At 42.9% G+C, this 71672-nt stretch overlaps 3 protein-coding genes, 1 long non-coding RNA gene and 3 other non-coding genes across 7 annotated transcripts in view; 3 read left to right on the forward strand and 4 right to left on the reverse strand.

Annotated features, from left to right (window-relative positions):
* Positions 1-1398: 1398 nt before the first annotated feature.
* Positions 1399-3302, forward strand: cited4b (Cbp/p300-interacting transactivator, with Glu/Asp-rich carboxy-terminal domain, 4b). The gene is made up of 2 exons (XM_052036094.1): positions 1399-1551; positions 1824-3302. Exon 2 carries the CDS (start codon positions 1833-1835, stop codon positions 2472-2474), a length of 642 nt encoding a protein of 213 aa, XP_051892054.1. The 5' UTR covers positions 1399-1551; positions 1824-1832; the 3' UTR covers positions 2475-3302.
* A 9952-nt stretch (positions 3303-13254) lies between these two features.
* On the reverse strand, positions 13255-25183 carry LOC127581600 (uncharacterized). Its single transcript, XR_007957976.1, has 7 exons — positions 25070-25183; positions 24536-24643; positions 24379-24438; positions 23569-23620; positions 22380-22651; positions 19879-19996; positions 13255-13298 (listed from the first exon to the last, which is right to left on the reverse strand). It is a non-coding gene; the product is annotated as an uncharacterized LOC127581600 (long non-coding RNA).
* LOC127581917 (small nucleolar RNA SNORD99) lies at positions 23389-23461 on the reverse strand. Its single transcript, XR_007958042.1, has one exon. It is a non-coding gene; the product is annotated as a small nucleolar RNA SNORD99 (small nucleolar RNA).
* LOC127581913 (small nucleolar RNA SNORA44) lies at positions 24174-24305 on the reverse strand. Its single transcript, XR_007958038.1, has one exon. It is a non-coding gene; the product is annotated as a small nucleolar RNA SNORA44 (small nucleolar RNA).
* On the reverse strand, positions 24769-24911 carry LOC127581912 (small nucleolar RNA SNORA16B/SNORA16A family). The gene has a single exon (XR_007958037.1). It is a non-coding gene; the product is annotated as a small nucleolar RNA SNORA16B/SNORA16A family (small nucleolar RNA).
* A 314-nt stretch (positions 25184-25497) lies between the features above and the next one.
* LOC127581598 (synapse-associated protein 1-like) lies at positions 25498-54042 on the forward strand. The gene is made up of 9 exons (XM_052036093.1): positions 25498-25717; positions 30423-30541; positions 32758-32824; positions 35715-35788; positions 37864-38003; positions 41202-41347; positions 41549-41601; positions 45309-45459; positions 52247-54042. The coding sequence occupies exons 1-9, from the start codon at positions 25549-25551 to the stop codon at positions 52372-52374; spliced, it is 1047 nt and encodes a 348-aa protein (XP_051892053.1). The 5' UTR covers positions 25498-25548; the 3' UTR covers positions 52375-54042.
* Positions 54043-60288: 6246 nt separating this feature from the next.
* Positions 60289-71672, forward strand: part of LOC127581791 (ras-related protein Rab-39B-like) — an 18667-nt gene continuing 7283 nt past the window's right edge. Inside the window, exon 1 of the mRNA XM_052036493.1 lies at positions 60289-60629. Within this exon, the coding sequence (XP_051892453.1) occupies positions 60415-60629 (215 nt within the window). The 5' untranslated portion in view covers positions 60289-60414. The remainder of the gene's footprint in view (positions 60630-71672) is intronic.

Here is a 71672-nt window from a genome sequence, read left to right on the forward strand (position 1 = left end):
ATTGCAAAGTCGGGAGACATGCTTTTCACGTTCTGCAATACACAACCTAGCGGTGAATCAAGAGAGTGTTTTGATGGGTTTAATTTCCAGTGTGTTTACATTACTAATGAGCTGCAGGAGGCGAATGCAGTCTGAACCCCGCGCGTCCCCTGAGTCGTGTGGGTGCGATCTTGAAAGTACAGCCAAGACGCAAAGGTAAAAGGACCAATTTCTCGCACCGTCCCTGACGTCCCCTCCCCCAAGCTCGGTGCTGTTTGTCTCGGAGTGGTGTAGGTGTGATTATCCAATTTTGTATCCGGAACAGAATCTCTCAGCTTTGCCGAACGTTTTACAAACTCAGCTCACAGCCATTTCTTTCTAACAAGCATCGTCACACAATGACTGGCAGACGGGACACCTTTGGAAAGCTGGATGTGTTCCCCATGAGAAAAATCAAGCTGAAATATTTTGAAGCTTCCATGCATGTCTCCGGCTGAGAACCATGCGCTATTTTACTCCAGCTTGACATTAAACATTGTTGCCCGATTTAAAAGCAACAGTTTTGCAACCTTGAGCCGAATAAACAATAATACGTCTATTCCACAGAGAGGTTTATTTGTGTCTGCATTTACAATGTTGCATCCCCTTTGTAGCACTCTTTCGACACCGCTCTGCTACAAGTCGCAGTGTTAACAGGCGATAAGTGAACCAAAAGAATCGACATAATCTATTAATGCAATGAAATTAAAAATTGCGCGCATAAATATCTTCTTTATAAATGGTAATTGGTTCTGTGATTGGATAAGAGAGCAGCCAAATAAGGAATAGTATCAGTTGTCAAAATAAGTGCAATGTGAAGAGTAAGAGCCTTACAAAGTAGGTAATGTAACTCTGTTTTTCTACCAAAAAAATGCACATTACTAATTATTTTTTAAAAATCGAGAGCGCAATTTTCAAACGCGTTGCTACAGTTTGCATTTCCCCCCATGTTTTTTTTAATATCTCGGCGTAAACCACTCCTCGGAGCACGATGCAACTACCAGCCAGCGTATTAATTCCTCGCTCCAAATCATTCCAGTAATTTGCCGGGGGCGGGTTATTGCTCTAGTTACAATCCTTGCATCCGCCACATTCGTGGCAAATTGGAGTGTAAATAGGGCAAAAATCTGGCGTTTTCTGCAAGACGCAATCGCCCCTCGCAATTACACAAAATACCCCTACCCTGCCGCCGTTGGGAGTTCGCTCCCTGTAATACATTCAGGAAACTCGGGAGGAAAACGATTGGTCAATGAAGAGGTAAACAGGAGGCTCAATAATGAGTCGAACAGCCAATCGTATGCATGCACAGGACGTTTGGCGTTTAAAAACTCCTCCCAGCGTTGCCCTGTTCTTATGCACTATATAATCTGCAGTTGACCCATTAACGAGAGGCGCGTTTTAGCAGAAGGATACCGGAGTGTTTCGACAATTACTGTAATGTACGAGTATAGAGCTGAATTTTCGTAGGTGATTGTGGTTACTACAGTTTCCAGGACACGGTTTCTTTTCTGCAGTCTTTTTAAACGAGCTAAGGTAGATTTTTAATTTCGTTTGCCCTTTACCTGTTGCACTTTTGAACAATCCTGAAACAGTGCGTCCTATAATTTGAATGTTAACCGTGCCGCGATTGTTGGAAATCCGGGATTAGACTTCACTTAATCGTTGGGGAAACGGTTTTTAAAAAAATTTACAAACCTTTACCCAAAAAAAGGGGAATCGCTTGCAAAAAGTTCCGAGCGTCTTGTAGTGTGCATTGCAGTAGTATGTGGTTTGATGCGGGTGACAGTGTTTGTTTTTTTTCGCAGCAGCGAGAAATGGCAGAACATATAATGATGTCAGTGAATCCCGGGCGATTTCCTGATGGTACAAACGGACTTCAGAACTATCGCATGGGTATAAACGGACTGCAGAGCCCTCAGCATGCGCAGCCGGGGTTAAGGCGAGATCACCCGGGCACCCAGCTTCTGCACTACGGCGGGACCAACATGGACACAAGCGGAGGCATGAGGTCCCGTCCTGGGCTCGGTAATATGACCGGACAAATGAGCCATCATCAGATGCCCGCTAATGTAATGTACAGCAGCCAGCAACAGCAGTTTCTAGAGAGTCTCAATCCCCAGCAGTTAATGGCAACAGTGCATCTGCAGAAACTGAACAATCAGTATCACGGCCATCCGCTGATTGGTGTGAATAATGGAATGGCTCAGAGCAGCCAACAGTATCGGAGTGCCCTGAACCAGAACCAGCTGCCCGGTATCCAACACGCAGCGCCCCCTTCCCTCTCCTTAAACGTTATGGACACTGATCTCATCGATGAGGAGGTTTTGACATCGCTTGTGTTGGAGCTGGGCTTGGATCGCATTCAAGAGCTGCCTGAGCTGTGGCTGGGACAGAACGAGTTCGATTTCATTTCAGACCTTGTCAATAAACAGCAGCCAAGTACTGTGAGCTGTTGAGAGCCTGTTACGGTGGGACAACAAAGATAGTTTGGATCGCCGGTTACAAGCATCGGAAATATTGCACTGTAAAGGGTCGACTCCTTCTGGAGAGTGTTGAGGCTCGCTCTCTCTCTCATTCTCTCTCTCTCTCTCTGCCTCTGACGCCCAAAAGCGTTGCTCTTTAAAGAGACATCTGCCCTTTTTGTTTGTTCTTTCAAAGTCCGCTTAAACTACGCACGTCTCGTGAAAAAATATCTGCATCAAAAATATTCCCCAAGATTGTTTGAAGAGATTTTAAACTGATTTTATTACAAAGGTACTTTAATGAAAAGTAATCACATCGACTGAATTCAACCTAATTGATTTTTAAATGCGCTGATTTATTAGCATGGGTTACCTTTTTCGGATGAGACTATAAGGGGCATTGTTTCTTTAGAGTAACAGCGATCCAACTCGCAGGGATACTTGAGACTCCAGTCGTAACTTTCACCATTGTTCCGACGTAAATTGGAAACTCTGTCTGCAACAACAGGGGTATTAAATGTATTGTGTAAAAGTATTTTTAAACAAAGTAGCTTCAGAGAGTGGCACCCCCGGAGCTGTTTGACTGATGCAATCGTGTATAATTTTAACTATTATGACCAAGACCAATATAAAGTAGAATTGTACTTTATGTTTGCTGGATTTTTTTGCTTTGGGAGTGCTTACATTTTGTCTACTGCCGGTCGCTTCCGCCACCTCCTGTTCTGGATAGCAAGTTGCAGCTCCTCATTGTTGATCGATGAAGCGAGACTTTTAAAGCAAAACCACAAAATAATAAAGACGTTTCATTTAAAGTTACTCGAACTTCTTTTTCTCTTGAATATTTGTCACACTTCTTTAGGTTAAGACCAACAAGTTAAAGTAGTAAAAGTACTTTGCATTGAGAAATGTGTACATTTAAACTCGATTAAAAAAAATACTTTTTAAAATATTTTGGGAAGTGGTTTTTAAAATGTTGCTCCATGGGGATGCATTAATTCGGAATCTTTTTCAATTGGAACAGGTTTCCTATTAGTAACAAGTGACAATTTTTTTTAAAGGTTTTAATTGCAGTGGCACTTGAATTCTACTCTGTCCAAAGTCCTCAATTCAGCTGTAAGAGGTCAACAATGGCATTGAGAGGGTTTCTAAAACGTTGCTTCACTGCTCATTGATAGCCACAGGAGTAAAGTTGAGGTATAAGTGGTTCAACTGCTGGTAAATGGGGGCTGTACTCTAATAACTGCAGTTTGATACTGTTCTGCACTTTCAGTTGTGTTTTAATCTTGATGCTTCCTTTCCCAAAAATCCCTTTTTAAGTGTGATTTGCATATTAATGAAATATAATCAAAATACAAAAAAAAGCTGCAGAAATCTGAAGTATAACAATTAGAATACTCAGCAGGTCAGGCAGCATCTTTGGAGAGAGTTCTTCAGGTCTGTGACATTATCATCATGTGTTTTTTTAATAAACTTTGAAGAAGGGATAAACTGAAAGAACATCTGAGCAAGGAGACCAACAGAGATTGAATGACAAAGTGTTGATACCATCTGAGAAAGTGAAGGCTGGTTAGTTGCAGCTGATGTGTCTGTATGAGATGTGAATAAATTTAGGGAGTTGGGGGGGGGGGGGAGGAGGAGAGAAATAAAATGGGATAAAATCTGAAATAATGCATGGAGGGAAAACGCCTCAGGTCATGCACCATTTGTAAAGAGGAGAAAATGAAGTACGATAACATTTTACAAGTTGATGATCTTTTAGAGGAACTGGCCAGTTCTAATGGACACTGGAAAATGTGGGTTATGTAAAATTGAATTCATTGAGCCCTCAGATGTATAACATCACCAGTAAGGACATGAGCTGACCAGTAATGTTCCTGGACTTTGTTGGAACATTGCACAGAGGCAGGAAGGAAATGGAGAATTAAACCAACTGGTAATCAGAAGCTCAAGGTCACCTTTGCAGTCTGATCAGAAGTGTTTTGCAAAGCAGACACCCAGGCTGCAGCAACAAACAATCTGCAGCATTTTCCAACCTCTGCAGTCTCCCTCATGTCCACTGTCCCCAATCTGCATTTGGTTTCTCCGATACAGAGACCACATTGGTGAGCATTGAACTTACAGCACTCGATTGTAAGAAAGGATCTGCTGAAGTGTTTGGATGATGGACAGGAAAGAGGTGAAGGGACAGCTCCCCTGCAACTGCATGGGAAGATGCCTTAACAGTGGGTGTTGGGAACTGGAAGAATAAACCAGGGAGTCATGGAGAGAAAGGTCCCTTTCGGATTTGCTGATGGGAAGATTTGTGTGGCAGTGGCATCATGTGGAACATGGCAGGAATTATGGAGGGAGAATTGTGGGATCTGGTGGGGTGGAGAACTATAGTCCATGTTCTGGACGGGGAGTGGAGGCAGAAGTGCAGGAAATAGAACAGAAGCGATTTAGTGCCCTTTTGACTAAGGTGGAGGGGAAGTGGAGCCATCGATAAGGAAGGCATCCTGGAAACACTGGTGTGGAAAGTGTATACAATGGAACTGGGAAAATGGAATGGAGTCCTTATTCTCCTAATGTAACAACATCCTTGCAGTTTTAACACTGACTAGGCAAGTAGAAATTCTAATTACTACATATGTGAAAAGATGTCCATTTGTCATGTTCTTGCACTTCTAATTTGTAATAAGGTAATTTATAAGTGCACAGAAAGTAACAATATAAGGATTAAGAGCACTCAAAGCTTTCAGTATGTATTATGAATATTTTTCATAGCAGGGGATTGGGGGGAACTGCATTTACCCTTGAGTTTAAACTTGCATCTCAGGTACCTAACTGAACATTTGCATTAATATCACAGTGATCCTAGTAAAAGCAGCAAATGAGAATCTTAATCCAAATGGGGACCTGCCGTCCCATAAACATTGTGGGGCTGAATGGCCCATATATTTTTTTATTGCTTCCCATCTTGTGTTAATCACCTTTTGCCCGTGTGTGTCCTGCTTCCAAAATGGAAGTAGCTCTGACTTTGGTATCCTTGACAGAAAACACCTTTGACAGAAAAGTGCAATGTTGCCAGCGAGAGTTCATTTATCAATGCGACCGTTTCCTACAACCGTCAAAATAACATGGGTACCTCACCTGAAGCATGGCTCTGTAGTTTTAGGATGCTGATGGCAGTCAAATAACTGATTGCAACTATGGCTCTCTGTGCATAAACCTAGGAGCTGCATGGTGGCAGGTGCACTCAGTATTTTGGAAAGGACTGCCGCTGAGCTGGGTCAGTGGTTCGAAGCAAACTGTGTTGTTTTCTGTACCATCTTAACAGCTACCCAACTGACATTATCTGAAGGTACTTTATTTGACAACGCGCCTAACAAACAGGCATTAGAAAGCCAATGGTAAATTTTGGCCATCAGGTAACCAGCAGGCAGAAGGGGGGAAGAAATGAATGAAGTCTGTGAGTTTGCAGTTGCAGGCATGATAACCCAGTGCTCGGGAAGCCTGTGGCACTAAGTAACGGCTCACATTCATACAGCACCTTTAACATCCCTTCCACGATGGCCCAAACACTTCACAGCCAATGAAGTCCTTTGGATGTGCAGTCACTATTAAATCCTCGCATGAAAAGGGCAGCTACACTCAGCTTACAAGATCCAAATGTGGAAACAACACCAGACCTCATCACTGATATCATCAGGATCTTGTAATCGTGTGATTTTTTTTTACTGCCCGTTACTCATCAGTCAGTTTCATAATATCGCCTTAAGGAAATTAAGGGATGTTGATGTTCGTAATTAATGTATTTTTAAAAAAGCAGCACTAATGGCTAACATTACTTGCATGTAACCAAGTACAATTGGTGGGGGAATTGATGCGGGTGGTGTTCCCCTCAATAATTGGCCTCTGACTTGTTTTCTATGTAAATCAGATAGTAGTGAAAAATAACACTGTACTTTAACCCTTTTAAGTCTTTGTGGGAAACACTTGATTTCATATTTCTCCTGCATCTCACAAACAACTACATGAAACCACTGCCTTCCTGTTTTGACCTACACCTACCGGAAATGTGAGCAACCTTAGCAAGAGTAACAGGGCAAGATAAAATATTTTTCTTTAAATCTTGAAATTTGAGATCTGTGTTTGAAAACCAAAGCCGCACAAAATATTTGCAAGCATTGTGATGTTCGTAAAGCTGTCAAAGTTTCATTGAATTATTAGGAAGAAGGATACAATGATAAATATTAATGGGAGAATGTCTCCTGACAAAACCCCCCTGAAGTTGCTCAAGTGCTGTATTCTTTATTACTAGGAGTGCTATCAACCAAATAAGATGGGTAAGTGTGGTACTTTCACTGCAATGTTCATTGTTCATAAATCCCTTGTAGATACAGTCAATGGCTCTTGCTTTCTGAAGTTGGATTTCAAACCTCAGAACCAGGTTTATTGTCACTGACTTATGTTGTGAGATTTGTTATTTTATGGCAGCAGTACAGTGCAAAGATAAAATACTATAAATTACAAAACAAAATAACAGTGCAAAGAAAGGAATAACGAAATAGCATTCATGGGTTCATGGACCATTCAGAAATCTGATGGTGGAGGGGAAGAAGCTGTTCCTAAATTGTTGAGTGAGGCTCCTGTACCTCCTCCCTGATGGTAGTAACGAGAAGAGGGCATGTACTGGATGGTGAGGGTTCTTAGTGATGGATGCCGCCTTCTTGAGGCGCCGCCTCTTGAAGATGTCCTCGATGGTGGGGAGGGTTGTGCCCATGATGGAGCTGGCTGAGTCTACAGCCCTCTGCAGCCTCTTGCGATCCTGTGCATTGGAGCCTCCGTACTAGGCTGTGATGTAACCAGTCAGAATACTCTCCACCATACATCTATAGAAATTTGCAAGAGTCTTTGGTGACAGACCAAATCTCCTCAAACTCCTAAAGAAGTAGAGCTGCTGGCGTGCCTTCTTCAAGATTGCATCAATGTGTTGGGCCCAGGATAGATCCTCTGAGATGTTGACACCCAGGAACTTGAAGCTGTTCACCCTTTCCACCGCTGACCCCTCAATGGGGACTGGTGTGTGTTCTAACTTCCCCTTCCTGAAGTCCACAATCAATTCCTTGGTCTTGCTGATGTTGAGTGCGAGGTTGTTGTTGTGACACCACTCAACCCGCTGATCTATCTCACTCCTGTACACCTCCTCATCACCATCTGAGATTCTGCCAACAACAGTGGTGTTATCACTTCATCATGTTGAAGTAAGGTTAGAGGCTGGGTATCAAAGCCTATTTTAATGTGATAGATTCTGTTCGATTATTTGTGTTTTTAAGAAACAACACTGCACTTATATTTACAATGGAGGCTATTGATGTGAAGTTGTTATGCTGAATTTCAAGCTCTGAGCAAAAGTGGGGTAACAATCCCTCTGCTGAGCAGAAAGTGTATCACACCTTAACAAATTTACACTGTGGATTTATAATAGAAATTGCCCAGTAAACCTTAAGTTTAAATGATGCTGCATGTGAGAAGCAGACTTTTTTGTTTGGTAAATAATTTACCCCATTTACTATGAAAGCATCTAAATGAATTAACTTTGACAAAGAGAGGGGTTCAACATAAATTCTTCTGAGCCCTTAAAAAGATGTGTCAGATTTTAAAGCAGTCACACTTGCTATTAAGTATGCATAATCATGTAAATTGGTAAATTGGTTTATTATTGTCACAGGTACTGAGGTAGAGTGAAAACCTTTGTTTTGCATGCCATCCATACAGATTACAACAGCCCATTGAGGTAGTACAAGGGAAAACAATAACAGAATACAGAATAAAGTGTTACAGTTACAGAGAAAGTGCAGTGCAGGCAGACAATAAGGTGCAAGGCCATGATGAGGTAGATTGTGAGGTCAAGAGTCCACCTTATTGTACTAGGGGACTGTTCAATAGACTTATAACAGCAGGATAGAAGCTGTCCTTGAGCCTGCTAGTACATGCTTTTAGGTTTTTGTGTCTTCTGCCTGTTGGGAGGAGGTGAGAAGAGAGAATGTTTGGGGTTGGAGGGGTCTTTGATTATGTTGGATGCTTTACTGAGGCAGCAAGAAGTGTGGACAGAGTCCATGGAGGGGAGGCTGGTTTCTGTGATGTGCCGAGCTGTGTCCACAACTTTCTACAGTTTCTTGCGGTCACAGGCAGAGCAGTTGCCGTACCAAGCCATGATGCATCTGGATAGGATGCTTTCTATGGTGCATCAATAAAAATTAGCGAAGGTCAAAGGGGACATGCCAAATTTCTTTAGCCTCCCGAGGAAGTAGAGGCACTGGTGAGCTTTCTTGGCCGTGGCATCTATTTGGTTGGACAGGCCATTGGTGGTATTCACTCCTAGGAACTTGGAAGTCTCAACCCTTGAGCAAAACTTTCAAATGTCAAGACATTTGTTAATTTAATAAATTATGTGCTCTATCCCTGATTACCTTCACTCATTAAAATATTCTGCTCAGTTCCCACTTCTGATCTTTCACATCTACAGAAATACATGAACAGTTACGCAGGAGGATATTTCAAGGCAGAAATGTATCTAGGGGTTTGGACGGATTGAAATGATGCTGTAAAAGGAAACTGTGAGTTACTTCTAGCTGCTTTGTTTTTAGATTTCTACTGTTATAGTTTTAGCCACACACTACAATGTTCTACTGTGGTTTTGAACTGGGTGTAATCTCCAAACAGGATACAGGTGGATACCAATTTTACAGATGTATCATTTTGAGAGTAGAGGGGTACAGAAGTCCTCAAAAGAACTACTTAACAAAACAGCACTAGTCATTTTCTTGTTCTAGAATTTGCATGTTTAATTTTCCTGGAATCTACCAGAACTTTACAATGTGCATGTGACTGATCTCATGTGCCTACACAAGATGGAAAACATTGCTTTTCTTACATGTATCGCCTGATGTTCTTAAGGGGAAATAACTACAGTTTTTTCAGTTATTGCCCATAACCTAATTGCCTTCGAGAATCAGAATCAGACTTATTATCACTGACTTAGATGACGTTGTTTTGCAGCAGCAGTACAGTGCAAAGACATAAAATTACTCCAAATTACAAAAATAGTTAATAGTGCAAATAAAGGAATAACGAGGTAGTGTTCATGGGTTCATGGACCGTTCAGAAATCTGATGGTGGTGGGGAACAAGCTGTTCCTGAATCGTTGAGTGTGGGTCTTCAGGCTCCTGTACCTCCTCCCCGATGGTAGTAACAAGAAGAGGGCATGTCCCGGATGGTGAGGATCCTTAGTGTTGGATGCCACCTTCTTGAGGCATTGCCTCTTGAAGATGTCCTCGATGGTGGGGAGGGTTGTGCCAGTGATGGAGCTGGCTGAGTGTACAACCCTCTGCAGCTTCTTGCGATCCTGCACGTTGAAGCATCCATACCAGGCTGTGATGCAACCAGTCAGAATGATCTCCACTGTACGTCTATAGAAATTTGTAAGAGTCTTTGGTGAGATACCAAATCTCCTCAAACTTCTAATGAAGTAGAGCCACTGCTGTGGCTTCTTCATGATTGCATCAATGTGTGTTGGGCCCAGGATAAGTTCTCTGAGATGTTGACACCCAGGAACTTAAGATAAGATCAGATTTTTATTTATTAGTCACATGTACATCAAAAACACACAGTGAAATGCATCTTTTTGCATTACTGAGAATATGGTGGGGGAAGCCTGCAAGTGTCGCCACTCTTCTGGACGCCAACATGGCATGCCCACAGCTCCTAACCTGTACGTCTGCTCACCCTTTCCACCACTGACCCCTCAATGAGGACTAGTGTGTATTCTCCCAACTTCCCGGCTTCCCCTTCCTGAAGTCCACAATCAATTCCTTGGTCTTGCTGACATTGAGTGCGAGGTTGTTGTTGCAACACCACTCAACCATCTGATCTATCTCACTAATATGAAGATGGTGGGAGCCAATGCTTTAAACCATGGCAGTCCTTTCGGTGAAGATACTTCCACAATGCTGTTTGGTATGGAGTTCTAGGATTTAGACCAGTGACAATGAAGCTCCAGTGACATATTTCCAAATCAGAACAGTGTGCTACCACCCTTGGCCTTCTTGGTAGTAAGGTCAAGAGCTTGGGAAGTGTTGTTGATGTAGCCTAGGCAAATATCTGCAGTGAATTTTACAGATGATGCACACTGCGTCTATTGTGCACCAATGGTTGATGAATGTAATATTTAACGTGGTTGGTGGGGTACCAAACAACAGGCTGTTTTGTCTTGGATGATGTCGGGCTTCTTGAGAGTTATGGGCACAACATTCATCCTGCCATCCTGTCTAGCATAGGAGAGTATTCCAATAAGCTGCTGAATTGTACCTTTGGATGGTGGAAAGGCCTTGTGGTACCAGGAAAGTCGCTGGCCCTGGGTACCCACCTCTGACTTGGTCTTGCAGCAACAGCATTTGTGGCTGGTTCAGTCATAATTTTCTGGTCAATGGTGACCCTCCAGAATGTTAATAGCGGGGGATTCAATGGTATTCAATGGGATTCAATTGTCTCTGGTCATTGCTGGCAACTTCTGTAGCATGAATGTTACTATTTGCTACTTATCACCCATTGCCTGACTGCTTCTTTTTGCTGAAGTATTGTGAACGGAATTGGTAAATTGGTTTATTATTGTCACATGTACCGAGATACAGTGAAAAACTTTGTTTTGCATGCCATCCATACAGATGATTTCATCACATCTGTACATCAAGGTAGTACAGGGGAAAAGCTATAACAGAATGCAGAATAAAGTGTTAGTTACAGAGAGAGTGCAGTGCAGGCAGACAATAAGGTGCAAGGCCACGATGAGGTAGATTGTGAGGTCTAGACTCCAACTTATCGTACCAAGAGGTCCATTCAAGAGTCTTATAACAGCGGGATAGAAGCTGCCCTTGAGCCTGGTGATATGTGCTTTCAGGCTTTTGTATCTTCTGCCCGATGTGAGGGGGGAGAAGAGAGAATATCCAGGGTGGGAGGGGTCTTTGATTATGTTGGCTGCTTTACCGAGAAGTGTAGATGTTGGCAGTGAGAAGTGTAGACACAGTCCATGGAGGGGTGGCTTGCTAGTCAACTTGCAGTGTTAGCCTGAGGTGCAGACCCCAAAGTTTTTTTTTTGCCAAGTGATCTTTCCCGAACTAGACATTATGAAAAAGCAGTGCCTGTTACAATTTTCAAACAGCAAACAGAACATAATTCTTTTCAGTCTAACCCTCAATGAAGGTCACTTTCTTGGCTTAAAGCTGTTAGGTAGGTCAATCTTCTGCCAGTGGTCTAGTTGTTAAGTCACCATCTGGTGCAAAGCTGAGAGAGAGGCAGATGTACTCAGTGCCATATAGTAAACTATCTTAACTGGGACAATAACTGGACTGCTACAATTGATCTCAAGAGTCAAGGGCTAGGACAGAGGAACATCTTACTAGGATCTTGCTCCTAGTCATTAGCTAATGACTTCTATAGATGCTCTATATTCAGATATCAAAATGAGACAGGATTTATCTCATAGCCAAGTATCTGTTAACATTATCATTCCTGAAAAATGACACACAGCGATTCCAGATGAGGGACTTAAAACAAACTTAGGGCAAGCAGGCTGCTTTCAGGTGTACGTCCTTTATATCGAAACACTGGAGGAAGAAAATTAGGAGAGGGAAATGGAGAGTTTTGAGAACCACAAGGAAGATACTTCATGATGAGTATTTTCTCTTATTTAATGGTTATTCATTAACTTTATTCAATAGTCCCCATCACGATAGTAATTGTATTTTTATGGCCATAATTATTGTAGCTACATTTAACATTAAACCTAATGGACAAGAAATCAGAATCAGACTTATTATCGCTGACTTAGATGACATGAAATTTGTTGTGTTGCAACAGCAGTACAGTGCAAATATACAACATTACTATAAATTACAAAAATAAGTAAATAGTGCAAAAAACAGAAATAACAAGGTAGTCTTCATGGGTTCATGGACCGTTCAGAAATCTGATGGCTGAGGGGTAGCAGTTATTCCTGAATCATTGAGTGTGGGTTTTCAGGCTCCTGTACCTCCTCCCCAATGGTAGAAATGAGAAGGGGGCATGTCCCGGATGGTGAGGGTCCTTAGTGATGGATGCCACCTTCTTGAGGCACCGCTTCTTGAAGATGTCCTCGATGGTAGGGAGGGTTGTGCCCGTGATGGAGCTGGCTGAGTCTACAACCCTCTGCGGCCTCTTGCAAACTAGGATGCTGATTGCAATTCTAAACTGAACTTTTAAAATTAACACAATTGTTTTTTCCTAGGGTCTAAACTATGCCAGGATTTAAGAATAATGCTTTTATAAAAACTGCACATTTCCTATAGCCTGCCAAGGGCCACCAATTCATCAGGAACCAGAATATCCCTGTTGGTGATGCCTCGACCACAGTACACACAGTGGAAAAACAACAGACTTCAGTTTCTTTACCTTCTGAGGTTTCAGACAGAAAAAAAGTTATTGATTTTGGTTTATTATTGTCACTTGTACTGAGATACAGTGAAAAACTTATCTTGCATACCGTTCGTACAGATCAATTCATTACACAGTGCATTGAGGTAGTACAGGGCAAAAGCAATAACAGAATACAGAGTAAAGTGTCACAGCTACAGGGAAGTGCATTGCAGGTAGACAATAAGGTGCAAGATCATAACAAGGTAGATTGTGAGGTCAAGAGTCCACCTCATCGTACAAGGGAACCGCTCAATAGTCTTATCATAGTGGGATAGAAGCTGTCCTTGAGCCTGGTGGTATGTGCCCTCAGGCTCCTGCATCTTTTACCTGATGGAAGAAGAGAGAATGACCTGGGTGGGGTCTCTGATTATGCTGGCTGCTTCACCAAGGCAGTGAGAGGTAAAGACAGACTACCAATGAGACAAAAACAATTATTAGTATCCATGGGCAGGAAATAAGTGTTGCTGAAGATAGAAAACATTTTAGTTCCAATAGCTACAAGCCACACACAATATGAAAATAATTCTGCCTCTGCCAATGTTCAGTGGTTCTTTCTCGAAAATAGTTCTTCACATTGGGATTCTGGTAGTTTGATCTGCTCTCATAATATGTCAGAATTTTTTCATGTTAAAAGGTAGGCAATGGGCCCTGGAAGACTGTATGAGTAGCAAGAGCTAACAGTTTTACCAACTCCTGCCACCCGAACATTCATAGATTCCAACTTGGTCGGACACTAGACAGCTGCTGCTAACCAGGTTAACCTTTAAATCCCTTAGTTCAGGGTGCCAAGGTTAACTTGTGCTCACCTAAGATAACACAACGTAACAACAGGCACTGAATGAGGCTTGCGCTTCGCTGCACTACGGTTTGGTTACGCATAACTTCTTCATGATAATCAGTGAAATAGGACACAAAAAACTGACACTACTCAGCAGGCAAAGCAGCATAGAGTCATAGAGCAACACAGCACGGATACAGGCCCTTCGGCCCAACCAGTCCATGCTGATCACGGTGCCCAATGGACAAGCATCTATGGACAAGCAGCCAATCTTTCATCAGAACAGTTCTGATTAAATGCCATTGACCCAGAAATATTTCCTGTTCCTTTTGCTAAGATGCTTCATGCCCTGTTGATTATTTTCAGCATTTTCTTTTTTCCCCCAGATTTCCAGATTTTGCCATATCTTATATTTTAGACCACCGCCAATGAGATAGCATGAGGGGCGTCATGCATTTACACACTAACTGTAGAAAAGACCTGGGAAAACACTGAATGAGCAGAAAGGAATTTCAGCTTTAAGGCTGGCCATGGCAACTACCCTCACAACTTTTAGGTGACTTCCACAAGCTACACTTTATAAGAAGGTGCTGATAATTGCTTTTTTTTTTAAGAAATCAGCATACACCAAATGGCTGTCACTTTCCAACACACCCAATGACCAGTTTCTGATGTGGAAAATAGTACCAACTGTCTCTAGCTCACCAACCTTCTGTCTTTTCTATTTTAAGCCAACATCCAGTTGGTAGCATACAATGAGAGGGGCCTTGGGATCCAAGTCCATAGCTTCCTGAAAGTGGCCACGCAAGTAGATAGGGTGGTAAAGAAGGTGTATGGCACGCTTGCCTTCATTGGTTGGGGCATTAAGTATAAGAGTATGTAAGTCACGTTGCAGCTATATAAAACTTTGATAAGGCTGCACTTGGAGTATTGTGTGCAATTCTGGTCGCCCCCATTAGAGGAAGGATGTGGAGGCTATGGAAAGGGTACAGAACAGGTTTACCTGGATGCTGCCTGGAATAGTGGATATAAGCTATAAGGAGAAGTTGGAAAAACTTGGGTTGTTTTCTCTGGAGTATCAGAGGCTGGGGGGAGACCTGATAGAAGTTTATAAAACTATAAACATAGAACATAGAACAGTACAGCACAATACAGGACCTTCAGCCCACAATGTTGTGCCGACCTTTAAACCTCGCCTAAGACTACCTAACCCCTTCCTCCCACATATCCCTCCATTTTAAAGTCTTCCATATGCCTATCTAGTAAGATTATGAGAGGCATAGATGGGGGAGACGGTCAGAATCTTTTTCTGGGTAGAAATGTCAAGTAGTAGAGGAGATGCATTTAAGGTGAGAGGGGAAATGTTTAAAGAAGATGTGCAGGGCAAGTTTTTTGTTGCCAACAGTTGTACAGATGAAACACAGTGTTAGTGCAATATGTAAATAGTGTGATATTGCTGAAAACGTTTGAAATAAAGGTGCTACTTGAATGAGCAACTATAAGCAAACACGAGTGCCCTCTGTTGACTATGCAGGGTAAGAATCCCCATACCTTTCCCTTCAGCCTCCATGGACAGGTTGAAACATGCTAGATAAAACACTCATTTGTACAGCTCATTCTTCAACATCAAGTTCAATCATGGGACCATAATCAGAGATGACAGCAAACCAAGTTAGGGGAGAGGAAAATAGAGCTGAATTTAGGAGGATGACCTATTCTTATCAAGATGGATGGATTCATAGAACAGATGCTGAAGAGCTGTATTGTTTATTCTTACTTTAAAATTTATTTTAAAATGTTCCAGTAGCAGGCCAATACAACAAATGAATTCATTTGGTCAGATAGCTGTGAATAAAGAGCAACATACAAAGTGCTGGAGGAACTCAGTGGGTCAGGCAGCATCTATGGAAGGAAATGGACATAACTGTGAATGAAGTATTGATATTGGTTTATTATTGTCCACCAAGGTACAGTGAAAAACTTGTCTTGCATACCGATCGTACAGGTCAATTCATTACTAGTGCAGTTATGTTGAGTTAGTAACAGAGTGCATTGAGGTTGTTCAGGTAAAAACAATACAGTACAGAGTAAGTGTCACAGCTACAGAGAAAGTGCAGTGCTATAAGGTGCCTGGAGGTCGGAAGAATCGCCAGCCCTGTAAGAAGAATTTAAAAAGAATATTATTAGTAATGGTAAGTGACATAGAATTTAAGTTCAAAAGCGTAGAACGATTATAGTAAGGGCAATGAGTAGATTTGCAGAGAGCAGCTTGCAACGAGTTGCCACGCTCCAGCGCAACCTTGCATAAAGTCCGAACACCTTCAGAATTGTTTATTGCTCCTGGAGATTTTCTGCATTTCAGAAAATGAAAACAAGATCTCACTGTATATCCATAAGATTTTTTAAATGTTTTTCCATTCAGTCTCCTGTGGTTTTTACTTACTTGCACTGTCTTCCCTGTGAATATTAAATACTTCCTACACACGCTATAGGTTGGACCAGTCCCCAAGCTTACGGGTAATAAGCGTCTTGCAATCTAATAACTTTCTTGGTATATTTTATGGGTTTTCCTGATGAAGAGCCTTTGACCTTAAACATCAGCTGTTTCGACAAAAGCTGCCTGACCTGGTACATGGAGCCAGAATTGTTTTTATTTCAGATGCATTGCATCGTTGTGCATGGGAGCTTGCTGTGCAGATTACTGCTACATTTCCAACATCAGAAATGAGCATTTTTCTACCCATAATGGCTGCAAAAACATTCTTGGACAGATTGCAAGTAGTGCTACCGAGAAACTAGTGTTCAAATTCACAAAAAATGGGTTAAATCATCCCGAACCTTTCACATCAAAACAAATTCAGAATCAGAATCAGATTTATTATCACTGACATATGACATGAAATTTGTTCATTTGCAGCAGTATTGTTTTCCCTCAATATTGATAACATTGACACGGTTGAGCTGTGGTTGAGGAAAAACACTTTGAAGAAGTGCTTAAAAAACCATCTTCCTACAGTATGATGAAAATCATCCCACATTGCACCGCTCCCCAGTGTAACAAACAACAAACTGAGTCTTTATTGGTCAGCAGCCGCAAAGTTGGTCTGGTACATGACATGATTTCAATTTTGTTCACCCACTACCTGACCTCGTTGAAATTTAGTCCTTCCATTTACACATCCATCTTTTGGTTCTTGACTTGCCCCATCACACCTTCCCTTCTCCGTTATACTCTCAACACTCATGGTTCTCACTCTTATCAGATCTTATCTCTTATGTTTTTTTCCCTCCACCTGTTTAAAGATGTGACATCTGTTCACTGGCAGTTCTGATGAAAGCCAATAACCCAAGATGTCTCTCCACCACCACCACCCCCCCCCCATCATTGCTGAACATATTCCTTCCAATTAAGTGTACTAAAAATATCTTACATCTATGCATGTTCGTCTTTTATTCATTCCAGGTTTTCAACCTTCCTACCTAATCCCAGCAAAACCTTTTGCTATGTTCTCAACAACCAGAACCCAGACAAAGGACCTGCCAACTTGAAGCATCTGCCGAGATAGAAAATAGTTTTAAACTTTTTGTGCAAGAAGTATTTCTCATGAACACATCAAGATACTACACTGCATATTAGAACTATCTTACACCAAATCAGTTGCATAAATGGGCAGAGAATTGGCAGATGGAGTTTAATCCAGCCAAGTGTGAGGTATTGAACTTTGGGAGATCAGGTGTACAGGCACAATACACTCTTAATGGCAAGATCCTTTCACAGTGTTGATGTACAAGGGGGATCGTGGGGGTCCAAATCCATAGCTCCCTTAAAGTGACTGCACAGGTTGATAGGGTGGTAGAAGAAGGTGTAGATGCATGCTTGCCTTTATTTAGCTGAGGAATTGAGTTCAAAAGTCAGAAGTTATGTTGCAGCTTTATAAAACTCTGGTTAGGCCACATCTGGAGTATTGCATTCATTCTGGTCACCTCATTACAGGAAGGATGTGGAAGGCTTGGGGAGGGTGCAGAAGAGGTTCACCAGGATGCTACTTGGATTAGAGGGGCAGGTACTATTAGGAGAGGTTGGACAAACTTGAGTTGTTTTCTCTGGAGTGGCAGAGGCTGAGGGGAGACCTGACTGAAATTAATAAGATTATATTGTGGCGGCACGGTAGCGTAGCGGTTAGCGCGACGCTATTACAGCGCCAGCGATCGGGGTTCGATTCCCGTCGCTGTCTGTAAGGAGTTTGTACGTTCTCCCGTGTCTGCGTGGGTTTCCTCCAGGTGCTCCGGTTTCCTCCCACATTCTAAAAGACGTACGGGTAGGTCAATTTGGGTTTAAAATGGGTGGCGCAGACTCCTTGGGCCAGAAGGGCCTGTTACCACGCTGTAAATAAATTTTTTTAAAAATTTAATTTTAATTTAATTTAATAAGAGGCATAGATAGAGTAGACAGCCAGTATCTTTTTCCCAGGGTCGAAATGTCTAATACTAGAGGGCATGCATTTAAGGTGAAAGGAGATAAGTTCAAAGGAGATGTGCAGGGCAAGTTTTTTTTAAACAGAGTGGCGGGTGTCTGGAATGTGCTGCCAGGGGTGGGGGTGGAGGCAGATATGATAGAGGCATATAAGCAGCTCTTGGATAAGTACATGAATGTGCAGGGAATGGAGGGATGTGGACACTGTGTAGGCAGAAGGGATTAATTTAGTTAGGTGTTTAATTACTAGTTTAATTAGTTCAGCACAACCTCATGGGCCGAAGGCCCTGTTCCTCTGCTGTACAGTTCTTTGTAAATCAGTGACAGCAGGAGCTACAATTTCATTGGTTAAGGTCAATGTCATTTCGGTCAGCAAAGTGATTGTTTAGTCCAAATCTTAAAGCTGTGATGTATAGACATTAAAAACCGTTTGAGACTGACTGCTATCCAAACACTGCATGAACTAGATACTGGCATTATGTCCAACAGCTACCCAAGATCATTTGTGAAGTCATGGCGAAGTGAAATAGGAATGGGCCACTTGGCACTCCAAGTGAGCCTGCCATTCATAAGACATAGGAGCAGAATTCAGCCATTCAGCCCATCGAGTCTGTTCTGCCGGTTGAACATGGCTGATTTATTATTCCCTCTCAGCCCCATTCTCCTGCCTTCTCCCCGTAGCCTTTGACAGCCTTACTAATGAAGAACCTATCGACCTCCGCTTTAAATATACCCCATGATTTGGCCTCCACAGCTGTCTGGCAATGAATTTCACAGATTCACCAACCTCTGGCTAAAGAAATTTCTCATCTCTGTTCTAAAGGGACGTCCTTCTATTGAGGCTGTGCCCTCTGGTCCCAGACTCTCCCACTACCGGAAACATCCTCTCCCCATCCACTCTATCCAGACCTTTCAATATTCAACAGGTTTCAATCAGATCCCCTCTCATCCTTCTAAACTCCATCAAGTACAAGCCAGGAGCCATCAAACGCTCTTCATACATTAACCCTTTCATCCTTGGAATCATTCTCATAAACCTCCTCTGGACCCTCTCCAATGCCAGCACATCCTCCCTTAGATATGGGGCCCAAAACTGCTCACAATACTCCAAATGTGGTCTGACCAACACCTTATAAAGCCTCAGTATTACATTCTTGCTTGTATATTCTAGTCCTCTTCAAATGAGTGCTAATATTGCATTTGCCTTCCTTACAACCGACTTAACCTGCAAGTTAACCTTTAGGGAATCCTGCACTAGGACTCCCAAGTCCCTTTGCACCTCCAATTTATGAAATCTCTCCCCTTTTAGAAAATAGTCTACACTTCTATTCCTTCTACCAAAGCACGAGCATACAGTTCCCTACGCTCTATTCCATCTGCCACTTCTTTGCCCATTCTCCCAACCTGTCCAAGTCCTTCTGCAGACTCCCTGCTTCCTCAACATTACCTGCCCCTCCACCTATCTTCGTATCATTGGCCACAAGCCATCAATTCTGTCAACAAGATCATTAACATACAACTTGAAAAGTAGTGGACCCAACCCTGACCTCTGCGGAACACCACTAGTCACCAGCAGCCACCAGAAAAGGCCCCCTTTATTCCCATTCTTTGCCTTCTGCCAGTCAGCCAATCTTCTATTCATGCTAGTACCTTACCTGTAATACCATGTGCAGCACCTTGTCAAAAGCCTTCTGAAAATCCAAGTAAACAATATCCACTCATTCATCATGCAACACACAAAAAGCTGAAGGAACTCGGCAGGTCAGACAGCATCTGTGGAGGGAAATGGACAGTTGATGTTTCAGGTTGAGACCCTTCATCTGGACCATCTTGACTTGAAATGTCAACTGTCCATTTTCATATGCTACCTGACCTGCTGAATTCCTCTAGCACCTTTTGTGTTGCTTTTGCAGTCTCACGTCTGCCATTCATTGTGTTCATAGCCGATCACCCTCAACAGAAGTTACCTACGTGATTCTATCAGCATCAGAAAGATGCAACTTAAATATATGGGTTGGATGACCAAACCCATCTGTGTCAACATCACCCAACCCAGGATCAAATTTTAAACTTTCCTTACTGTGGGTGCCTGTAACCCTACCCCAGGGCAGGTCCTCACCCCAGAAATCAGTGTTGAATTTGAAAAACAATCTTGGCAAAGGCTCAGCTCACCTTGAATACCACAAAAGCCCTACTTTTTTTTTAAACTGTGCTCCAATTCCTTTTGGGAGACAGTTTTCACATGTACAACCAGATCCCCTTGAATACCAAGATTTCCTAATTACACAGGTCATTAAGACCACCCAAGCCATGTCCCTACTGGTCATACCCTTCTACTGGAGGCAAGAGACTGCAGATGCTGGAACCTGGAGCACAAACACTGCTAGAGAAAGTCAGGCAGTATCTGTGGAGGTAAAGAGATGTCAACACTCCTTTAGTCATAATGCAGGGTCTCCAACATCCTGCCACCTCCACAGATGAGTGAGCTCCTCCAGCAGTTTGTATGTCATTTAGTTTTTAAAACACCCTTCTACTACTGACCCAGTAGCTTCCAATTTCCCCTCGAAACAAGAAAATGGAATAGGCCATTAAGCCTGCCCTACCATTTAATATCATAGTGGATTCACACTGGCTTCAACTCATTCTGTGCCATTTCTCCATCAAATATTTATCCACCTCCAGTTCTGATAATCCAGTTACCGCCACCCACTGGCACAGAGGATTCCAGAGATTCACCAATGGTCTATCAAAGGCTGAAGAAATTTGGCACATCCCTTTGACCCTCAATTTAAAAATTGAAACACCATAGAAAGCATCCTATCCAGGTACATCACAGCTTGGTATGGCTACCGCTCTGCCTGAGACTACAGTTGTGGACACGGCTTGGCACATCACAGCAACCAGCCTCCCCTCCACCCATGGACTGTCTACACTTCTTGCTGCCTCAGTAAAACAGCCAAGAAGATCAAAGACCTCACCCACTCCCTCTTCTCCCCCCTCCCATTGGGCAGAAGATACAAAAGCCTGAAAGCACGTACCACAAGGGTCAAGGACAGCTTCTATCTGCTAAGTCTATTGAACAGGCCCCTAGTACAAGATCAACTCTTCACCTCAACCTACTTTGCCATGGCCCTTGCACCTTATTGTCTACCTGCACTTCCTCTAACAGCAGCACTTATTCTGCATTATTATTTCCCCTTGTTCTACCTCAATGCACTGTTATAATGAAATGATCTTTAAAATGGCAGGCAAAACAGTTCTTCACTGTACCTCAGTACATTGGTACAAGTGACAATAATAGCCCAAAGTACAGTGAAAAACTTGTCTTGCACAACGATCGTACAGGTCAATTCATTACACAGTCCAGTTATATTTAGTACAGAGTGCATTGATGTAGTACAGATAAAAACAATAACAGTAAAGTGTCACAGCTACAGAGAAAGTGCAGTGCAATAAGGTGCAAGGTCACAACAAGGTAGATCGTGAAGTCAGAGTCCATCTCATTGTACAAGGGAACCATTCAATAGTCCTATCAGTGGGGTAGAAGCTGTCCTTAAGCCTGGTGGTACGTGCCCTCAGGCTCCTGTATCTTCTGCCTGATGAGAGAGGAGAGAATGACACGGGTGGGTGTGGTCTTTGATTATGCTGGCTGCTTCACCAAGGCAGCAAGAGGTAAAGACGGAGTCCACGGAGGGGAGGCTGGTTTCCTTGACACTGGGCAGTGTCCACAACCCTCTGCAGTTTCTTGCAGTCTTGGACAGAGCAGTTGCCATACCAAGCCATAATGCATCCAGATAGGATGCTTTCTATGATGCATCGATAAAAGTTGGTGTCAAATGGGACATACTGAACTTCTTTAGCCTCCTGAGGAAGTAGAGGTGCCAGTGAGCCTTCTTGGCCTTGGTATCTACGTGATTTGACCAGGACAAGCTATTAGTGATTTCACTCCCAGGAACTTGAAGCTCTCAACCTCAGCACCACTGATGTAGACAGGTGCATGTACACCACCCCCTTTCTTGAAGTCAATGAGTTTTGAAATGACTGATCATTCTTCCTCTACAACTCAGTAAAAAAGTTCCACAATTATTTTTTTTTAGAAACTCACTGAATAAAAATTTCATATTTCTACCAAAGTTTCTATTAAAAAAAAACTTACTACTGCTATAGTCTTGGCTTTTGGGAGCTTCACAGCTTGCTACCCTGCCCTGAAACACAGAACCAATGCAAGGTTGTTTCATAGCTCTGGAAGTAAAACAGATTTTGAATCTCAAACAAATTCAGTTTGTATTGTTTATTAGTACATTACTGTTCAGTAGATAGTTATCAATAGCAAAGCAAAAATAATTCTGGAAATTCAGCCAACATCCAGTCAGTGCTTCTAGTCAATGGCAAGTACGAACATGCTCCATTCTGGGAATCATGGCATACCTAGAGGTCCCAAGGAAAAATACAAAAAGTGAATACGAAATACTCAAACTCTTCAAGGCCACTATTTAGATGTAGTTTGCCTTTCCCTCAGATTCAACTTGACTAAATTCAGATTTATTCTTTCCACAGAGGGGGCAAGGAAGGGACAGCCAGTGGCCAGCATTAGCAACCTGACTCCTTGGGTTTGTGTGAGAGGGGGAAAAGGGTAGAGGGAGGAATTTCACAGTCCAAGGCTCAGGAAGCTAAATGGTGCAGCAATTAAAATTGGGGATGATTGCATCTGGGACAAGAGGAACACAGGTCTGCAAGGCAGCAACACTAGAGTTATAGGGAGAGGTTGGGCAGGCTAGAACTTTATTCATTAGAATGTACGAGCCTGAGGGGTGACATTATGGAGGTGGATAAAATCATGAAAAGCATAGACAGATTCTGTGCATTCACCCTCCACCCCCCAAGCAAAAGGGAACCAAAACTAGAGGGCTTAGGATTAAGGAGAAAGAGGAAAGATTTGAGACCTGAGGGGCAACTTCTTCACACAGAAGGTGGTGCATATATGGAATGTGCTGCCAGAGGAAATAGTTCAGGACAGTTGGATAGGTATGTGGATAGGAAAAGTTTAGAGGGATACAGGCTAAATGGGACAAGCTTAGGTGGGCACCCTGGTCAGCATGGACAAGTTGGGCCAAAGGGCCTGTTTCCGGGCTGTATTACTCTATGACCACATCACATTGCAACACTGCTGATCTCAGTCCCATATCCGCAGCTATCATCCAGCAGTCCACAGTACATGGGTTTTCATCCCTGATCAGCAGTATTAGTTTTCTACCATTTTCTACCACATGAAACATTAAGAAACAAATTTAGTGAAGGCAACTAGACATCATGACAATCATTATTGGAATTTGAAGTATCCTCACCATTGAAGTGTTGCGCCAATATCCAGTCACCTCATTCCCTGCTTCGAATAACCTACAAATTAGAAGATAGAATTGTTAAAAAGCCATAGCTGCTTTTGTATCTAATACATAGTGCCCACAACAGAACCACCAAGCAACAACCCAAGTCTCACCACTGTCTTTTGTACATTGTCCGTGTCTATGTGGGTTTCCTCCCACATCCCAGATGTACAGGTTAGGAGTAGTGGGCATGCAATGTTGGCACAAGAGTAGCAACACTTACAGGCTGCTCCCAACACATTCTCAGTAATGCAAAAAGATGCATTTCACTGTGTTTTGATGTACGTGACTAATATCCAAGTTGATCACTCATGGAGAAAAGCACAAAAACACCAACTAGTAGCTGTGCCCAATGGACAAGGAGTTTGATGCCATCTTGGACTAATCATCATAGAAGAATGAAGTTTCAAGATCAATGGATTCATGATAACAAGAATCCCCTTAATGTTAAGGCAACTGAAAAGCTGTGCAATTAGAGGAATGCACATAGTTATGTGCAAGCTGCAGGATTACCCTAGTCAAACATTAGGCAAGATGTGTACTTTAACACAGAATGCCACTCTAAAGTATGTAGGAGAGTCAAGTGACAAAGGAAAAACAAGACCAAAGCTGCCAAAGTCTCTCCAACTCTCTATAGCATGTCATTGGAGAAGCCGCAACTACCAACTGTGAAGCTGCAGCTCTCGGAAACCATGCACAAAAGACAATTCCCAACAAAAAAAATGGTTAAATGCAACACACACATGCTCCTGGACTTCTCAATTAACTCACCATTAGTTATCTTTGGTTTTCAAAAGCTGCAGACTATGTTCTCATCACACCAATAACTTACTGTAAACAGAAGTACAAACATACAGACTTAATTTCTCACTACAGTTACTAAAGGTGTTGATAATCTTTTCATAAACACTAATGAAAGTGGATTTACCAATCTCCATGATCACTTCAGTCATCTATTAATTCTCAGTGGAGAGGAACTAATGCTGTAACCAGCAGCAAAGACCACGCGAAGATCCAAGATCCCAGGACAACACATCTGCAAACAAAAAAAGTCAAAATATTGAACGTTGCAGGTTTAAAAAACTTCATTATTGCAATGGTCAAAGACTTACTCCCTGAAGATACAGTAGCATCTCAGTAAATGCACTTTAAAAGGCATAGTATTGTCTTCCATACAAATGTTGCTAGTCAGACACAATTGAAGACTGAGCAGCGACCGTCTATGGAAGGGAACTCACTCTGGGCACCTGTTTTGACCACATGAGCTACGTGTTCAGCTGAACATGGCTTCGATCAGGGCCTCCTTCACTCAACAAGGCATCTGCACGTTGCAGGACTGACTCCTGCAGTAGGGAGAGACCCAGTGGGCACATCACCCTCAGGTACATGACACTTCACCCAAGAAAAACTGTGCAACAGTTAAGAAAGGACAAAATAACCTCGAAATATAAACGATAGCTACCTTACGAGGAATATTAAAGCAAATTTAAGAAGATAACAACAGCGGAGAGCAATGGATGGAGGAGGATGGTCCCTTCACCACCGTCCAACCAGCCAGACAAGAGGACGGGCAGAGCCCCGGAGCATCCTTTTATATAGGCACAAGCGTGCGCTCTGATTGGTGAACTTCAATCATCTGACCAGACCGTGCGGTTGCGCTTGCGCCAGGTCTGTCACTATGCCTTCTGGGAAATGCAGTCCCCTTGTTCAAACAAAAATTTTTCTTGAAACTTCAGCGGGAACAAAAACATTCCAGTGTATTAAAAAGTTATAAAAAATATAATTTCAACTCGCTAGTCGGTCTTATTGTCGATCTGGGCGGCTGTAACGAGGGTAGTTGTGAGGGATGGAACTACAGGTCCCAGGGTGCTTAGCGGGAACAGCGCCAGGCGACGGCGGTCACGTGAGCGCGGCTGCCGTGAGGGTCGGGCGCCGGCGGCGATGTTCCGGGGGCTGGGGGTCGGCGGGGGGCTGGCGTGGCTCGGCGGCTCCGTCTGGCGGGAGGAGGGCGCGCCGCTGCAGCCGGAGGAGGAGCCGTCCGAGGATGTGGCGCCGACGGGCCCGGAGCCTGAGACTCGGCCCGTCCTGGAGCAGGCCGGAGGCCTGGGCAGTGAGTGCGCGGCGGCTGCCTGGAAGCGAACGTTCCCCCTCCCCCCCCTCCCCCCTCCCCCCATCCCCCCCCCCTCCCCTCCCCCCCTCCCCCCATCCCTCCCCCTCCCCTCCCCCCTCCCCCATCCCCCCCCTTCCCCCCCTCCCTCCCCCCTTCCCCCATCCCTCCCCCTTCCCCTCCCCCCTCCCCATCCCCTCCCCTCCCCCCATCCCTCCCCATCCCCCTCCCCTCCCCCCTCCCCTCCCCCTCCCCCCCTCCCCCTCCCCTCCCCCCTCCCTCCCCCTCCCCCTCCCCTCCCCCTCCTCCCCTTCCCCCTTCCCCCCTCCCCCCCCTTCCCCCCTCCCCTCCCCTTCCCCCATCCCTCCCCCTTCCCCTCATCCCTCCCCTCCATCCCTCCCCCCCCCCCTCCCCCCCCTCTCCTCCCCTCCCCCTCTCCCCCCTCCCCCCCTCCCCCCCTCTCCCCCTCCCCTCCCCCCCTCTCCCCTCCCCCTCTCCCTCCCCCCTCCCCTCCCCCTCCCCCCTCCCCCTCCCCCCCCCCCCCCTCCCCCCTCCCCCCCCCCCCCCCCCCTCCCCTCCCCCCCACCCTCTCCCCTCCCCCCCCACCCCTCTCCCTCCCCCCCCACCCCTATGACAATCCATCTTGCCTATACCCCTCATGACTTTATAAGGTCACCCTTCAGCTTCCTTTGCTCCAGGGAAAACATTCTCATCCTATCCGGTCTCCTTTTATTTAAAACCTTCCAGACCAGGCAACATCCTTGTGAATCTTTTTTTGCACTCTCTCTAGCTTAATCATATCCTTCCTATATTATGGTAACTTGGACTGCATGCAATATTCTAGGCAGTCATCAACATCTGTACAGCTGTATTCCTGGTAATTTATTCTCTCACGTGCCCATCAAACCTGCTGATTTTCCTACCATTCACCTAACTAGAGATAGTTTGCATTATTAAATGAACCCACCAGTCAGTAGGTCTATCAAGAGTGGGGGGAGGCTGGAGCACTGGTGGGGGGGAACCCAGGAAGAGAATGCAAGCTGCACACACAGCACCGGAGATCAAAATTGAACCCAGGTCCCCAGAGCTATGAGGCAGCAGCACTACCTGTTGCTAGTACAATGTACCAACACTCTTAAATAGCAGGAACTGTCAGATCATAACTGCAGTTGCTATACCACAAAGATTGGTGCTGTTGTTGACAGTGTGGATGGTTGTCTTAGGTTACACGATGATAACACGTGAGTACACATGATTGAGGTATATAAAATTATGAGGGTTTAGATCGTGTTACACTGCAGGAATCTTTTCCCCTTACCAGAGGTGAATAAAACTAGAGGATGTTAACTTAGGGTATGGCATAAGACATTTAGAGGGTTATCTGAGGAGGATCTTTTTCACCCAGAAAGTGGTCAGTACCTGGATTGCACTGCTGGAGAGAGTGGTGGAAACAATGTCATTAACTTCATTTAAGAGGTGTCTAGACAAGCACTTTAAATGCCTCGGCATTGAAGGCTATGGGCTAAGTGTTGGGAGGTGGGATTAATGTGGATGGGTCCCCACAAGTTGGTGTGGATGGAATGGGCTGAATGGCCTGTCTCCATACTGTATGACTCTGCATGTTTCATCACACAACCTTGTGTCTCTTATCCCCAGCTTTTTATCCATGCACTGTCATATTTGAACCATGCACTGAAGGGAACAGCTTCTCTCATTTACCCCTTCTGAACTCACCCTGATGCTTTAAACAAACCTCATAACTGTCAGGCTTCTCCAGTCTCATTTTGCAGCTGAAATCCTTCACTTCCAGTACTGTTCTAGTGAATCTCTTCTTGTGTCCTTTGTCAAGAGTAGTTGAGGGTTAAATATTGACCAGGACAATAGTTACACTCTGTAATAGTGTTAAGGGATTTCCACTTATGAGGATTTCCACCTCCTGCTGAGTTTAGCACTTCTAACTAGCCTCTATAGTTGGATGCTTCACAAGCCTGAGGAAGTTCAAAACACTTCTTCCTGTATCCTAATCTCACTAAGTCCTGCTTGTCATCATATCTATGCTTGTTAATCTACATTGCTTCCTTCATGTTCCCCAGTATGTGGTGTTCTCTGTATCTGAAAAATTACTTAAAAGCCAAACTCTGTTAATTCGGCATAGTTTCCTTTACTCCATTATTTCTGAGTCAGGCCCATGTTCTGAATTCACTATTGGATGTTGCTGCCTTTCTCCTTCTCTGTAAACCCTCTCTGATGGAGCTTTCAGTTTTATGGAGCTTATAGTGCTGAAACGTTAACTTTACAGCTCTCCACACATACCCAGCGATAGTTTTTGCCTGCTTATGCTTCTATGATGAACATTGCATTTCATGGAAATGGCATGCCATTTTGCAAGTGTTGTTTATAGGCATTGACAGTCTGTCACTAAAGTAGCTTTGCATTTTGTCTCGATGTCTTCCCAGCGCTCACAGCTTTGCCACGGTAGATGGAGTTTAATCTAGATAAGTGTGAGGGAGATCAAATGCAAGAGGAAAGTGTGTAGTAAATGGCAAGACTCTTAGGAGCATTGATGTACAGAGGGATCAATAGCACCCTGAAAGTGGCACAGGTGGATAGGGCGGTAAAGACGGCCTTGCCCTCATCGGTAAAGTCATTGAGTATAAAAGTTGGGAAGTCATGTTGCAGCTGTATAAAACTTTGGTTAGGTCACATTTAGAGTATTAGGTGGAGTTTTCTGGTCACCACACTGTAGGAAGGTTGTGGAGGCCTGGGAGAGGGTGCAGGGGAGGTTCACATGATGTTGCCTGGATTGGAATTAGTTATAAGGAGAGGTTGGATAAACTTGGATTGTTTTCTCTGGAGCGTCAGAGGCAGAGGGGCAATCTGATAGAAGTTTATAAAATTATCAGAGGCGTAGATGGGGTGCACAGTCAGAGTCTTTTCCCATGGTGGAAATGTCAAATACCACAGGGCACAGGTTTAAGGTGAGGGGAGAAAGTTGGCAAGAGATGTGTGTGGCTAGTTGTGTTTTCACACAGAAAGTGGTAGGTGCCTGGAACACACTGCCAGCAGAGGTGATAGAAGCAAATACGATAGCAACATTTAAGAAGCATTTAGACAGGCACGTGAACTAGCAGGGAATAGAGGGACATGGGCCATATGCAGGCAGCTGGGATTAGTTAAATTGGCATCATGGTTGGCACAGACATGGTGAGCCAAAGGGCCTGTTCCTCTGCTGCACTGTTCTATGTGTAGTGCTACTTTGAAAAAGGTGCAGGATGTTTCTATTACAATGAGTAAAACCTATGATTATGATTTTTGCTTTCCTCTGTGTCTTAACTCTTTTAGTGTTAACTTTATGTGGAAAAAAATTAACAAAGCACAAAATGGTCCCAATGACCGGTCACAGGAAGACATGAGCTTGCTGGTAGACGTCATGTGTTCCCTCTCCAGAGACACCTATACATGATCATAGACCCTGAGGTAGAACAGGCTAATGAGTTAAGTAGATCTCTCAAAGCCTACTGTCTGGGCCAGGCTATCTTGGCCACATCCAGGAGCAGACAAACTATGAAAAATGATTGAGATTCATGGTACAGGTACGTGGTAGTCAGCTGAAAAGAACAGAAAATGTTGGAAAGGCAAACCATCTGTGTGGAGAGCTGGAAAGTTAATGTTTCAGCACTAGAACCTTCAGGCAGTAAATACATCTTCAAGTGACACTGTTTGAGTTGTCAAGATTAAGTGCAGTCATCAAATGAATTGCATCATGGTGTACAGATGTGATTCCCTTTCAATTTAAAAGTCATAGATTCTGCCTTTATTTTTTATCTTGCCCTGATAAATTCCTAGGTCCACATCCTTAGAATGGAAACTGCATGTGTAAACTTATCAGACTGTAATCACATTTACCTGCTGGTGGTGCAGAAACTTGCTGTGAGTAAGTGTAATTACAGCAGGGTAGATTTACATATGCAGTTTCAATCATAAACATTCACTTACTGTTTAGAATTGGGATAATTGACAGGAAATCTGCACAGATGCAAGATTTGTTGCAAATTAAATTGATGCACTTATTCGACCTTTGCACCAAGCGGAAGGCAAGAAAAGGCAAAAGAAATGCTGTTAACTTGGTGCATTTAAGTCCCTGGCTCGATAATAAAGAATATTCAGAAGCAGAAAATCTGCATGGATTTGATTACTGTTTGTGGTGCTGCTTTACTATTGGGAAATGCTTTAATAAAACAACATAACCATTTATTTTTGTTTCAGAAACTAACAGATTTAGCAGAAAATATTATACCTTTTTAGTAAAGGATACTTAACTGTATTCTTCAGCCCCATAACCTACACAGATATCAACTCTTCTCTAAATCTGCTCTCTTGATCATTGTCATGTTTAGTTGCCCCACCATTGGAAGCGGTTTTAAACTTGCGAGTCATCTCTCTCCCCCCCCCCCCCCACCCACCCACCCCCAATAGATTTCCCCTCGTTACCCCTCTCTCTTTCTGTAAGATGCTTCTTTGAATGTTTGGCTGCCTGTTCAGACTTGTCAACTGGCTTAATGTCAAATTGGTTTGATAATTCCCCTGTGGAGCACCTTGGATCACTTTGTCACATTAAAAGCAGTATTTAAATACAAGTTAGCGATTTTAAACCAAACATGGTGGGTAAAGCCTGGTATGTTTAACAAGTATGTATTTTTAATTACAGGTTATCTGCGTAATGTGGCTACATCTGCTACAAAGAAAGTATCGGACTCAATGCGAGAAACTGCCCAGACAATCAAGAAAACTGTTGGGGAGCATAAAATAGGCAATCTCCTTGATATGGTTTGAACAACTACAGTATTGCCAGAAAATATCTGTTAGAACAAGGTTATGAGTTTTAAGTTGGATTTTCCACTGAGTGATAAAGATAGTGTGTGCTAGTTCCCTACATATTTTACCTGGTGAGAAATGTTCACTTGGTAAGATCAGTGTCAAAGTAGTGGTAATGCCCTTAATAATACTGGGATTGAATTTCTTGTGTTCACTTACTTAAAGTAGGAATTAGATACAAATGCATTAACTAGTGGACCTAAATGCTCAGTAGAGATTATTGACTGATTTTTTTTTTGTTGCTTTGATGACAGAAGTTAAGAAATAGCTAACAATGAGATGAATAACAAAACCAGCATGTTGGTAGTTAAACATTAGGAGCCTTGAAATGGCTAGATCAGAGTTCTAACATGTGCACCAATGTAACATGAGGGAGGTGTAGTTAGGGCAAAGGTATCAAATTTGATGTCTGCACAGGTGTTTTCCAACAAGCACAATAGAAATTTGTGGTAACACTCATTGTCAGGCTCTATTCTGAGAAATCAGACAAATTTGGGTGCAAACCCTTCAGGAAGGTTTGCACCTGATACATTAACTTGCCTGGTCTCTGGGCAAGTGCTGATGTGTGTTTCTGGGTAAGCTTCCTAGAAAACAATCACAAGCAGAACGTTAATCTGATGCCATTGTTTCCCTTCCCCTTAATGGATGCAGAGACCATCTGTTGAGCTCTGACTTCTGTGGCGAGTTAATTCTGCTAAATTGACACAAGCCAGAGATCAATTAAAGGGTTTCTTGCATCCAACAGCTGCAATGCTTGATGCATTTACTTACTGAATAACCATGAGAAAGGCCACTTATTCTAATTAATATGTTTCTTTGTAGTAAAAATGTTAGGATGATTGGAAACATAATTGGTGATTGATTCTATTCATGTTGGACTGAGTTTTTAGATTGTTTCCTTCTGCATGTCATACCAACTATTTTCCCAATGCTGTCCAATATCATTTTTAAACCTTGTACAAGTTTCAATTTAGACAGGGTCTTTGCTTCTTAAAATAACTCACTTCGACATTTATTTAATGTTTGTACCTTAAGCTTGCATTTTTGCAGTTGTACACTTCTCTATATTGGTCACTGTCTTATCCATTGAACACCAAGTCTAATGGATTTAGCGTTGAGGAAATGTCAGATGGCATTGCTCTTTGAAGCCCTTTAACCTTAGTTAACGAAGAAAATGTTTTTCTAAAAGAAAATACAAGTTCTTTCTTAATTGGTTTCCTTAATTGTTAAATATTACACAGAATAAATGAAACATTTTACTAATTTCATTTTGAGATTAAATAAATCATGAAATTGTACATAACAGCTATTATAGGAACTGGTTACCATATTTGTTAATTGGAAAAGATGTTTGGAATTTGTTTAAAGTTCCTCAGTTTTTAATTCCCCCACACCCCCGCCCCCATCCCATCCTTGCTGTTTCCTTGCCCTTTTGCTTACAATGAAATACAACTACCTCCACGTACTGTGGTAGTTTTCTGGTATTTTGGCCAAGTAGTCATCTATGAATATTGATCTATGAACCCTTGCCTAGTGTTTTTCTTAATGCTTTGAAATTAGTTTTGTTCTTGTTTGTTTAAGAATGACAAGTGCGAAGGAGTCATTAAGCCTGAGTCTGCCTTAGTGGCTCAGTATTCTTTTTATCACTCAGTGCTTTTACCAACTGAGCTATTGGGTTTGGTTTTAATAGGGCATGTTGCGGGTAGGTGGGTGGTGCAAATGGAGGGAAATCCTCTCTCTGCTAGTTGCAGATCTTTTAAGTCTGGATAAGCATTATCCTAGCCTCTTCTGCCCATTCTACTGCCTGCACTGGTTCAGCTGTCAAGGGTTGGGTTCTTATGGGCTTCCCAAAAGCTGAACAAATACTGTTAGATGCTAATAAGTTGGACTCTGCCATCTAGATTGAAATATCCAACTGCAGGCCCCATCGAATGGGAGCCGCAGTAGATATCAGCATAAGTGGTGTGACTGTATAATCAGCAGGTATTGCTCCCCACTGGTTAACGGACCAAAATTTACTAGTGGAGCAATAAATGTCACAACATTATCAGTCAATGCCATTTATAATTTATTTTTATGGATGTGAATTAAGCTAATAATGCATTTGGTTCGAGAAGATTAGGGTATTTTAATCTGTTTAATACTTCTCATTTCTTTGCCACTTGCAGACAATCATTGGAAATTTCAATAAGGAACAAGAAAAATTTATGAAGGAACAAAAATCAAAGAAATCAGGTACTAATTTTAACATAATATTCATGCATGTGTCTGAATGTAATCCTCGTCAATGATTCCCCTCTGATGTTTGCTTTTTCCTGGCTCCAGAGTCAGGAAGAGGTCCACATTCCATCTGCTTCTCAAGTTTAAATTGAGAAAATTATTTTGAGGTTGGTGACGCCCATGCCTACTGTTATAATCTTCATTTTCTTTTGAGAGATTTTAAGTTTTTAACCCTATTCTATATGAGTCATGTATGGTCCCCCATGCATGGCGTTGCAGACTCAGACACAAGGATTTAGCACTTTATTTTATCAAGACTGAAGAATTTGTAGAAAGTATAAGGAAACTTTTCAGAAGAAATTAAAACGCTTAAATCGGAAGTATTTTAGCAATAACGTTGTAGGAACCATGGCAACCAATTTGTGAACTGCATTTCTCTCAAAGCTGTTTTGTGAAAATTGTTTTAGTGATGTTTGTTGAGGGGTAACTATTAGCCAGGTCGCCAGAGATAACTCCCTTGCCCTTCTCTGACATGTTTACATCCTCGCAAGACGGTAGATGGCCTTGGTTTAAAATCTCATTTAAAGAAATGCATCTCTGGACAGTACAGGATTTCTCAGTGCTGCAGTAGATAAGCTATGGTCAAGTCTCACCATGCGCAGTTAATCCCAAGACCAACTGACTTGAGATAGGGATGATTTATTAACTCATAGGTGTATTTAGCAATGTTTTAAACATCTCATATGTAACTACTTATTTGTCACAATTGACAGGGGGCAAACTGGCACCCGTTTTGCACACAGTGAAGTCTCAGAACTAATGGCCAGATTCGGTCATATTGAGTGACAGATAAATATTGACTAGAATTGGGAGATTTTTCCCTCAATTCTGCATCCATCTATCGTTTTAGCAAAATGGCTACTCCTTCTAAATGGGGCTGGGTGATGAATGTTGTTAGGTTATTTAGTAATTCAACACATCTGTCAATCCTTTCAGGACTTTTATTCATGTAAAATTCTAGCCTGCATTAATGGATAACAATAAAAACAGAAAACTGAAACTGCCCCCATGGGTATGAAATACTGTTGCACTGTTCCTGCCTCTTCCTTACAGTGAGTTTAATAAGTCGCTGAACAGGGTGGAGCTCTACAAAACATATTAAGAATATTATATTTTTTACATTCCTGTTCTTTTGCATCATAGTCATATGAAATTCAGAATAATCATCTTTAGGGGCACCAATGTATTTATTTAATAGATTTAATATGCCAAGGTTATTAAATCTAAAAACAGGGATTTATTTTTTTTAAATCTCTTTTCACCTGAATCAGATGGTTATCACTAGATTAGAGTTTAATATAGAAACCTGGACAGTGACTATGGAAAGACATATTGAACATCTTTGGTGTCACAGACAATCCCAATTCTGGCACTTTTAAAAAAGAGGGACATAGTGGGGTAGGGGCTAGGGTGGAGGTGTAGGATAGTATTCAGGAGTGGGATACTTAGTTATTATACTTTTACAGTAAAAGGATATCAGTTGTACCTTCTCATCTCGTTGTTTGGTTGCAACAGTCTACTTCAGGAAATGGAACCTGTAGCCTTCTATGTAGACAAGTATAGGGATGTTCGAACTGTAGCCCAGACTTCATCCAGTTCAGCATTTGAAACCCGTCTGAGTTAATGGGTATCAGTGACAACATAGGTGCTGCTGAGTCAAATGATTCTGACGAAGGGGGCATTGACTTGAAACATTAACTATGTTTCTCTCTCCACAGACGCTGCCTGATTTACTGAGTGTTTCTAGCACTTTGTTTTATTTCAGCTTTCAACAGTCTGCAGTTGTTAAGCCAAAGTCAAGTTTATTGTCATATACACAAGTACATGCATACCCTGGTGCAACGAAAAGCTCACTTGCAGCAGCATCACAGGCACGTAGCATTTTATAAGCAGCATTCACAAGAAAAACATAAATGAAGCATAAATTCTATACAATTTTTACAAGACAAAAACAAAATTGGAACCAAGGAATTAGCTGTTCTTGAACCTGGTGGTGTGGGACTTCAAGCTTCTATACCTCTTTATTTTGAATTGTCTGTGTAATTTGGCTGTGGAAATTTTTGGGCCATTCAGAGGCTGTGAAGAGCGCTATACTAATGCAATCCTTTCATTTTGTCTGCAGTTAGGTTTTTCATTCACTGGATATTTTAGTTTTTCATCTTGGAGCATTGCAAAAGCAGCTCTTTAATGTGTAAATAAGTATGTCAAACATTGTTAACAGTAGCTTAAGATATTTGAAAATTATGGAAATATGGATAAAAATTTTTTAGTGTCCTCACACTTGGTGCTAAGGAAATAATTATAGACAGTTGTGCAGCCTATTACTTAGATTTAACTATCTTTATGAGTCACATGTACATCGAAACACGCAGTGAAATATACCTTTTGCGTAGAGTGTTCTGGGGGCAGCCTGCAAGTGTTGCCATGCTTCCGGCGCCAACATAGCATGCCCACAACTTCCTAACCTGTATGTCTTTGGGACGTGGGAGGAAACCGGAATTGAACCCAGGTCACTGGCACTGTAATAGCATTACACTACCCGCTACACTAACATGCCTGCCCTGTACAGACTTAATACTATTCAATGGCACTTATGGATATGGGGGAATCAGGGAGCTGCATCACAACATAGTACAGAAGTGTACAGAAGAAATAACTCAATCCTTCAAGTTTAATTCCCAACTCTTGTGGATCAGTGTCATTTACAGATATTTAGTAAAAGTGTTAAATGCCGTTCCTCTAGTTTTTACTCCTAACACTACATGTCACTGATTAAGTGAGTCAATGAAAGTCAAACTAAAAGATAATAAAGCTGCTTATTGATTACTAACAATTTTATTTCCAGAATCAGCACTTCCACCATGGGCTGGATATAATGAGGAGGAGACTGTAAAGCAGCAAGTACTCTCTTTGTCTGCTGTAAGTTCACTGGTGAAGTTACTTTGATCTCTTTCTCCAGGTTTTCTTTTCCCTTATCCTAAAGTCAGTTCACCAGATTGATTCCTGAAATGGTGCACTTTGCCTTATGAGGAGAGGTAAGGATTACTGGGTCTCTGCTGTCTTGACTAAGAATGAATTGGTGATCTTACTGAAATGTACAATTTTTTTATGATGCCTAACAAAGTAGATGCAGGGATGGTCTTTCCTCTGGCTCGGGTGTCTAGAACCAGGGGTCACAATCTCAAAATAAGGGGCTGGCCATTCAGGATAGAGATGAGAAGAAAATATTTCACTGGAGGGAAGTGAATCTTTGGAATTATCCACCAAAAAGACCAGTGGCTGGGAATCCTTAAGACACATTGATAGGTTTCTAGATATTAAGAGACTTAAAGGATGAGGGGTAAGTACAGGAAAGAAGCAGAGGTTAAAGATCAGCCATAATCTCCTTCAGTGGTGGAGCAGCCACGATGGGCTGAATGGCCTGCTCCTTCTGTTTCTTTTGTTCTTATGACATATGCCATTCCTTGCATGGTGGTAATTATCCAGTTCTCAAATGTCAAATCTTCATTTGCTAGTTAGCTAATTAGGCCACCTAACAACGGAAAAGGATTCATACCGGGACCCAATGATGTTCTCACCTGAAGGTAGGGAACAAAAGTAAAATACTGCAGATGCTGGAAATCTGAAATGTAAACATCAAATGCTGGAAATACTCAGTTTCAGGCAACAGCTGTGGAGAAAGAAATGAAATTAACATTCCAGGTTAAAGATCTTCCATTGAACTTTGGAAAAGTTAAGGAAAAAGCAAGTTTAGGATGTGGGGAAATGGGAAAAAGGGAGATCACAAAGGAAGGTCTGGGAAGAAGTGGAAAGCAGGAATGATTTAACGACAATCAGGTTGTATTGCAGGGTGAAAAGGTGGCAAGGGGATCAGTGAACATCAAAGTGCCAGTCTTCAATCATTGTACGAGCCACGTTAAATAAAAAAAAGTTGTGAGATTGCAGAGCTCTGATATGCAGAGGGATGTAACTGGTATCCTACTGCATAATTTGCAAAAGATTAGTATGCAGGTACAGCAGGTAATTAGGAAAGTTAACAATATTGCTGTTTATTGTGAGGGAGTGCAAAAATAGAGAGGTTATGCTTCAGTTATATTGAGCATTGGCAAGACCATGTCTGGAGTACTGTTTACTCATATTGGTCTCCTTATCTATGGAAGTAGCTTAATGCGTTGGAAGCAGCACAGAGAAGGTTTATTAGGTTAAAGGCATAGAATGGATGAGTTCCTTTTGAGGAAAGATTGGACAGTTTAGTCTTGTATCTGCTGAAGTTTAGGAGAATGAACTTGAAGCATAAGATCCTGAGGGGTCTTGACAGGGTGGATGTGGAGAGGATGTTTCCTCCTGTGGCAGGATTTAAAACTGTTTAAAAATAAGGAGTCACCAATTTAAGACAGATGAGGCAACATTGTTTCTCTCAGGGTTGAAACTCTTGGGACCTATTCTTCAAACAACAGTGGAAGCAGTCTTTTAATATTTTCAAGGCAGAGATAGATGGATTCTTGGTAAGCCAGGGTTGAAAGGTTAACGTGGGTAGGCAGGGATATAAAATTGAGGTTACAGTTGATCTTATTAAATGGTGGAGCAAGCTTGAGGGGCTGAGAGGCCTACTTCTGATCCTAATTTATATACTCCTATGACCTACAGAATATTTAGAGTATCTCCTGTTTTATTTCAGATGTCCAGCATTTATAGTATTTTGCTCTTGGATTTCTTTAAACTAAGTTCACAGATAGAATCGAGAGGAATAAGGTATGAAGAGCCAATATCTAATTAAAGTCTTTCATTCACTTACAGACTATGTAGTGTGTGTGGATAGATGGTAGCTGTGATTGGGTAGGAAAAGGCAGTAATTTTTTTGTACTTCATAGGCAATCTTCCAATAGTACTTATTCTGGACTCACTATTGCTAAAGTAGCATGGAGGTAAATTTTGTACTTGACCAAAAAGGTTCTGGGTTTGTAAGAAGCTGAGCACTTCTCTTGCTTTTCCAGGATCGTCGGAACTTTCTGCGGGACCCTCCTGCTGGTGTACGATTTAATTTTGATTTCAACACTGTAGCACCTGTTGCCATTGTGATGCTTCGGGAGGATGAGCTGCTGAGTAAAATGCGTTTTGAGCTTGTCCCTAAACTGTAAGTGAACAGAATTGCTTAAGTTTTCTCCCTTTGAGAACCGACATTCTCAAAACTTCTTGAACACAGTAAATTAACTTTATAAATGTGTCCGAATGCTTTAGCCACCACATTTCAAAGTGTGGTATATTTTTCATTTAAATACTCTTTTCACACTAAAGGAGTTTGCAAATGAATCAGAATCAGGTTTATTATCACTAACATATGTTGTGAAATTTGTTGTTTTGTGGCAGCAGTACAGTGCAAGACATAAAGGCAGAAAATGACTATAAGTTACAAAAATAAATAAATAGTCCAAAAGAGGAATAATGAGCTGGTGGTCACGGGTTCATGGATTGGTGTGTGTTCTCCTGACTTTCCCTTCCTGAATTTTTTCTCCAGATGTAATTATCTTTTGCATCAGTTACATTTTGGAGACCCAAATACTTAAACCTTAGCAATAGAATAATAAATTGTACATTACATGATATAAAACCTGACAGAAAGTCAGAGTTGTACAGCATAGAAACAGACCCTTTGGCTCACTCATCTACACTGACCATTGTGCCTAACCACTTGCCTGCATTAACTCCAGATCCCTCTGTGCCTTGTTCATTCCTATACTGTCCAAATGCCTCTTAAATGTTACTGTTACTGCCTCCACCACCACCTCTGGCAGCTCGTTCCAGATACCAACAACTATTTACCCCTTGGATCCCCTTTAAACCTCCTGCGTCTCACCATAAACCTATGCCCTCTAGTTTTAGACACCCCCTATCATGGAAGACAGATGCTAGCTAGCTATCCTATCTGTGCCCTATTATAATTTTATATCATGTCACCTCTCGGCCTCCTTTGCTCCAGGGAAAACAGACCCAGCCCAACCAAACTTACTTTATAATTCAAGCCCTCCAATCCAGGCAATATCCTTGTGAATCTTTTCTGCAAGTTCTTTCACCTTTCCTGTAGTATGGTGACTAGAACTGCACACAATATTCCAAGTGTGGCCTGACCAACGTTTTGTACAACTCTAGCATGACATCCCGACTTTTATGCTGATGAAGATAAGTATGCCATATGCCGCCTTCACCACCAATTTTGTTTGATATCACTCTTGTGAAGCAGTTTAGGATATCTTTCTGTGTTAGACACAGTATATAAATGGCAGACACAAGAGACCGCAGATGCTGGAATCTGGAGCAAACAAAGCAATGGTTGGAGGAACTCACCGGGTCAGGCAGCATCTGTGGACTGTTCCTGATGCAGGGTCTCGACCCAAAACATCGACCATCCCTCTGCCTCCACAGATGCTGCCTGACCTGTTGAGTTCCGCTAGCAGTTGTTATTTTTTGCTGTAGATAAATGGCATGTCATTTGTGTCACATGTTGTACTTATACAAATAGAATTTTTACATGTATCTTATCTGGTTAGCTGAACTGCATTCTCAAGTCTCAGGGAATTGAGATGAATTAATCAGATTGAATTTGGGTAAAATAATATCAACACCATTGATTTTAGCAGTAACTCTTCACTCTGTTGAAAAACAAAAAAAAAACTGCAAATGCTGGGATTCTTAAATAAAAACAGAACATGCCAGAAAAACTCAGCAGGTCAAATGGCATCTGTGGAGAGAGAAATTGAATTCACATTACTGATTGACCTTTCATCAGAAGTGGGAAAAGTTGGAAATGAAATATGTTTTCAGTTACCAAGAAGGGGGAGGCGTGGAGAGAACTTTTTCCTCTACATCTATCACGACTTGCATCTCCTCCAGACGTGATTGACAGGCCATCACCACCCTCTCTGTGTCAATCAGTTGTACTTGAGTGGCACAGTGGTGCAGCTAGTAGGACTGCAGCCTCACTGTTCTAGTGACCCAAGTTCCATCCTGACCTCCGGTGCTGTCTATGTTGAGTTTGCATGTTTCCCTTGTGACTGCATGGGTTTCTTCTGGATCCTCTGGTTCCTCCCACATCCCAAAAATGTGGGAATTGGTAGGTTAATTGGCCGTTATAAATTACCTCTTGTGCATAGATTTATGGTAGGATCTGGGCTGGCATTGATGGGAATGTGGAAAGAATAAAATGGCGTAGGGTAGGATTACTGTAAATAAAAAGTGTGCATAATGTTCAGCATGGACTTGATGGGCTGAAGATCCTTTCTCCATCTCTCTATGGCTTAGTTTCCACCCTGCCCCAGGCATTTCTTTTGTTCTCTTATATCTATTTTGTTAAGGAAAATACGTGCTCCAATTAAGACTTGTCAAGTTCCATATTTGGATTTTAGATCTGTTTATATCTGTTGTGTCACTGAGATTAGCCGTTGGAATTTCTTTTGAGTATTAGCAAGGGTATTCTCGCATAGTCATTGGTAAACACACAGCAGACATGCCAGGATAAATCTGTATGTGCCAACAATTTTTGGCCTAGATTCACAAGTTGTTCATTTCAGTGAAATAATTAAATCATGTACTGAGTCCTTGCTAATTTATATTGGGCATAATTTTATTTCATGTGTTGCAATTTGTATCTACGTGTTGATGAGAATTTATAGGCTGAAATACATATCCTTGTGTGGCAGAGAGGAAATAAGTTCTCTTTTATCAGAATGGGAAAGCTTTTTATAAGGATAGTTACTACTATTGAACATTATGATGGGTTAAAATAACCTGCTGTCATCAATGGCAAACCCCTTGTGTAACAGACAGAAAATGCTTTGTAATTGCAGCAAATCCTTACTCAACCATCAGTGTGAATCAAATCTCCATGAATAATGCTACAGACAAAATACTTTCCAAAGACAGACTGACTTGTAATTCTGAATTTCCATTATGTTCTCCCTCAAGTTGTAATCATAGAACAACATAATTCAGAGTTGTTTTGCGGGGTTGACCTGCCCACTGTCCATTTAGACCAGAAAGGTTTTAGGCTCATTATGCTGTAAACTGATCATTGTTTGATTGCTGATGGACAGGTGTTATAGTTAAACACATTACTGGGCTAGACAGGAGGTGAATTTATCATGGTGTGAACCTTTGGGTCATATTAAAGTTCCTCCTGTTTAACATAAAATCAAAAAAATTTACATTTTTGTTTGTTAAACATCCTTTGAAATCAGGTAGCTTATGATGTCTGTCTGGGAAATGATGAAATTCCACAAACTGATAATTTCTATAACTAGAAGAATATTTTGAACTAACTCCATTTCTTTCTTTGCAGTGTAAAGGAAGAACAGTTCTGGAGAAACTATTTCTACCGAATATCTCTCATTAAACAATCAGCACAACTCTCATCTTTAGCTGCCGGCCAGCCTGAAGGCTCCAGAGAGGAACTGGATCTTTTAGAAAGCAGTGTCCCAGCTACAGGTGCTCCGTTCTTGAATCAGTGTAACAAAATGGATGGTTTTTGTTTGTATATTTCAATATTGCCAGTGCATTTTTACAAATCCTCTTTTCACACAAACCAACAGCACTCTGCCCTTGAATGGGAAATAAATTAACAAATTTGAATTTTTATAATAATTTTAAAATAAATTCAGTTTTATATGTCTGTTTTCTTTATCTTAGATTCAGTACTTTCAAAGACATCCCCAATGCCAATGAAAAAAACAAAAGAATCTGTAAGTTTTATGAGGTTGTCTATATTCCTCATGCATTTTAGAATTTGCTTTAATTGATTTTGATGAATGCATTGTTTACCAAATCAAAGACTATAAAGAACCCTTGTGCCTTTGTTCAAGAAGGGAAATAGGGATAATCCCCAGGTAATTATAGGCCAGTGAGGCATGGGCTGCTTAGGGACAGTCAGCATTTCTTATTAGGCAGTATTGCTAAAACTAGTTGTGCACATTTATGCCTTATCTAGAGTTTTTTAAGCCCCCATTATATTAAAAATACAAAAAAACTTAGTTATTGAAAAATCATGCTGCTGTCACATGTTAACAGTAACGAAACATACTTCTATTAAATCTACCTGAGGATAAATTTGATATGCACATATACTTTGAATCTCTCTAATCTAGATTGCAACGTTCTCATGGCATTGAATTCAGGCAAAATTCTGATTTTTTTTTTATATGTGACCCTAGTGCATGAAGTTTATTTGTCTGTCTCAGACCCTTGCATTATTCACTTTGAAATTGTTTTTCTCTTCCCCACCACCATCTCCCCACCAATATCTGTAGAACATAGAACAATATAGCATGGGAACAGGCCCTTCAGCCCACCTGTCTGTGCTGACCATGATGCCAATCTAACTAATCTGCCTATACATGATCTGTGTCCCTCTAGTGTCTGCCTTTTCACATGTCTGTCTGAATGCCACTTGAACGTTGCTATCGTATCTGTTTTGACTACCTCCCATAGCAGCCTGTTTCAAAAATCTTGCCTTGCCCAATGCCTTTAAACTTTCCCTCTCTCACCTCAAATCTATGCCCTCTAATACTCGACATTTCCACCCTGGAAAAATACTGTGATGATCTGCTCTATCTATGTGTCTCATAATTTTATAAACTTCCATCAGGTCACCCCTCAGCCAGAAAACAGTCCAAGTTTGTCCAATCTGTCCTTACAGCTTATACTCTTCAATCCAGGCAACATCCTGGTGAACATCTTCAGCACCCTCTCCTAGCCCCTACATCCTTCCTCTAATAAGGCAACCAGAATTGCACACAATACTCCAAATGTGGCCCAGCTAAGGTTTTATACAGCTGAACCTGACTTCCCAACTTTTATACTCAATGCCCCAACCAATGAAGGAAAGCTTACTGTACAGCTTCTTTACCACCCTATCCACATGTTGCCACTTTCAGCGGGCTATGGACTTACACCCCAAGATCCCTCTGTACATCAATGCTCCTCAAGGTCCTGCCATTTTCTGTACACACTCCCCTTATACTTGACCTCCCAAAGTGCAACACCTCACACTTGTGCGAATTAACCTCCATCCTGCTATTTCCGCACCCAAGTTTCCAACTGGTCTATGTCTGACTGTGTCCTTTGACAACCTTCCTCACTATCCACAGTTTCACCAATTTTTGTGTTGTCTGCAAACTTACTAATCTAACCGGTTGTCTTTTGACCTTGTCTGTGGTTCTGATCCCGCTTAAGGCAAACAACCAGTGCATTGCAAGGTTACCTCTTGCCTTATTTTAGCTCTTCCATGTTTCAAATGCTTATCCCTGCCATAATCTCCACCAGACTTTTTGTCATCCTTTCACCTTCCCCGCTCTTCACAAAGTACAACTTGATCAAAGCTTATCTACCGTAACCCATGTCCCATACTAAATTCAGCTCAAACATATTCCTGTCCTCACTGGGCTACAGAGAACTAAAATGTTAAATCCCTCCACAGCCTGTTGGTATCCTGCCTATATTTTTGAAACCTCATCAAAACTCACTCCAAATTTTTTGGTTAACACCTCCAAATCTCTCCTGGTGTCTTGAGCTGTCTGTGAAGCATGTTAGTACATTCTGAACTTTGAAAGCACTGCGTAAAGGCACGTTGTTACTGTGAAAGACTTTGAAATACTTCACAACTTCATGTGTTATCTGTTTCTTTTAGTTAAAGTTATCTTTAAGTTGGAAAATAGTGACCAATTACACGATATTTTTCATTCATCTAGAAGTAACTATTCAAATTAAAATATAAATGGGCTGTTTAACCATAATAATTGAACATGCAGCTTTCATGGAATGCACTGCCTGGGGTGGTGGTGGAGGCAGATACATTGGATAGGTTCAGGAGTTTGTTAGATAGGCATATGGAGGAATGTGAGATAGAGGGATATGCGGGAGGAAAGGGTTAGATAGTGTGAGGGTGGTTTGATGGACGGCACAACATGGTGGGCCGAAGGGCCTGTTTTGTGCTCTATGGTTCTATGGTTTTGTCTCTATGTGGCTGCACTTATGGTATATGGATAACTTGATTGGAAACATTGCGTAAGTGCCAAATGCTTGAGTGGGTGACAATGCCCAGAAATGGGGCAACAACCAGCATGATGTATCTGAGTATCGCCCGAACCTCATTCGATTCCATTCTCACACTCTTTTCTCACAAACGTGCAACGTGAGCCCTGGCACACAAGCCTCATGAAATAAATTAAACATCTGCCTAATGTAAGCTATTGTGTTTTTTGTCAGAAACATACTCAATATGAGCTCAAAAAATGGGCACAGGGCAAGCTTTGAGAGAGAGAGAGAGAGAGTTTTAAGGATGTGGCTACAGGAAATATGACTAATTTGAACAGCTCTTGCTGTATTTTGATTTGTTTTATTTCTTTTGCTTGATGATCCACTGTTTGGCATGGTTTTCTTGTTATCCCTCTACCCATCAATCTGTTACTGCAGCTGGCATTTTATACCCAGCAAATGCAAGTATCAGGAGAGGTACTTCAAGGAGTGAGGGAGAGTAGCATCAGTGTAGGGATACTGCAGGGCCCTCGATGTCTACATGTTACAGTGACAGGATATTCTGTTTTTGCAAATACTTGATATTCTAGATCTGGCTACCTGCAACGTCAGGGATCCTCCCTCTGACCCACCACCTTTATCACGCCAAAACGAAATGACAGTCCTTTCCCCAACTCACTGTTACATTGCACATAAAGAAGCCATAGAGAGGGTACAGAGGAGATTTACAAGGATGTTGCCTGGATTGGGGAGCATGCCTTATGAGAACAGGTTGAGTGAACTCGGCCTTTTCTCCTTGGAGCGACGGAGAATGAGGGGGTGACCTGATAGAGGTGTGTAAGACGATGAGAGGCATTGATCGTGTGGATAGTCAGAGGCTTTTTCCCAGGGCTGAAATGGTTGCCACAATGGTTGCAGTGGGGCTAGATAGGAATAATATTAGTTTAGCTCATGGAGCAGACTCGATGGGCCAAATGGCCTACTTCTGCTCCTTTGTCTTGTGATCTTGTGAAGAGGACACAGGTTTAAGGTGCTGGGGAGTAGGTATAGAGGAGGTGTCAGGGATAAGTTTTTTACTCAGAATGGTGAGTGTGTGGAATGGGCTGCCAGCAACGGTAGTGGAAGCGGATACGATAGGGTCTTTTAAGAGACCTTGGATAGGTACATGGAGCTTAGAAAAATAAAGGGCAATGGGTAAGCCTAGTAATTTCTAAGGTAGGGACATGTTCGGCACAGCTTTGTGGGCCGAAGGGCCTGAATTGTGCTGTAGATTTTCTATGTTCTATAATGTCTTGTGTGAGGTAGAATATCAGATCCTTCCAGCAGGTCAAAATTTGAGCAGCCCTGACTTATTTCAAGACATATATTTCTATATATTTCCAACTCTTCATTACAAAGAAAGTTTATTCTTTTATAGATTCACGCTTTAGAGGAGGTTTCAATAAGCCCAATTGCTAATGAGTTTGTCAGTGATGCGTATGACACATCGTTCCTAAACCAGGAAGACGTCTTGAGAGGTATGGAACAACTGGGCATGAGCGGTGGTCAGCCAGCACCTGTTGACGATGGTAGGTTTGATCTGTTTTATTTAAAAGTTTGACAAGGCAAAAATGGTACAGACCTCGCAAGAGGTACAGTGGCACAGGGTGCAATGCTGACCTCTGGTGCTGTCTCCATGGAGTTTGCAAGTTCTCCCTATGGCCATGAGGGTTCCTCTGGCTGCTTCCGTTTCCTTCCACTATTAATTGTCAATTGGCCCCTCAGGTGTAGATGAGTGGTAGAATCTGGGGGGGGGGGGGGGGGGGGGTGAGGGGGGGGTGGAATTGATGAGAATGCGGGGAGAATAAAATGGGATTAGAGTAGGAATATTGTAACTGGGAGGTTGATGGTCGCCATAAACTCAGTGAGCTGAAGGACCTATTTTTGTGCTGTATCACTCTGTGACTGTCAAAAAGTAAAATTACCCTGAAATTCATAGAGAAAAGAGTCATTTGTATGAAATATTAATTTATTGTACACTTTGAACCAAAGTGTTTTTCAAATGCATACTGTGGAGTAAACAAACTATTATTTAACTCGGATGAGTAAGTTACAAGGCAGGAAAGTTGCCCCAAGTAACTTCAGTATGCTGCTGCTCGTGGCTGAAAGAAGATCACAGCTTGGAGCTAAACATCCGAGGGTACACATCCTATCGAAAAGACAGGCAGGTGGGCAGAGGGGGTGGAGTAGCTCTGTTGGTAAAAAATGAAATCAAATCCCTAGCAAGTGACATAGGATCAGAAGATATAGAAACCTTGTGGGTAGAGTTAAGGAACTGCAAGGGTAAAAAAAAACACTCTGATGGGACTTATATACAGGCCTCTGAATAGTAGCCAGGATGTGTGGTACTGTTTCAACAGGAGATAGAAAAGGCATGTAAGAAAGGCCAAGTTATGGTGGTCATGGGGGACTTCAATATGCAGGTAGACTGGGAAAATCATGTTGGCACTGGATCTCGAGAAGGAATTTGTAGAATGACTTCAAGATGGCTCTTTAGAGCAGCTTGTGGTTGAATCCATTAGGGAAAAGGCAATTCTGGATTTGGTGTCATGCAATGAACCAGATTTGATTAGGGAGCTTAAGGTAAAGGAACCCTTAGGAGTTAGTGATCATAATATGATAGAATTCACCCTGCAGTTTGAGAGAGAGAATCTAAAATCAGATGTATCAGTATTACAGTTCAGTAAAGGTAACTACAGAGGCATGAGAAAGGAGCTGGCCAAAGTTGATTGGAAACAGACCCTAGTAGGAATGATGGTAGAGCAACAATGGCAGGAGTTTCTGGGAGTAATTTGGAAGATACTGGATCGTTTTATCCCAAAGAAGAAGCAGCAGCATTCTAAAGGGAGGATAAGATTTCTTTATTAGTCACATGTACATAGAAACACACAGTGAAATGCATCATTTGCGTAGAGTGTTCTGGGGGCAGCCCAGAAGTGTCGCCACGCTTCCGGCACCAAAATAGCATGTGCACAACTTCCTAACCAGTACGTCTTTGTAATGTGGGAGGAAACCGGAGCACCCGGAGGAAACCCACACAGACATGGGGAGAACGTACAAACTCCTTACAGACAGCGGCTGGAATTGAACCCGGGTTGCTGGCGCTGTAATAGCGTTATGCTAACCGCTACACTACTGTGCCTGCACCATGAAGCAACCATGGCTGACAAGGGAAGTCAAAGACAGCATAAAAGCAAAAGAGAGGGCATACAATATTGCAAAAACTAGTGGGAAACTGGAGGACTGGGAAGCTTTTAAAAACCAACAGAAGGCAACTAAAAGAGCAATAAGGGGAGAAAAGATGAAGTATGAAGGTAAGCTAGTCGATGAAATAAAAGAGGGTACCAAAAATTTTTTCAGATATTTGAAGAGTAAAAGAGAGGCAAGAGTGGATATTGGACCGTTGGAAAATGACGCTGGAGAAGTAGTAATGGGGAACAAAGAAATGGCGGACGAACTGAATAAGTATGTCGTATCAGTCTTCACTGTGGGACACCAGCAACATGCCAGAAATTCGAGAGAGTCGGAGCAGAAGTGAGGTATTACTAAGGAGAAGGTGCTTGGGAAGCTGAAAGGTCTGATGGTTGATAAGTCACCTGGACCGGATGGATAACACCCCAGGGTTCTGAAGGAGGTAGCTGAAGAGATTGTGCAGGCATTAGTAGTGATCTGTCAAGAATCACTGGAGTCAGGAATGGTTCCAGAGGACTGGAAAATCACAAATGTCACTCCACTCTCTAAGAAGGGAGGGAGGCAAAAGATAGGAAATTATAGGCCAGTTAGCCTGACTTCAATGGTTGGTAAGATTTTGGAGTCCATTATTAAGGATGAGGTTTTGGGGGTACTTGGAAGCACATGAGAAAATAGGTCAAAGTCAGCATGGTTTCCTTAAGGGGAGATCTTGCCTGACAAATCCGTTGGAATTCTTTGACCAAGTAACAGGCAGGATTGACAAAGGAGAGTCAGTGGATGTTGTTTACTTGGATTTTCAGAAGGCCTTTGACAAGGTGCCACACATGAGGCTGCTAAACAAGATAGGAGCCCATGGTATTACAGGAAAGGTACTAGTATGGATAGAAGGTTGGCTGACTGGCAGAAGGCAAAGAGTGGGAATAAAGGGGGCCTCTTCTGTTTGGCTGCCGGTGACTCATGGTGTTCCTCAGGGGTCGGTGTCAGGTCCGATGCTTAATGATCTAGATGATGGAACTGATAGCTTTGTGGCCAAGTTTGCGGATGATACAAAGATAGGTGGAGGGGCAGGTAGTGTTGAGGAAGCAGGGAGCCTGCAGAAGGACTTGGACAGGTTGGGAGAATGGGCAAAGAAGTGGCAGATGGAATAAAGCGTAGGGACGTGTATGGTCATGCACTTTGGTAGAAGGAATAAAGGTATAGGCTATTTTCTAAATGGGGAGAGAATTCATAAATCAGAGGTGCAAAGGGACTTGGGAGTCCACTGTGATAAGACTATTGAACGTTTCCCTTATACAATGAGATGGACTCTTGACCTCACAATCTACCTTGTTATGACCTTGCACCTTATTGTCTACCTGCAATGCAGTTCCCTGTAGCTGTGACACTTTACTCTGTATTCTTGTTGTTTTTACCCTGTACTACCTCAATGCACTGTGTAATGAATTGATCTGTATGAACAGTATGTTAAACAAGTTTTTCACTGTTCCTTGGTACAATTGACAATAATAAACCAATACCAAAGTGCAGGATTCCCTAAGGTTAACTTGCAGGTTGAGTCGGTAGTGAGGAAGGCAAATGCAGTGTTAGCATTCATTTCAAGAGGACTAGAATATAAAAGCAAGGATGTAATCTTGAGGCTTTAAAAGGCATTGGTCAGACCAAATTTGGAGTTTTGTGAGCAGTTTTGGGCCCCATGTCTAAGGAAGGGATGTGCTGTCGTTGGAGAGGGTCCAGAGAAGGTTTATGAGGATGATCCCAGGGATGAAAGGGTTAACGTATGATGCCCGTTTGACAGCTCTGGGCCTGTGCTCGCTGGAGTTTAGAAGGATTTGGGGGGATCTCATTGAAACCTACTGAATATTGAAAGGCCTGGATAGGGTGCATGTGGGAGAGGACGTTTCCATTTGTGAGAGAGTCTAGGACCAGAGGGCACAGCCTCAGAATAAAAGGACATCCCTGTAGAACAGATGAGGAGGAATTTCTTTAGCCAGAGGGTGGTGAATCTGTGGAATTCATTGCCACAGACGGCTGTGGAGGCCAATTCATTGGGTGTATTTAAAATGGAGGTTGATAGGTTCTTGATTAGTAAGGGTGTCAAAGGTTACAGGGAGAAGGCAGGAGAGTGGGGTTGAGAGGGAATAATAAATCAGCCATGATTGAATGGTGCAGCAGATTTGATGGGCTGAATGGCCTACTTCTGCTCCTATGTCTTCTGGTCTTATACTCACCATTTTTTGGCTGATCTTTTATGGTACCATGGGTCAGTGTTAAGAATGTAGTTTCTTGTAGTAAGCATTTACTTTCCTGTATTCACTGTAAAAAGCGCTATCAATTTCAATAGTTATCTTACTGAAAGTTAAAAGAATTTCCTCTTTCAGTAGCATAATATTTTATATGCAACTCCTAAAAGAATTGTTTCATTTTACTGAAGCTGTGGGACATTTATCATTATTTCTCTGTCAGAGCATGTGCTGTCTTGTTTATGTTACCCAAATATAATGTCATTCTTTAATTTATTCTATGATTAAAAGCACAAGTAAATAGTTATTCGATTTCTATTTACTACTGTTGCATTTAGTTTAGCAGGAGTTCTATTCAGTTGCGTTCAGCATGGTTCTGGAGTTTAATTACATTTTAAAATAGACAATTTAAAATGCAGGTTTATAACCTGAAGTACTTCGTCGAAGCTGCTCTCTAGTTACATACAAGGACTCTGGAAAATGCATTTTGTCTATTTGCACAGTTCTCTTAAATTCAGATTGCCAATGAAACCTAAATATTAGTAGGCAATTATTCGCACACATAGATTGCTTATAAATTGCATACCATTTTCAATACCTCAGCAATCACACCCAAATCTTTCTTGGGCTCCACCCTCTTTACTAAATGCACCATTTCTCAAAGCTAAGTGTACGTTTTTCCATTTGAGTCGTTCAACGACTTTTGTTCAGTCCACCCTCCCCTGAAGACAGTTTCAGTAAAGAGCTACAAACAATCTGCTGGAGGAACTCAGTGGGTCAAGCAGCATCTGTGGGGGGGGGGGGGGGGGTGGGGAAGGAGTTGTCAAAGTTTCGGGGTGAAACCCTGCCTCAGGACTGAGAGGGCAGATGGCTGGTATAAGGAGGAGAAGGTGAGTGGTGACACAGGAGTCTGAAGTGATTGGCGGCCATCTCCCCTCTCCACTCTCAATCCTGATGCAGGGTTTCGACCTGAAACATCGACAATTCCTTTCCTCCTACAGATGCTGCCTGACCCACTGAGTTCCGCCAGCAGATTGTTGCTCCAAATTCCAATATATGCAGTCTCTTGTGTTTCTAATAAAGAGCTCCTGCTGGCCCTTTTAAATAAAATTGCATTATAGAACATGTTTCAACATGTTTTAACTTGATAAACTATGCTCTACCATCTGCTTGAGTAAATTACTAAGGAGTTTCTTATTAATCAAACCCTGTACTCTTAACTAAAGGAGGGTTTGGCACAAAGATAACATTTAACTCATCTGAGCCCATGTAAAGTACTCACTGTATTTTTCCGCATACAGTGGCAAAACTACATCATTAGATTAGTACCATCAAACTAAAATCAGTAGAGTGTTTGCATATACTTGAACATCACAAGATTCCAACAGTGTAAATGCTTCATAAACAATGTGAAAAGAGTGAGTACATTGACATAAATGTGGCTTAGTCGTAGCGCTCTCTCCTCTGAAACAAATCATTTCAGCTTCAAGTCCCCTCTAGAGACGTAGCACAAAGATCTAGATTGACACATTAGTACAGAGGGAATGAAGTACTGTTACAAATGTAGTCTTTGAATGAGGTACTAAACCTTGACCCTGTTTGCTGTTTCAGATCGATCTAAAAGTACCCATTGCACAATTTCAAAGAGTGGAGGTGTTTTCCTGATGTCCTGACCAATACTAATTCAGCAGTCAATGTTTCTTGATTATTATCTGATCAATATGTTATTTCCTGTATGCAAATCAGTTGCCACGTTTCCTACGTTTGAATAGAGCTACACTTTGAAAGTACTAGATTGGTTGTAAAGCACATCTGGATATTCTGAAAGGAACATCATAGGTGGTATAGAAATGCAAGTCTCTTAACTCTTCACGTCTTTCAGGATGTCTTAAAGCACTTTACAGCTAATTAAACGGTTTGTAATATGGGAAGATCCATGGCCAATTTGGGTACCACAAGTTGTCTCAAACTTCAGTGAGATAATCAGAAAATCTCTTTATTTGGTAGTGTCAATCGAGGAATACACACTTGCCAGGACACAGGATACAGTCCTGACTCTCTTTTGAATTGGTGATGTGGGATATTTCATGTAGAGCAGACAGGGTCTTGGTCAAACAAAAGACCAAGTTAAGGGATATACAGTAAATACATGTCCTGTATTCCTTTCATGGCCTGTCAACTTTCTTGACAAAATAGTCTTCTGTAAAATTTCTATTGAGATATTGGTACTGAGTGATATGAAATACTTCCCATCACACAGAATAGATGGACTGAATTAATAGTTACAGGAAGAAGTCACAGCTCTTGTATAGTCAGTCCCCATTCAACAACAATTTATCAACTCAGATCAAAATCTCTAACATTATATGCATATTTAGGCTCCAAGTTGAATATATGCTGAATTTATCCTTGACCTAGGGTCAGACTGATCTGGCCATTTCCCGTAAATGGCCTGAGTACTTTCCAGTTAAAAAATCAAACAAATGAAGTCAGTTTACAATTATTTTGGACTCTAAACTCACAAGTGCAGAGGTATTCCCATCTTGACACTTTGAACCAGCTCATGTCAACATTTTGAGCAAAATGGATTGTTTAGGCAGACTGTGGAATTCTAAGAATATAAAGAGTGTTTCTTAAAAAACACATCTAGAGCCAGATCAATAAGTTCAATTGATCTGTGTAATCCCTGGAGGGCATTGTCGGATCTTGGCCTCAAGCTGAAGGCACTCATGAATCATCTTTATGAGCAGTTACTGGACAACGATTGGAGATGGGAAATTAACGCTGCTCCATTGTGTGAAGCCCGATTATCACCATGTTAGTGATTATATTTAATCTTTATCTGTAAACGTTCACAGATCGTTCACTTTTCCTATCCCATCAGATGACATTCCAGAGTGGGAAAAGGAGCTGCAGAGAGAACTCCAGGAATTTGAAATTGCTGATGACAAAGCAAAAGTCAGTGATGCCTGGGAGAAAGAAATTGAGGCAATGCTTCAAGGAGAGGATTAAAGGGCTTGCAGTGAGAAACGTGTTCCCACAACGTATGCTCCACTTACCCAAGGAAGCCGTGTTTAATGAACCCATTTCCTCAAACTATTTCCAAAGAGATAACTCATGCTGTCAGTGACTTTTTTTGTTCATGGTAAGATTTAAGCTTTAAACCTATCTCAACACCACTAGCTTCATTATTAATGGTCTCAGTGCAACATTTGTGTTTTTTGAAGATTTTCTGTATGATATTAATGGAAAAAGGGGTTAGAAAGGATTTATGTGTTTTAGTTTATTTGTAGCTTTCAATTGCAGCCAAAAGACTGATGTCATTTATTTCTTTGCAGTATTTAACCTCTCTCTCCACGAAGCTGTGCAACATCTGTTCCTCTGCACAGCCAACACTCAGGGTTGCCGAAAGGGGTAATGAAAGCCTGCTACATTTGTAGGGTGTTGTCGCATCAAAGTAAGGCACAGAATTCCCCAGTTCCTTGCAGGCCAAGCCACAAACTCCCACAGGACTAAAATAATGATTACAGAGCTAGTCAGTATTCAGGAGTCACAAGGGCCTTTCTGTAGGTGTGTTAATACCTTCAGGGGTAGATACTGGGATGCTGGTTTGTTCACTAATGTGTCAGAAAGAAAGCAAAACAAAGGAAAAATTGCCTAAAGACAGTAAATGAGTGATGTAAATATTATTCAGATAGTCTTGAACCGTGTAATGAATACACACAGAAGAGCCTTCAGAAAAAGCCTTTTAAAAGAGCCGACTTCCCCCTTAGAAGTTCGATCATTGGCTGAGCAAAGTTTGTGTTATATTTACAGATAAGGTTTAAAAAACATGTTCAGAAACTATACTCGGCTTCCCAGTAACATAGACTGGAAGATCCCATATTAGTCTGCAATCTGTGCCATTTGCCTTGTATTAAAAAAAAATCCTAAAATGCCGGGAGATCAAGTTACTTAATATGTACTGAGTTATGTACCAGGGGCTGTTACAGAATTGTGAAAGTGTAATATTCTTTATTGAGTTTAAAGGTCTTGAACCTCCAAATGTAGACTATGATACAGGAGTGAACTAAATATATTTGAATTTTAATTTCTTTGTTATTTTGTTAATGCCTTATATAAATTGTATTATACTTATGGTTACATTTGAAGCTTTATTTTATAAATTCCATTGTATAAATGCTTTCATCCAAATATTCTCAATGAAGATTACTATTAACAGCAAGCAAAAATGGAAAGGTAATCTCGGGGTACCTGTGAATGAATGAGTTTATCTGTACTGGCAAGGTTTCGATATCAGATTGACTCTGAGTCGGTGAGTGGGCTACATGATGACAAGAGGAAAAAGCATTTTCTTAAAAAAAGATGAATAACCTAAATGCCTACTACATCCTGAAAACTTTTAGCACTTTCTGGTTTACCTGGCGTATCTGTGAACTGTTGTTACAGGAGGGAGATATGCCTGTATATTTATTTTAACTAACAAACATCTGCTGTAAGGGTTGGTTATTATACAATGCAAATAATGGACTGGAGAGAAGCGCCATATTAATTCTTGCAACATTCAATAAAAGATTTATTTGAGAGATGAACTTAAGAAATTGTACTTTGGAAATTATAAAAATACAACAAGTTGAACTCAGTTGATATGTGATGTACTCTTCTCCATATATTGAAACAATATTTTAACAACTGCAGGGTCCAATGCAAGAGGAAATGATTGGCACTTAAAACGTAACCGATGCTGTTCGTCACAGCATAATATTTACTGCAACATCTATAGAAGTTAAAAACTACCCAAGAAGAAAATCTCTCCAGTGAGGAGAAAATCTAGACTCCACATTTATCACAACATCTCTTCCCTTAAGATGTGAGAGAACAAAACTGGGTTGGAAGGAACATGGAAATTCCTTCCCCCACCCTCACATAATCAAACTGTTAATTGCGTTGTTAATCAACCTGTGTTAATAGCTGTGTTAACCTGTACCGTGCACCTGAAGGATGGTTGCTCATGCAAGGTAACTGAAGGTACTTAGTGCCCATGGAACCATTACCACCATGAGAACCAACTTTAGGAGTAGGAGAAAAAATGATAGGGAGGGGGGAAGAAAATAAAACATCTCAGGCTATGAATTCCTCCTCGTTCCTTTATACTGAACACATAACTTGGTAGCATTTGATGGTATACAATACCGTATGGTTAGCTGGCTGCAGAAGACAAATTTCTAAGCCAAAATAATCCAGATGTGATTTCCATAAATAGTTCTCAAAGAGAATTTGGGAAATCAAGATCATGATCCGGACCCCGGAGAGTACCTGAGTTTCCTCCATTCAAATGCAGCAAGTTTTCTCACTCTCTTTGATGTAGGGTGTAAACGTGTGTAAAATAAATGTTTCTAAAACTGGATAAGTGTGAAATATTACACAAAATATATATTGATATGTAATTTACTTGTGTTAAAATGGCAATGTTTTGTATTTTAAAAATATTCACTTAACTACTTCACTACACCGATTTATACCACACACTTGCATATTACTCACCTTCCTTTTCTGCACAAAAAAATGAAACTTTTGCATTCTACCTAGACACAACTTGGTGGTCCTTAAAAGCATCTGCTGAGGACCTATTTAGCAGTGATAGTTTTCACTGCTAAACAGTAGGGTGCCCACTTGGCTTAAATATAGTGTATGGAACTGGGTTACAGTGTAAGCCACCTAAACAAGAATTAGATTGGTCATTCCTTGTTCATATGTGTCTATCAAGAGGAGTGGTGAAATGTATTTCGAACTTTTTCCTTGTTTTCCCCTTTGACAGCTCCATATCTGTCAGCAGCATTTTTTTTTGGGGGGGGGGGTGTGGGAAATAAGACTAAATGGGACAAATTGTGTAATTGAGGAGGGTTCAGAGGTTTTTATTCACTCATGGGATGTGGTCTGGCTGGAACGGATACTATTAACTAATTGGTTTGCTTGGTCATTCCAGAAGGAAGTTGGGTGTTAACCTCAAGGCACTGGAGTGGCAAATAGACCACAGCAGGTAAATAACAAGGTTTACTGAATATCCTGGCTGCGGTTGGAAGTTCAGCAATGGCTGGGGAGTTAACAAAGATCTGAAACATATCACACTGCTCTACCCATTGGGGGAACTCAGAAGGAGCCATTAAAATCAGCTGCTAGTTTGTGCTCAAAGGCTTTTAAGTTGCACTCTTACTGATTCATAATACTTTTCTATTCTGTTTAAGAACTTCACATACCTCACATTTTCTCCCATGCAATTAATTGTTTCAAATCTTACAAAGGAAATTCTTCCCTGCCCCCAGTTTAACAAAGACCAGAGTGCCTGTTTGTAATTGGTTAGACCTGCATTGGCAAGGCTATGGGAGCAGGCTGATTCTGAACTAGGGAGTGGAGTGGACTACCAGTGACAGAAGAAATAAAGAAAGCTTTTTAAACACAAAGTTAATCCCTTGTAAGTTTTTCATAGCTTACCTGGAGTATATTTAGATCATAGTTACAGAAGGGTGGGAGATTTAATTGTTTTAGTTTTTATCTGAATACATCTCTATAAGATGACCCCTCATTCTCCTATGCTCCAATGTAAAAAGTCCCAAGCTGCTCAACCTCTCTACATAACTCAATCCCTTGAGTCCCAATTATTAATCAAATTCTGAACAATTTCTACCTGTTCAATAGATTACACAACTGTAACTCAATAGGCATTATAGCTATTTGTATTGAGCTCATTTCATTGGGAGAGTTTAAGATGAAGAAATCTCTGGTAGTCACATGTTCTTTGTCACTCTAATGGAGTTCCTTCCATCTTCAAAAGTGACAATAATGACACAAAAAGTGGGCATTATGTCTATCTTTAGCGCAGGAATTGGTCCCAACAGGAACTTCCTTGCCCTCCATGGAAAGGAAGCAACTGGGTTAACCTGAGAGGCTGGTCCATTTACATCCAGGATCCTGACTTCATGTCAGCTGGTGGGAGAGAGGGTGGTCATACCAGTGTGTTCCCTAAGGAACAACTCTCCAAAACACCTAGAAGTAATATTTAGCACATTATACACCTGGGACCAACAAACCCTTCAGACCTCTTTCCCCATTTAACCAGGTCCCGATTGATTGAAATCTTAAGTCCATGTACTTGGCCCTGAAGGTGTGAAGGGCTAGATAAGTCCAAGGTTATCATTTGCCTCTGAGGATAGGAGTTGGGAAGTTATGATGCAGTTATATAAGACATTGGTGAGACCACACTTGGAGTATTGTGTACAGTTTTGGTCACCCTGTTATAGGAAAGATGTTATTAAACTAGAAAGAATGCAGAAGAGATTTACCAGGATGTTGCCTGGACTTGGGGGCCTGAGTTACAAGGAGAGGCTGCATAGATTAGGACTTTATTCCCTGGAATGTAGGAGATTGAGGGGTGACCTGATAGAGGTGTATCAGATCATGAGGGGCATAGACAGGGTGAAAGCACACAGTCTTTTTCCCAGGGAGGGGGTGCTAAAAACAGGAGGGCATAGGTTTAAGATCAGAGGCGAGAGATTTAAAAGGGACGTCAGGGGCAGGTTCTTCACGCAGTGTGGTGCGTATTTGGAATGAGCTGCCAGAAATAGTGTTTGAGGCGGGCACATTAGTAACATTTAAAAGCCATCTAGATAAGTTCATGGATAGGAGAGGTTTAGAGGACTATGGGCCAAATGTGGGCAGATGGGACCAGCTCACTGGGCAGCACAGTCGGCATGGACAAGTTGGGCCGAAGGGCCTGTTTCCGTGTTGTATGACTACGATTCTATGGCGACTGAATGTATTTTCCAAATCTATCACCATTTTGATGATGCCTTTCAACTTTTTGAACCAAAGTGAATAACCTTACATTTATCCATGTTAAACTGCATCAGCCACGCATTTGTCCACTTGCCTAACCTATCTACATTTAATCCTTGCAGCTTGCATTCCACACACCCTCTCAGCTTTGGATTGTCTACAAACACATAGGTGTTATATTTAGATCCCTCTTTAAAATAATTGATATGTATTATAAATGGAACCCAAACACCGATCCCAGCAGCACCCCACTGCTGGGGTCCTGACCCACAATGTTGACTGCCTGCTCTTCTCCATGGATGCTGCCTGGCCTGATGAGTTCCTCCAGCATCATAGTGTTTTTCATCAGAATGAAAAAAAAGTCCATTTTAGTGGCAAATGATCAAAGTGGTCGTAGTGTCGCTAAACTAGTGATTGGGGTTGTGCTGGTTGGTTCAAGAACCAAACGGTTGAAGGGAATTAGCTGTTCTTGAACCTGGTGGTGTGGGACTTCAGGCTTCTGTACCTCCTGCCCTTTTAATTTTTCTGCTATTTCTTTGTCCCCAATTATAATTTCCCCCATTTCTGATGGTAGGGGACCCGAGCTTGTCTTCATTAACTTACTCTTCATGCATTTATACAAGCTGCAGCCAATTGAACCCAGGTCACTGGCACTGTAATAGCATTACGCGAACCACTATGCTACCATGCCGCTCCAAAGACATGAGCAACCCAAAACATTGGAGAGGTACCATCAATGCTGTCTCTGCAAACCCCTCTAAATCCATTGGCAGGGTAAGGGAACTAACGTGAGCATCTTCTCCAAGGTCAACATCCCCAGCATCATGGCTTTGGATCACAGTCAACCAGGTCCTTGGGGCAGTGGGTAAGTGGTGCTCTGTGGGAAGGACCCCATGTTGCCTGTGTGCCTGACAACACACTCCCATAACAGGGACTCCATCTGAAGTCCCATCACAGCTAGAGTTTTCTGGGAAGACAGACAAAATGCTTAAACGATATTCACAAAGCCCCCTTGGGAAAGCGTCACACCCCCATGGGCAGCATGGTAGTGTAGCGGTTGGCGTAACACTATTGCAGTGCCAACGACCCAGGTTCAATTCCCACCGTTGTCTGTAAGGAGTTTGTATGTTGTCTGCGTGGGTTTCCTCTGGGTGCTCCGATTTCCTCCCACATTCCAAAGACGTACGGGTTAGGAAGTTGCAGGCGTGCTATGTTGGCGCCGGAAGTGTGGCGACACTTGTGGGCTGCCCCCAGAACACTCTACACAGAAGATGCATTTCACTGTGTGTTTCGATGTACATGTGACTAATAAAGAAATCTTATCAAAACTGGAGGACCTTCTGGAAAGGTGCAGAGCACCTTGAGACTCTTCGCTTGTACTTTAAAGGAACCTGCAGGGGCCAAAATAAAATGTCAGAACTGGCCACGCAATCCGTCCCACCTGCCCTTTCAAACACCTTCTGCCCCACTTGTGGCAGGGTCTGGGGATCCCAACTCTTCAATCAGCTCAGAACCCAGAGGACAGGAGTGGAGGCATCGTCCTCCATCAGGAGAAGGCGCAACGAACCACTGGGCCAGATACTGCGTCCGCACTCCCTCCTCCTCACTCCCACCCCTACCTCGCTCTCTGTCTGCACATGTGACAAAATCAAATCCATGTTTCTGTGTTACACCAGAGGATTCTTGTAGCAATATCCCTGATCTGAATCAAAATGAAAACCCAGACCATGGATAGACTATGTTTCCGGTCAAGACCCTTCACCTGGACTGAAAGAGCAGAGGGGAAACACAAGAGACTGCAGATGCTGGAATACATCGAAACACACAGTGAAATGTACCTTTTTGCGTTACTGAGAATGTTCTGGGGGCAGCCTGCGTGTGTCACCACGCTTCCAGCGCCAACACAGCATGCCCACAGCTCCTGACCTGTACGTCTTTGGAATGTGGGAGGAAACCGGAGCACCCGGAGGAAACCCACGCAGACACAGGAAGAACGTACAAACTCCTTACAGACAGCGGCGGGAGCTGGCGCTGTAATAGCGTTACGCTAACCGCTACACTAACGTGCCTGCAGTCAGCGGCTGCAGAGGGTTGTAGACTCAGCCGGCTCCATCATGGGCACAACCCTCCCCGCCATCGAGGGCATCTTCTAGAGGCAGTGCCTACACCACCAGATAGCCAGTATACAGAGGTGAGGGGAAGGGGTGGAGCAAGAGCTGGCAAGTGATAGGAGAATCCAGGTGAGGAGGGGTGATCGGCAGATGGAGGAGGGGAGAGTGGGAACGGTGACAGAGGCCGGGAGGTGACAGGTGGAGGTGACAACGGGCTGTAGATGATGGAATCTGATAGGAACGGAGATGAGCCACGGAACCAAATTAGGTTCCATTACAACAAGCCCAAAATTGGGCTGCAGTGTTCCCTGAGTTACCATACTGGTGTGAAACATTTTGAGGGGGTTCCAAGGAACTCAAAAGGCTCCACAGAAACAATTCTCTTTTTATTTTACTGTAAAAGGTTCTTGGCAGAAATATTTCAAGGAGAGGTGGGGAGAGAGACAGAACGCAAGTTCTGGACGGACAAGCCCTCTCCTTGATCATTGATCTAACCTTACTAAGTGTAGCGGTTAGCGTAACGCTATTACAGCGCCAGCGACCCAGGTTCAACTCCGGCCGCTGTCTGTAAGGAGTTTGTACGTTCTCCCTGTGTCTGCGTGGGTTTCCTCCGGGTGCTCCGGTTTCCTCCCACATTCCAAAGACGTACAGGTTAGGAAGTTGTGGGCGTGCTATGTTGGCGCCAGAAGCGTGGCGACAGTTGCGGGCTGCCCCCCAGAACACTCTACGCAAAGGATGTATTTCACTGTGTGTTTCGATGTACATGTGACTAATAAAGATATCTTATAAAATACTTTCAAGTCTGATGGTGGTCTCTGTAAAGTGCTATGCTGCAAAAATACTTAAGCCATAGAAAGGGAACACATTTCCAATCTGATTCACCAGCACCAAGTGTATGTCCCAACCTGTCCAACACGTGGTTCCGAGTTGCTGGGAGCCGTCACATGATCCGGGGAAGACTCTGAACCAATGCGAGGGCAAACCACCAAAAAAATATCCACTTCCGTCAATGGGGAGAAGTTTTCAGCAACTTTTGGAAGGAAAACTTCAGTGAGTGCGGCGCAGGGCTGCGTGACCAGCTGACCCTCCCTGGACAGGGGGACGCGCTATGGAGGAGGTCTGGCAGTACCAGTTCCGCATTATTTTGTTGGGTGACTCTACGGTGGGAAAGTCTTCCCTGCTGAAGCGCTTCACCGATGGAACTTTCACCGAGGTTCAGGATCCCACGGTGGGAGTGGACTTCTACGCTCGCCTCTTGGAAGTGGAGCCGGGCTGCCGGATCAAACTTCAGCTGTGGGACACGGCTGGGCAAGAACGGTTCAGGTCAGTGGAGAGATCGTGGACTCGGGGCTGTGCCTCTTTCATTCAGCGCAGTCCCTACCGGACTGTCCCAGGGCTGAGTCACACTTGTCTGCAGCAAGTCTCTCCACTCGCTCTCTGTCTGTCTCTCTCTCTCCCCACCTCTCCCTGAAATACTTCCCCAAGAACCTTTTACATTTAAAATTAAAAAAAAGCAAGTGTTTCCGTGGAGCCCCCTCGAAATGTTTCACATCAGTGTAATAACACAGAGAACGCTGCATCCCAAAGTTGGGCAAAGTCAGCCCCCCACAAGCAGCTACAGATTCCCACTCTCCCCTCCTCCCTCTACCTATCACCCCCTCCTCACCCGGATTCTCCTATCACTTGCCAGCTCTTGCTTCACCCCTTCCCCTCACCTCCGTATCCTGGCTTTCTGGTAGTGTAGGCACTGCCTCTAGAAGATGCCCTCGATGGTCGGGAGGGTTGTGCCCGTGATGGAGCCGGCTGAGTCTACAACCCTTCTCTCTGGGAACTAGGTCGGGACAGTGGGGAGAGTTCTACCACAGTTTGGAGCCTTTCCATTTGTAATGAACACTTGGGTAAAAGGTTGTCCAATGTTGCAGTGGTATTTAAGTAGTCTCACGTTCAAGAAAACTAAGATGATCTGCTCCCAACTGCCTCATTTTTTTGGTTTTGCCCTGCCAGAGATATTCCCTTTTGTTTTACTTGGACCCACCCCACCCTTCTCTGTAACTGAATACCAACTTGTTTTCTCTCTCTCAGTTCTGGTGAAGGGTCTCAGGCATGAAACATAGAACACTACAGCACAGTACGGGCTCTTCGGCCCACAATGTTGTGCCGACATTTTATCCTGCTCTGTGATCTATCTAACCCTTCCCTCCCACATAGCCCTCCATTTCTCTATCATTGACTGTTTCAAGTTCCACAAATGCTGCCTGACCTGTAAAACGTTTCCAATATTTTTCTTCAGACTTGAGGCATCAGCATTTCTTTTGATTTTCTCTGGCATGTCCTAGAATTTGTGCTCAAGTTTCTGGAGTGGGTCTTGAGCTCTTAACTTCTGATTCGAGGCAGAAGTGCTGCCCACTGAACCACAACTGTCAACATTGGGTAAATAGTAGTATCATTTCCAGTATTAGGTGTTTGGGGTTACAGAAATGTCTCTCAAGTAAACAAAAATTCATCAAGAAACATTGTGTCATGGTTTAGACCATCTGCATTCTGAGTCGTGATGTGTTCCTCGTTCTGGTTTATATAAGGTGCATCATTTTACAAAACAAGGTTTTCATGTGACAGGAAAATGTGATTGCACAGAAGAGTGTGCAGAGGAGATTTTTATAAGATAAGATTTCTTTATTAGTCACACGTACATCGAAACACACAGTGAAATGCACCTTTTGCGTAGAGTGTTCTGGGGACAGCCCGCAAGTGTCACCACGCTTCCAGCGCCAACATAGCACGCCCACAACTTCCTAACCTGTACGTCTTTGGAATGTGGGAGGAAACCGGACCACCCGGAGGAAACCCACACAGACACATGGGGAGAACGTACAAACTCCTTACAGACAGCCGCTGGAATTGAACCCGGGTGGCTGGCGCTGTAATAGTGTTGTGCTAACCGCTACACTACCGTGCCTGCCCCATGCCGATTTACGAGGATGTTGCCAGTATTGGAAGTTGTAACTCGAAAGGAAGATTGATGGGCTGGGAATCAAACCATTGGAAACCTGAATTAGGATGGACTACTGATGCTGATGAAGCTGCTGCCTCACAGCTCTGGGAACACAGGTTCGATCCTGACCTCCGGTGCGGTCTGTGTGGAGTTTGCACGTACTCCCTGCAACTGCCTGGGTTTTCCTGGGTGCTCTGGTTTCCGCCCACAACCCAAAGACTTGCAGGTTGTCAGATTAATTGGCCGCTGTGTAAGTTGAGTGGTAAAATCTGGCAGGAGTTGATGAGAGGGTAGGGAGAATAAAGTATGTCCAGTGGAAATGAAAGCTTGATGGTTAGCATAGACTCAGTGGGCCAAAGGACCTGTTTTCATGTTGTATGACTCTGAAATGCTCAGCTGGACAGGGCAGCATCTGAGGAAAGAAAAGCAATTAACACCTGGGTCCAAGACCCTTGGGTTGTTTTCTCTGGAGCAGAGGATGCTGAGGCGAGGGTTGGGGTGTATAAAATTATAAAGGACCTGGAGAGGTAAATAGATTCTTCCTGCTTGCTCTCAGCAGAGAGGTGAAAAAAAACCGGGGTCATAGATCTGAGGAACTGGTAGAAGTATAAGCGGGTCTGAAACTCACTCTCTGAGGATCTTATGGGGATAAGTTGAGTGAGCTCGGGCTTTTCTCTTTGGAGAGAAGGAGGATGAGAGGGGACTTGATAGAGGTGTACAAGATGATAAGAGGCAAAGATTGAGTGGACAGTCAGAGACTTTTTCCCAGGGCAACAATGGCTAACATGAGGGGACATAATTTTAAAGTGATTGGAGGAAGGTATAAGGGGGCTGTCAGAAGTAAGTTTTTTTGCACAGAGTGGTGGGTGCGGGGAACGCACTGCCGGCAGAGGTTGTGGGGGCAGATACATTAGGGATATTTAAGAGGCTCTTAGATAGACACATGAATGATAGAGAAATAGGGGGCTATGTGGGAGGGAAGGGTTAGATAGATCTTAGAGCAGGATAAAATGTCGGCACAACATTGTGGGCCAAAGGGCCTGTACTGTGCTCTAGTGTTCTATGTTCTGAAGGGATCACAGATGTAGAAGTGCTCATCTGATTTAATATTGTCTGGTTGTGTACTTGAAGAGCCTGTGACCAGCAGGGCTACAGACACAGTGCGGAAAGGTGGGAGTATCTGGGTAGCTCTTTTTCAGCTGGCAAGGAAATTGGTTCCTATTCTGGTTCCATCTGTGTTGTAAATTTTCTGTGATTTTTATATTTGTTGGAGATGAACACTTCAACATACAAGTCATACAGCACAGAAACAGGCCCTTTGGCCCAACTGGTCCATGTCGACCAAGATTCCCATCTAAGCCAGTCCCATTTGGCCCATATCCCTCTAAACCTTTCCTATCCTTGTACCTGTCCAAGTACCTTTTAAGTGGTGTTAATGTACCTGCTCAACCATACACTGGCCGCCCTCTGGGTGAAAAAAGTTGCACTTCTGGTTCCTATTAAATCTCTCCCCTCTCACCCTAAACCTATGCCCTCTAGTTCTTGATTCCCCAACCCTGGGAAAGAGACTGAGTGCATTCACCCTATCTATGCCCCTCATGATTTTATACACCTCTATAAGATCACCCCTCATTCTCCTATGCTCCAATGAAAAAAGACCCAACCTGCTCAACTCAGTCCCTCGAGTCCTGGGATCATCCTCGTAAATCTCCTCTGCACTCTTTCCAGCTTAATGGCATCCTTCCTATAGCAGGGTGACCAAAACCAAACATGCAGCGGTTAGCGTTACGCTATTACAGCGCCAGCGACCCCGGTTCAATTCCCGCGCTGTCTGTGAGGAGTTTGTACGTTCTCCCCGTGTCTGTGTGGGTTTCCTCTGGGTGATCCATATAAACTCCTTATAGACAGTGGCTAGAATTGAACCTGGGTCGCTGGTGCTGTATTAGCGTTACGCTAACCGCTACGCTACCATACGACAATATTTCCAATTTTATAGACAATTCAGTGGAAGCAAAATATCTGTTGAAAATGGCAAGTGCAGAGGAAAGAATGGATGGCTTTGTTAGCAGATGAAAATGCAAAACCTTTATTATGTGAGAATACATTGTCCTACTAATGCCAGCACAGAACTAACTGGCTGTTTAACACTGACTTCAAGTGATCTGGGTTGCAAGAGCATATGGTATATTTGTGTTTTTTTTTAAAGTTTACACCACTGAATGTAACAACCATGAATGTAAAAGTTTTTGCACTTTTTTTCATTTGTATATATTTTTTATTATGAATAAAGTCTATTTTTGAATGTTAAAATATAGTATGAATAGGATCATCCTATTTGTGTTTCCCCTTTAAGAAGCTGGTTTGTTTTGTGTGGGGGTGTGATTACTGCAGTTTTCTCATTCTGGCTGCATGAAGTCACTGAGCCACAGTTCATCTGTCTGCCACTGGTGACGTGCCTGGAACAAGCCTGCCTGGTGTGTTTTCACCAGACCATAATCCCCACTGGAACAACGCTGCCATTTTACTAACTTTCAAACCAAATGTTAAGTGACTTCAGTCAGATTGTGGGCTGGAAGGATTTGTTCCTGTTAGTAGATATAAACGAGAGAAGAGAGAGGTGTTTTGCCTGTTTTGTGAGTGGCGAGACACTGGGTGTAAGCGGGCTTGTTTATTTTTTTTAACACCATGCAGATAAAGGTGGCTTAAAAATGTGATCAGTGTTCTGTATCTAGACGTGCAAGAGTCAATGCTCCACCACAGGTTCAAGGGCAATTAGAGCTGGGCATTAAGTACTTGCTTTGCTGTCAATGCCCAAATCACAAGAATAAAAAAAATCATCTGCCCTTTTAAGGTCCTACAAAGAGAAGGGAGATCAATATTGAGCATTGCACCCCATGGCCCTCCTGTTGTAACGCAAAGAGTGTGACTTCCAGCCAAGAGGACTGAGGCGCCCTGATTAAATGTCCCATTTGAAAGGCAGTCCAGTGGGCAGGGTCAGGCCAGATCAGACCTTCCCCAAACTCTGATGTGCCCCATTTCAGAGAAAGGGTTTATGGTTTTCCTCACCCATTCTCTTCTGATACATTATCTGTTCAATATATATAATGGTCATAATCATTCCCTTTTCTATCTTTACAATATGCCCTCCAAACCCAGGGGGTCTTGCTCCCAGTTTGACGGCCGGAGACCTGCGTCAACGTCACTGGAGTAGAAATTTGAATCTCCAACCTTCTGAGAGGAGAATGGGGCCAAATCCGACACCTTGACCTCTCACCCCAAGTCAAAGCAACGTGGAGGTGATGGACAGTCTAAAGTCAGTCCAGAGGTTACACCTGCTGCTCATTTGTAATTAATGTGATAACCTTGCATCCTAATGGCATGAACATTGAATTCTCCCACTTGAAGTAACCCTGTCCCCCCCCACACCCACCTCCAACCAGGCCTCTTCTTCCCTTTCCTAGCCTATCTCTCTTTTTTTCTACCCCCCTCTTTTTTTTTCTCCTTACCTTTGACCCATCCCCCAGTGGATCTGCCCTCCCCTCCTCCCCCGCACCTCCCTATCACTATCTCTTACCTGCATCTACCTATCACCACCCTGTGCCCACCCCCACCTCCCCTCTTTTGTCCACCTATCACTGCTCTGCTTTTCCCTCCTATATATTGGGCTTCCCCTTTTCCTATCTTCAGTCCTGAGGAAGGGTCCTGACCCGAAACGTTGACCGCCTGCTTTTCTCCACGGATGCTGCCTGGCCTGCTGAGTTCCTCCAGCATCATCGTGGTTTTCGTTTAATTAATGTGTTTGCTTGTTGCCAAAAGTAGTTTGCTGGAAATGTGAAATGCTACCAGGAAATGTTGGGAATGCACGGCAGCTTCTGTAGAGAATGAAACCGGGTTAATTCGCGCATAAGAACAAGGGAAAGTAGCAGGAGGAGGCCACTCGGCCCCTCATGTCTATCCTGCGATTCAATAAGATCATGGATGATCTGCCCCAGGCCTTGTGTCCTCTTCTTTTCTCCCAAAACACCAAGGGTATGCTTTATATAGTGTAATTACCTTGTCAGTGTTGAAAATGAGCTGACCAGTTTGTGCACAGCAAGGTCCCATAGGAAGCAATGCAATAATCATTGTGCATTTTAGTCACAAAGCACGGTAGTGTAGCGGTTGGCATAACGCTTTACAGCGCCAGTGACCCGGGTTCGATTCCCACCACTGTCTGTAAGGAGTTTGTACGTTCTCCGTGTCTGCGTGGGTTTCCTCCGGGTGCTCTGGTTTCCTCCCACATTCCAAAAACCTACAGGTTAGGAAGTTGTGGGCATGCTATGTTGGAGCTGGAAGCACGGCAACACTTGCGGGCTGCCCCCAGAACAGTGTACGCAAAAGATGCATTTCACTGTGCGTTTTGATCTACACTTGACTAATAAAGGTCTTATCACTGATCCATCCAGCACTTGGATAATGCATTGTGTAACGAGACACTGAGCCTTTCACACAGGGTTCGATGATCTTGACTAATGGGTTTTGAAGTACATGCTCGAATGAGAGAACAGAAGCATTGCTGATGCAAGGTTCTCAGTTCTGACCACAGAAGGGGGGACCAGACAAGAAATGGGTTGAATGGCCTATCAGCACTCTATATCCCAGCCCATTAATAAAGAATGACCACAGTCCATCTTAAAACCTAGGTCGTTCAGATATCGGAGGGTCCCCAGATCTGGGTGACTTGGACCAATCAGGAAGTGTAGGTGTTGCGTTATCCAACTCAACAACATCCAGCCGTGAATCCATTTTGTTAATTGCATTAATCAGCCTTTCACATTTTTATTTGCCTCCAAGTTCTTCCCTCTCTTCTGAACTCACTCTGGGGTACGTTTCCAAGGCAGGTCCTGCTGTGGTTGATATCTGGAACGCACTGCCAGAGGAGGTGGTGGATTTGGATGCAATCACCACGTTTAAGAGGCATTTGGACAGGCAGTTAAATAGGAAAGGCTGAGAAGGATATGGTGCTCATGTGGGCAAATGGGATTGGTGAAGATAGGTGTGGGCCGAAGGGCCTGTCTCTGTGCTAATGAGACTGTAGATAGATGCGAACAGCTGGAGATATCACCGTTCAGATGATTTTGACTCCAACGTGAACATAAACGATCAGATGGTACTAATTTGCATGGCTCAGCTGGTAGGACCCACTGCCTCACAGTGCCAGAGACCCAGGTTCAATCCTGACCTCAGGTGCTGTCTGTGTGGAGTTTGCACGTTCTCCCTGTGACCATGTGGGCTTCCTCCGGGTGCTCTGGTTTCCTCCCATATCTCAGGTTAATTGGCCACTGCGAATTGTGTAGGTGAGTGATAGAATTTGGGGATAGTCGATGGCAATGTAGTGAGAATAAAATGGGATTAGCGTAAATTAGCGTGGAGGTGTTGGAAAGGGTGCAGAGGAGATTTACCAGGATGCTGCCTGGATTAGAGAGTATGGATTATGAGGAGAGACTAAAGGAGCTAAGGCTTTACTCATTGGAGAGAAGGAGGATGAGGGGAGACATGATAGAGGTGTACAAGATTTAAGAGGAATAGATAGAGTGGACAGCCAGTGCCTCTTTACCAGGGCACCAATGCAATGCAGCAGCAGTACAGTGCAAAGATATAAAATTACTATAAATTACAAAAATAGTACAATAAGAAAGGATGGCAGAGGGGAAGAAGCTGTTCCTGAATCGTTGAGTGTGGGTCTTCAGGCTCCTGTACCTCCTCATATCTGGACTTTTTACTACATTTAGGGAGGAGATACAGGAGCAAAACAACACATTTCACGTCATTGAAGTTAGTGATAATAAATCTGCTGCTTCTTCTGTCCTTGATGGATCACAAAACACAAAACTTGCACTGGATTACTGTAAAGCTAAGGGCTTTCCTTCAGTTTATTGATAATAAATTTAGGAATGGTCAACTCGGTGGGCTGAAGGGCCTTTTTCTGTGCTGTGTTGACTCTCTGACCAAGTACCCATTAATTACGATAGGAAACAATCAAATCTTATTTGTTTTCTTGTTTTTGTGAAGATCCTTAAAGTTTGCCTTCATTCCACTTCACTAGTTATCCCTAAGCTAAATAACAAAATCACTTTTCATTAAAATTAATATTTTTAATTTACATAAGATTTCTTTATTAGTCACATGTACAACAAAGCACACAGTGAAGTGCATCTTTTGCGTAGAGTGTTCTGGGGGCAGACCACAAGTGTTGCCACGCTTCCGGCACCAACATAGCACGCCCACAACTTCCTAATCCGTACGTCTTTGGAATGTGGGAGGAAACCGGAGCACCCGGAGGAAACCCACGCAGACACGGGGAGAACGTACAAACTCCTTACAGATAGTGGCTGGAATTGAACCCGGTTCGCTGGCGCTGTAAAGCATTACGCTAACCGCTACATATAAGTTAGTGTTCATAAATTTGATCAGCAGGCTTTGTCCTTTCATAGGAACAGCAGAATGTGCTTTCAATGGAAGATGCTCACTGTTCATTTTCAAGTTCCTTTGAGTGTGAAAACCTTGGTCAGGCCACATTTGGAGTATTGGAGTACTGCATTACAGGAAGGATAGGTTGAGTGAGCTAGGGCTTTTCTCTTTGGAGAGAAGGAGGATGAGAAGTGACAGAGGTGTACAAGATGAGAAGAGGCATAGATCGACTGGACAGTCAGAGACTTTTTTCCAAGGCGACAATGGTTAACACAAGGGGGCATAATTTTAAGGTGATTGGAGGAAGGTATAAGGGGGGTGTCGGCGTAAGTATTTTTACACAGACAGTGGTGGGTGTGTGGAACACACTGCCTGCAGAGGTTGTGGGGGCAGATATATTAGGGACATAAAGAGACTCTTAGATAGCCACATGAATGATAGAGAAATGGGGGGCTATGTGGGAGGGAAGGGTTAGATAGATCTTAGAGCAGGATAAGGTGTCGGCACAACATTGTGCGCCGAAGGGCCTGTACTGTGCTGTTATGTTCTATGATGTGGAGGCTTTGGAGAGGGTACAGAAGAGATTCAACAGGAGATTCCCTGCATTAGAGACTATTAGCTACAAGGAGAAGCTGGACAAACTTGGATTGATTTCAGAAGCTGAAGGGCAATGTGATTCGATAAAATTATGAGGAGCAGAGGTTGGGTCTTGTTTCCCAGAGCAGAGGTTGAGTCTTGTTTCCCAGAGTGGAAATGTCAAGTACTAGAGGGCACAGCTTTAAGGTGAGAGGGGGAAAGTTTAAAGGAGAATTATGAAGCAAGTTATTTTTCCACAGAGAGTGGTAGGTGCCTGGAGCATGCTGCCAGGGGAGCTGGAGGAAGCAGAAATGATACGAAAATGTTAAAGAGGCATTTAGACAGGCAGATGGACAGGCAGGGACTGGAGGGTTATGGACCATGTGCAAGCAGATGGGATGGTTAAAATTGGCATGGTCAGCGCAGACTTTGTGGGCCGAAGGGCCTGTTCAGAAATATTAATAAATGCTATCTGTTTAAATTCATTTTTAGGATAAAGCATCACTGGCTAGGCCAGAGTTTATTGTTCATCCCTAACTGCCCTTGAGGAGATGGTAGGGAGCTGCCTTCTTGAACTGCTGCAGTCTTTCTGGTGAGGATATTCCCACTCTGCATGCTGCGGTGGGGGTCCCCGGATTTAGACCCAGCAATGAGGAAGGACCATCCACGCGTTTCCAATTGTGTGACTTGGGGAGAGCCCGTGACCTGGCAGTGTTCTCTACATCTGATGCTGGACTTCTTGGTAGTAGAGGTTGTGGGTTTGGGAAATGCTGTCAGATTAGGCTTTGTCGGTAACTACAGAGCATTTTGTATATGGTACCCACTGTGAACTTGTAGTGGAAGGAATGAATGGTTGGGGGGAAGGGCTGATGGGATGGCAATCAAGGGGGTTCTTTTGTCCCAGGCAGTGTTGAGCTTATTGAGGGTTGTCGGCACACATTCAGGCTGGTGGAGTGTATTCCATCACACTCCACAAAGTCGAAGTCAGGTTTATTGTCATCTGCACAAACTGAAGTCAATCGGCGTCAAAGGGTAAACACTTCATTGGCTGGAATCATACTTGGCTCCTGCCACTTAAGTGTTTCCTGTTTGATGCTGTTGATTTCCCTTTGCGGGTTGTTATCAGGGATCAATCAACCCTGCAGAGGTTCCTCAGGACTGTGTCCTACGCCCAACTATCTTCAGCTGCTTCATTAGTGACCTTCTGTCGATCACAAGTGGGGATACACGCTGAAGTTTGCACAATGTTCAATCCCATTCAAAACTCCTCAGCAAATGAAGCAGCCCATGGCTGCATGCAGCAAGACCAGGATAACATCCAGGCACTGGCTGAGAAATGTCAAGGAATGCCAGTCAATGACTGTTGCCAACTAGAGATTCTAACCACCCACCCTTGCCATTAAAATGGGTCCGACTCCTCCACCATCTACGTCCTGGGGTCACCGTTGACCAGAAACTGAACTGGACCAGCCACATAGATACTGTGACTAAAGAGCTGAGTATTCTGCAGTGAGTGACTCACTTCCTGACAACCCAAAAAGTTTTACCTGCACTGCACTTTCTCTGTAGCTGTGACACTTTACTCTGTACTGTTATTGTTTTTACCTGTACTACCTCAATGCACTCTGTAGTAATTCAATGTAACTGCACTGTGTAATGAATTGATCTGTACGATCGGTATGCAAGACAAATTTTTCACTGTACCTCGGTACAAGTGACAATAATAAGCCAATACCAAAGTGCCCTGGTAAAACTGATTTCAAGGTGATTGGAGGAAGGTATAAGGAGGATGTCAGAGGTAAGCTTTTTTACAGAGAGTGGTGGATGCGTGGAATGTACTGCCGGCAGAGGTTGTGGGGGCAGATACATTAGGGACATTTAAGACACTCTTAGATAGCCACATGAATGATAGAGAAATGGGGGGCTATGTGGGAGGGAAGGGTTAGATAGATCTTAGAGCAGGATAAAATGTTGGCACAACATCGTGGGCCGAAGGGCCTGTACTGTGCTGCAATGTTCTATGTTATATCTTTCAGACCAGGTGAAGGATCTCAACCTGAAATGTTGACTATCCATCTCCCTCCATGGATGCTGCCTGACCCACTGAGTTCCTCCAGGTTTTTTTGTGTGTTGCCTGTGCATTGTGACGTGGCCGGACCTGTGGGGGGCACGTGAACCATTCGTGCTCCCAACCCGTCAGGTTTTGTTGCAGGGACTGAGATTACTTTCCCCTGTTCACATGTTGGGTCCTGTCCCTGGTACAGACTCTGACCTCAGCATTGCTACAAAGCGAAACGAGGACAAACAAACGCCATGCCTCTGGCGTGAATGACTTTTGGGAATTTCCA

This window comes from Pristis pectinata, chromosome 22, assembly GCF_009764475.1.
Source record: "Pristis pectinata isolate sPriPec2 chromosome 22, sPriPec2.1.pri, whole genome shotgun sequence".
Lineage (NCBI taxonomy): Eukaryota > Metazoa > Chordata > Chondrichthyes > Rhinopristiformes > Pristidae > Pristis > Pristis pectinata.

Coding starts and splice junctions, on each gene's coding strand:
- cited4b (XM_052036094.1), top strand. CDS start 1,833: ATGGCAGAACATATAATGATGTCAGTGAATCCCGGGCGATTTCCTGAT.
- LOC127581598 (XM_052036093.1), top strand. CDS start 25,549: ATGTTCCGGGGGCTGGGGGTCGGCGGGGGGCTGGCGTGGCTCGGCGGC. Junction 30,542..32,757: donor TAGGCAATCTCCTTGATATG/GTTTGAACAACT, acceptor TGCCACTTGCAG/ACAATCATTGGAAATTTCAA. Junction 38,004..41,201: donor TTTGAGCTTGTCCCTAAACT/GTAAGTGAACAG, acceptor CTTTCTTTGCAG/TGTAAAGGAAGAACAGTTCT.